At 44.9% G+C, this 60948-nt stretch overlaps 1 protein-coding gene and 1 long non-coding RNA gene across 2 annotated transcripts; both read left to right on the forward strand.

Annotated features, from left to right (window-relative positions):
- Nucleotides 1-10169: 10169 nt before the first annotated feature.
- On the forward strand, nucleotides 10170-12040 carry LOC148450982 (uncharacterized). The gene is made up of 4 exons (XR_015875187.1): nucleotides 10170-10295; nucleotides 10439-10553; nucleotides 10697-10807; nucleotides 11998-12040. It is a non-coding gene; the product is annotated as an uncharacterized LOC148450982 (long non-coding RNA).
- Nucleotides 12041-33954: 21914 nt separating this feature from the next.
- On the forward strand, nucleotides 33955-57741 carry LOC148450983 (protein kinase C delta type-like). Its single transcript, XM_088462411.1, has 7 exons — nucleotides 33955-34059; nucleotides 35851-35942; nucleotides 39267-39329; nucleotides 42591-42720; nucleotides 48726-48881; nucleotides 57057-57185; nucleotides 57697-57741. Exons 1-7 carry the CDS (start codon nucleotides 33955-33957, stop codon nucleotides 57739-57741), a joined length of 720 nt encoding a protein of 239 aa, XP_088318537.1.
- Nucleotides 57742-60948: the final 3207 nt, after the last annotated feature.

Below are 60948 nucleotides of genomic sequence, written 5' to 3' on the forward strand. Positions count from 1 at the left end.
GCTCCCCGCACACACTACACTACCCCTAACCATGCTCCCGCTCCATGCAAACACTACACTACCCCTAACCCTGCTGCCGCTCCACGCACACACTACACTATCCCTAACCCTGCTCCCGCTCCATGCACACACTAACCTACCCCTAACCCTGCTGCCGCTCCCCGCACACGCTACAGTAGCCCTAACTCTGCTCTTGCTCCCCACATACACTACACTACCCCTAACCCTGCTGCCACTCCCCTTACACACTACACTACCCCTAACCCTGCTGCCACTCCCTGCACACACTACACTACCTCTAACCCTGCTGCCGCTCACTGCACACACTACACTACCCCTAACCCTGCTGCCACTCACTGCACAAAATACACTACCCCTAACTCTGCTCCTGCTCCTCGCACACACTACACTACCCCTAACCATGCTCCCACTCCCCGCACACACTACACTACCCCTAACTCTGCTCCTGCTCGCCGCACACACTACACTGCCCCTAACCCTGCTCCCGCTCCTAGCACACTCTTCACTACTCCTAACTCTGCTCCCGGTCCCCACAAGCACTACACTACACCTAACCCTGTTGCCGCTCCCCACACACACTACACTACCCCTATCTCTGCTCCTGCTCCCCGCACACACTACACTACTACTAACATTGCTCCCGCTCCATGCACACACTACACTTCCCCTAACTCTGCTGCCGCTCCCCGTACACACTACACTACCTCTAACCCTGCTCCCGCTCCACGCACACACTACACTACCCCTAGCTCTGCTCCTGCTCCCCGCACACACTACATTACCCCTAACTCTGCTCCTGCTCCCTGCACACACTACACTGCCCCTAACCCTGGTCCCTCTCCTAGCACACACTACACTACCCCTAACTCTGCTCCTGCTCCCCGCACACACTACACTACCCCTAACCGTGCTCCCACTCCCTGCACACGCTACACTACCCCACACCTAACTCTGATCCTGCTCCCAGCACACACTACACTACCCATAATCCTGCTCCTGCTCCCTGCGCAAACTACACTACCTCTAACCCTGCTCCCACTGCCCACACACACTACACTACCCCTAACTCTGCTCCTGCTCCCCGCACACACTACATTACCCCTAACTCTGCTCCTGCTCCCCGCACACACTACACTGCCCCTAACCCTGGTCCTGCTCCTAGCACACACTACACTACTCCTAACTCTGCTCCTGGTCACCACACACACTACACTACCCCTAACCCTGCTGCCGCTCCCCACACACACTACACTTCCTCTAACTCTGCTCCTGCTCCCCGCACACACTACACTACCCCTAACCATGCTCCTGCTCCATGCAAACACTACACTACCCCTAACCCTGCTGCCGCTCCCCGCACACACTACACTAACCCTGCTCCCGCTCCATGCACACACTAACCTACCCCTAACCCTGCTGCCGCTCCCCGCACACGCTACAGTAGCCCTAACTCTGCTCTTGCTCCCCACATACACTACACTACCCCTAACCCTGCTGCCACTCCCCTTACACACTACACTACCCCTAACCCTGCTGCCACTCCCCGCACACACTACACTACCTCTAACCCTGCTGCCGCTCACTGCACACACTACACTACCCCTAACCCTGCTGCCACTCACTGCACAAAATACACTACCCCTAACTCTGCTCCTGCTCCTCGCACACACTACACTACCCCTAACCGTGCTCCCACTCCCCGCACACACTACACTACCCCTAACTCTGCTCCTGCTCGCCGCACACACTACACTGCCCCTAACCCTGCTCCCGCTCCTAGCACACTCTTCACTACTCCTAACTCTGCTCCCGGTCCCCACAAGCACTACACTACACCTAACCCTGTTGCCGCTCCCCACACACACTACACTACCCCTATCTCTGCTCCTGCTCCCCGCACACTCTACACTACTACTAACATTGCTCCCGCTCCATGCACACACTACACTTACCCTAACTCTGCTGCCGCTCCCCGTACACACTACACTACCTCTAACCCTGCTCCCGCTCCACGCACACACTACACTACCCCTAACTCTGTTCCTGCTCCCCACACACACTACACTACCCCTAAACCTGCTGCCGCCCCGCGCACACACTACACTACCCCTGACTCTGCTCTTGCTCCCCACACACACTACACTACCCCTAATCCTGCTGCCACTCCCCGTACACACTACACTACCTCTAACCCTGCTCCCGCTCCCCGCACACACTACACTACCCCTAACTCTGCTGCCACTCCCCATACACACTACACTACCCCTAACCCTGCTCCCACTCCCCTCACACACTACACTACCCCTAACCCTGCCCCTACTCCCCGCACACACTACACTACCCCTAACCCTGCTCCCTCTCCCCGCACACACTACACTACCCCTAACCCTGCTCCCACTCCCGTCACACACTGCACTACCCCTAACTTTGCTGCCATCCCCATACACACTACACTACCCCTAACCCTGCTCCTGCTCCCCACACACACTACACTACCCCTAACCCTGCTCCCACTCCCCGCACACACTACACTACCTCTAACCCTGCTCCCGCTCCCCGCACACACTACACTACCCCTTACCCTGTTTCCACTCCCCGCACACACTACACTACCCCTAACACTGTTGCCGTTCCCTGTACACACTACACTACCCCTAACCCTGCTGCCGCCACATGCACACACTACACTACCCCTAACCCTGCTCCCACTCCCCACACACACAACACTACCCCTAACCATGCTTCCACTCTCCGCACACACCACACTACCCCTAATCCTGGTGCCGCTCCCCATATGCACTACATTACCCCTAACTCTGCTCCCTCTCTTCGCACACACTACCAGACCTCTAACCCTGGTGCCGTTACTCGCACACAATACACTATCCCTAACCCTGCTCCCACTTCCCGCACGCACTACACTACCCCTAATCCTGCTGCTGCTCCCCACACGCACTACACTACCCCTAACTCTGCTCCTGCTCGTCGCACACACTACACTACCCCTAATCCTGCTGCCGCTCCCCGCACACACTACACTACCCCTTACTCTGCTCCTGCTCCCCGCACACACTACACTACCCCTAACCGTGCTCCCACTCCCCGCACACGCTGCACTACCCCACCCCTAACTCTGCTCCTGCTCCCCGCACACACTACACTACCCATAATCCTGCTCCTGCTCCCTGCGCAAACTACACTACCCCTAACTCTGCTCCTGCTCCCCGCACACACTACACTACCCCTAGCTTTGCTCCTGCTCCCCGCACACACTACATTACCCCTAACTCTGCTCCTGCTCCCCGCACACACTACACTGCCCCTAACTCTGGTCGCGCTCCTAGCACACACTACACTACTCCTAACTCTGCTCCTGCTCCCAGCACACACTACACTACCCATAATCCTGCTCCTGCTCCCTGCGCAATCTACACTACCCCTAACCCTGCTCCCACTGCCCGCACACACTACACTACCCCTAACTCTGCTCCTGCTCCCCGCATGCACTACATTACCCCTAACTCTGCACCTGCTCCCCGCACACACTACACTGCCCCTAACCCTGGTCCCACTCCTAGCACACACTACACTACTCCTAACTCTGCTCCTGGTCACCACACACACTACACTACCCCTAACCCTGCTGCCGCTCCCCACACACACTACACTTCCTCTAACTCTGCTCCTGCTCCCCGCACACACTACACTACCCCTAACCATGCTCCCGCTCCATGCAAACACTACACTACCCCTAACCCTGCTGCCGCTCCACGCACACACTACACTATCCCTAACCCTGCTCCCGCTCCATGCACACACTAACCTACCCCTAACCCTGCTGCCGCTCCCCGCACACGCTACAGTAGCCCTAACTCTGCTCTTGCTCCCCACATACACTACACTACCCCTAACCCTGCTGCCACTCCCCTTACACACTACACTACCCCTAACCCTGCTGCCACTCCCCGCACACACTACACTACCTCTAACCCTGCTGCCGCTCACTGCACACACTACACTACCCCTAACCCTGCTGCCACTCACTGCACAAAATACACTACCCCTAACTCTGCTCCTGCTCCTCGCACACACTACACTACCCCTAACCGTGCTCCCACTCCCCGCACACACTACACTACCCCTAACTCTGCTCCTGCTCGCCGCACACACTACACTGCCCCTAACCCTGCTCCCGCTCCTAGCACACTCTTCACTACTCCTAACTCTGCTCCCGGTCCCCACAAGCACTACACTACACCTAACCCTGTTGCCGCTCCCCACACACACTACACTACCCCTATCTCTGCTCCTGCTCCCCGCACACACTACACTACTACTAACATTGCTCCCGCTCCATGCACACACTACACTTCCCCTAACTCTGCTGCCGCTCCCCGTACACACTACACTACCTCTAACCCTGCTCCCGCTCCACGCACACACTACACTACCCCTAGCTCTGCTCCTGCTCCCCGCACACACTACATTACCCCTAACTCTGCTCCTGCTCCCTGCACACACTACACTGCCCCTAACCCTGCTCCCACTCCCAGTACACACTACACTACCCCTAACCCTGCTCCCACTCTCAGTACACACTACACTACCCCTAACTCTGCTTCCACTCCCCATACACACTACACTACCCCTAACCCTGCTCCCTCTCCCCTCACACACTACACTCCCCCTAACCCTGCTCTAACTCCCCTCACACACTACACTACCCCTAACCCTGCTCCCACTCCCCGCACACACTACACTTCCCCTAACTCTGCTCCCACTCCCCTCACACACTACACAACCCCTAACCCTGCTCCCACTCCCCGCACACACTACACTACCCCTAACCCTGCTCCCACTCCCTCACACACTACACTACCCAAAACTCTGCTGCCACTCCCCATACACACTACATTACCCCTAACCCTGCTCCCACTCCCCGCACACACTACACTACCCCTAACCCTGCTCCCACTCCCCTCACACACTACCCTACCCCTAACCCTGCTCCCACTCCCCTCACACACTACACTACCCAAAACTCTGCTGCCACTCCCCATACACACTACATTACCCCTAACCCTGCTGCCATTCCCCTCACACACTACACTACCCCTAATCCTGCTGTCACTCCCCGCACACACTTCACTAACCCTAACCCTGATCCCACTCCTAGCACACACTACACTACCCCTAACACTGCTGCCCCTCCCCGCACACAATACTCTACCCCTAACCCTGCTCCCACTCTCAGTACACACTACACTACCCCTAACTCTGCTGCCACTCCCCATACACACTACACTACCCCTAACCCTGCTCCCACTCCCCTCACACACTACACTACCCCTAACCCTGCTCCCACTCCCCTCACACACTACACTACCCCTAACCCTGCTCCCAGTCCCCGCACACACACTACACTACCCCTAACCCTGCTCCCACTCCCCGCACATACTACGCTACCCCTAACCATGCTCCCACTCCCCGATCACACTAGACTACCCTTAACCCTGTTCCCACTCCCTGCACACACTACACTATCCCTAATCCTGATGCCGCTCCCCACACGCACTACATTACCCCTAATCCTGCTCCCATCCCCCGCATACACTACACTACCCCTAACCCTGCTGCCGCTCCCCACACGCACTACACTACCCCAACTCCCACTCCCCGCACACACACTACACTACCCCTAACCCTGCTCCCACTCCCCGCACATACTACACTACCCCTAACCATGCTCCCACTCCCCGCACACACTACACTACCCCTAACCCTGCTCCCACTCCCCGCACACACTACACTACCCCTAACCCTGCTCCCACTCCCCTCACACACTACACTACCCCTAACCATGCTACTGCTCCCCACACTCTACACTACCCCTAACCCTCCTCCCACTCCCCGCACACACTACACTACCCCTAACCATGCTACTGCTCCCCACACACTACACTACCCCTAACCCTGCTCCCACTCCCCGCACATACTACACTACCCCTAACCATGCTCCCACTCCTTACACACACAACACTACCCCTAACCCTGCTCCCACTCCCCGCACACACACTACACTACCCCTAACCCTGCTCCCACTCCCCGCACATACTACGCTACCCCTAACCATGCTCCCACTCCCCGATCACACTAGACTACCCCTAACCCTGTTCCCACTCCCTGCACACACTACACTATCCCTAATCCTGATGCAGCTCCCCACACGCACTACATTACCCCTAATCCTGCTCCCATCCCCCGCATACACTACACTACCCCTAACCCTGCTGCCGCTCCCCACACACACTACACTACCCCAACTCCCACTCCCCGCACACACACTACACTACCCCTAACCCTGCTCCCACTCCCCGCACATACTACACTACCCCTAACCATGCTCCCACTCCCCGCACACACTACACTACCCCTAACCCTGCTCCCACTCCCCGCACACACTACACTACCCCTAACCCTGCTCCCACTCCCCTCACACACTACACTACCCCTAACCATGCTACTGCTCCCCACACTCTACACTACCCCTAACCCTCCTCCCACTCCCCGCACACACTACACTACCCCTAACCATGCTACTGCTCCCCACACACTACACTACCCCTAACCCTGCTCCCACTCCCCGCACATACTACACTACCCCTAACCATGCTCCCACTCCATACACACACAACACTACCCCTTACTCTGCTCCCACTCCTCTCACACACAACACTACTTCTAACCATGCTCCCACTCCCCGCACACACTACACTACTCCTAATCCTGTTCCCACTACCCGCACATTCTACCCTCCCCCTAACCATGCTCTCACTCCTCGCACACACAACACTACTCCTAAGCATGCTCCCATTCCCCACACACAGTACACTACATCTAACCATGCTCCCCATAAGCTGTGGTGGATAAAGCCATCTGAATATGCTGTTAGCTACCAGGGCTTCACATTCCAGAGCTTGGAGCGCTTTTCAATTGCATCATAAATCACCCAGTGCTTCCAGCGTGCACTCTGCGGGTATGGTGTAACATTTATCACGCTCATTCACATCACAGTTATTAAGTCATCGCTTTACCATGATTCCTATGATTAAGCTGACTTAGCGAAATGCGCATCAGGGTGACACACATTATGCATCATTAGCATGCCTCGTGGGGTTTTAATATTGTGCTTCCACCTAAACCACAATGTATGCCTGGTAAAGTGATGACTTAATAACTGTGATGTGAATGAGCGTGATAAACGTTACACCATACCCGCAGAGTGCATGCTGGTAGCACAGGGAGATTTATGATGCAATTGAAAAGCGCTCTATAGCGTCTCAGACCAGCTCACTAATTATGTGTCTATTCAACCCCATCGAATTGCCGATGAGACGATGGCCTAATGAAAGTGACACGTTGTAAGATGATAAATGCTATAGTATACCTGCAATGAGATTAGGGTGACTATCAAGCGTATTGCAGTGTTACAAATAAATACACTGCAACAGTCAGATTAGATATCTTTTTAGTTTGACATTGAGAGTATCACAATAGGTGAGGAAATACAACTGATTGTACTCACAGCCTTTCAACAAAATCTAGTAAGGGTTGATAAATAACATAATTGTGACCAATATGATCGTAGATGATACAATTAAAACATATTAAGTCCTGACATTATAATAAAGGATGTAATTATATACCAGTTTACCTTAAGTGCCAATTTAACCAATCAAGTGCACACTGTATATAATCATACTATGATATTATTATCTTATAAATTGTGATAATAAGCTATTTCTAATGAGATAAATGAGTCACATTTGTGAATTATTATTTAGAGACTAATATATTGGGCTATGTAACAAGAGCTATAGTGCTTTGGGAACAGCAATTAACCAGGCTGCTGTTACATATTACAGTGTGGTATATATAATTGAAAAGTGAGGAAGACACTGATTTAAATTGTGGAGATTACAACAATTGTGGAGAACACAGAGAGGGGTATTCAATTAGGTGCGAATGAGTGTCGAATGTGTTTTTTTCGAAAAATTTTCGCCAGAGAATACCGTTTCGCCAAATTCAATTTAACTTGCGAATATTGTGAAAATCTACAGTTCGCCTAAAATACTAATCTATCCACTTTTGAATTGTGAAAGTCGAACATTGCTATTCAATTACAAATATGCGTATATCATTCGCCAAAATAAAAGCGAATTTTGCCGTGAATTCGCAAAAAACTGTCCGCACCTCTTGGGTGTGAGAGTTTTAAATCAAATGGTTTAAAATTAGATATTTTTCAGGTAAAATAAGTGTGTAACAGCAAATATGCTTTCCCAAGCATTATTTGTTTTAAATGGTGTTGATTATATATTTTTAAAATGATCTATTGGCTTGTTACAATAATGGTTCAGTCCATTACAGTTGGTTCATTCCAAAGTTAGAAATAGACCAGGTATTTTTTAATCACTCTTTCCAGCATCAGCAGCAGCAGCAGCAGGTGGAGGAGCTGGAGAGAGAATATTATTACCTGTCAAGGAACTACGCACCTATATCTGGAGAAGAAGGAAGACACCTGACACAGATAATAGTATCCTTATAATTTGATTGATTATTATCATATAGAAATTAACTTTTTTTAAAATGGAGCGCTTTCCGGCTCAAGTGTGGGAATTCATGTTTGCAGCATGTGTTCAAGCAAGTAGGCTGCAGTTTAGGGCGCAGATGAGTATTGCAGCCACTCCTGATGAATCAGCTGTGAATGTGGGTATTTCTGCAGGTGCATCTGAAAGTACTCCATCTTCCTCGGGTGTTGCGAGAATCCCAAGGCCACGTCTATATAGACAAAGACGGTTGTTGGATGGGATTCGAGAGGATGAGGTGATAAAATGTTATCGCCTCTCCTCTGCTGCCATTTACCAGCTGTATGATCTGCTGGAGAAGGATCTTGAACCGCGTGTTCCTACGAACAGAGCAGTTCCAGGCTTGGCAAAACTGCTAGCCACACTCCATTTTTTGGCATCGGGAACATTCCAACCGACTCTGGCGATAATTGCTGGCTTTTCACAAGCCACTTTTTCTCGCTGTTTGTCACAGGTCCTTCTGGCAATGCGGAAACATGTTTCTGAGTTTGTACATTTACCTCAGACCGAACATGAATGGAATGCTGTGAAGGCGTTTTTTTTCCGTGCGACGAATCCCCAATGTTTTGGGTGCAATAGATTGCACCCATATTGCTCTCATGGCCCCCCGCCAAATGGAAGAGATTTTTCGGAATCGAAAATCTTTCCATTCTCTAAATGTACAAATGATTTGTGATTCAAAAATGCGTTTCATGCAGGTGTTTGCTGGCATGCCAGGGGCTTCTCATGATTCCTTTATTTTGCAGCAATCTAGCCTATTTGAGATGTTTCAACAACAACAGATGCCTCATGGATGGCTGATTGGTAAGTAAATAATTTATTAAACTTTTAATATTTTTTATTATTCTTTTCAAAGTTAAAAATATATATATTTTTTATTTTAGGCGATCAAGGATATGGAAGTTTTCCCTGGCTGCTAACTCCACTGGCTAATCCTGACACCCCTGCAGAACACAGGTTTCAGGCAGCTCACATTAGGACTAGGGGAGTGATAGAACGCTCCTTTGGTCTGCTTAAAACCCGCTTTCGCTGTCTTGACAGGTCAGGGGGTGTGTTGCTGTATTCGCCAACAAAGGTTTGCAATATAATTATTGCTTGTACAATTTTACATAATATTTGTATTGCAAACCGTTTGGAGGCCGAGATTGATCCATTGATCAGTCTCGATTCTGACCTGTCTCCTGCAGTGGTTGATGATGCTGGCCTTGGGCAAAGCACTCGCCGTGATCTGATAGCATCATTTTTTCAATGTAAGTTTTTACAACAATTAATCGATGTTAAACCCATTTCCCAGATTTGTTTTTCATGTTTTTTTTATTTTCCTTTCAATAGAACATCAACCTTGAATCAACAATAGTTGAAGTTTTGGCCTCTACTGGAACAGTTTAAGTATTCCTATAGTGTAAACACCATTTTAGATAAGTGTTACATGTGTTACAAGTGTTTTGGTCAAGTTGGATCAGTTTTTCATTGTTATATGTTTGTTTTTTATAGTATTAGTTGTCTAGTTTTTATTTTTCAGTGTAAACATTAGTAATTGTTCCTGCATAAGCAAATCCCTTAACCTCCGGGATCTCCAATGGACAGCTGAGCAGCGGGGCGATGTGCTAGCCATCCCCAGAAAAGCATGTAAGTATCAACAAACCTCATTGCTGGTGTCATGTAAACTGTGTCTTTCCCTCCCCTCCTGAGTATAAACTTTTCCCTGGAGCAGAGCTGACTGCTTGAAAACCTGCTCATGCTAATCACCTTTCTTCTTCTCTCCCTCTTAGGGAAGTTGACCGGACCTTTTTTGGACACCCAGGATGCAGATCAGCCCCATCCTCCGGGATCTCCAATGGACAGCTGAGCAGCGGGGCGATGTGCTAGCCATCCCCAGAAAAGCATGTAAGTATCAACAAACCTCATTGCTGGTGTCATGTAAACTGTGTCTTTCCCTCCCCTCCTGAGTATAAACTTTTCCCTGGAGCAGAGCTGACTGCTTGAAAACCTGCTCATGCTAATCACCTTTCTTCTTCTCTCCCTCTTAGGGAAGTTGACCGGACCTTTTTTGGACACCCAGGATGCAGATCAGCCCCATCCTCTGGGATCTCCAATGGACAGCTGAGCAGCGGGGCCATGTGCTAGCCATCCCCATAAAAGTATTTAAGAATATTTTTAAAAATAAATTTAGAAATGTTTTAAAATAAAACCAATGTCAGAACATTTTCAATTTTAAATTTTTTCAAAAATCTGATTTAAACAGAAATCTTTTAATACCGGTAATGTCTTGTTACCAATAATTTGTTACATATTTATATAATCATTTTTTTTTTGGTTTAATTTTTTTTTTTTAAACATGTAAAACTTTTTACGTTGTGTTTTCTTGCATTCAAAAAAAACAACTTTCCCATCTTCTTTTTAACTGGAACATTTGAAACCTATAAGACAATGGAAAAATTTATAATTTAAAAACAATTCATTTTGCCAAACTCACAAACACTAATTTTACTCCTATTAACATTATTTTACTGTTGAAGTAGTAAATGATTAGAATTAACTTGCATAAATGTTAAGAAAATTTCATATATACATGTTTGGCAAACAGTTGAACGAAAGTGGCGGAGTGGGGTCCTTAGCAATTATGCGTGAGTCAATAACAAATCCAGCCTCATAGGTCTCAGGCTGATACCCCACTAGGCTGTCATGTAAAAAAACTCCATTAGGCTGTGCCCCCTGGCTGAATTACTGTCCCTATGTAGTGGCCCCAGCCTGTCCCCTTATGCAGTGCCCCCAGGCTTTACTAGTGCTCATTAGACAGTGCCCCCCAGCCCAACACTTACCTTTACTTGCTCGACACTCGCGATCCTACTGCCACTGCCTTGCTCTGACTGGATCTAACTAGGTCCAGCAAGCGTGCGTGGCAGGCTCCTGATGTCACGGTGACTTCCCTCGTGCAGTGCCTCACTGGGAACGCTTGCCTCTGCAATGATCAGAGGCTTCTTTAGCCTCTGGTCACTTCAGAGGGCAAGCTTCTACAGCGGTGGTCGGCGGGGGAAAGTGGCAGGTGGTAGGCTGTTTCTGCCGGGTGAGGCATCCGCAGAAAACAACCCAAGGAGAACACTGCCTCGCCAGGATTAGACGGTTGGGAAGGCGGCGTTTGGGATTCCCTCTGTCGGCTACCCTACTGCATCCCCATATGTTCTATGTCTCATATGTCCAATAATTAAGATAATCTGTTATTTAAATAAATATAAATGAAAACAGTAATTTCTTTTCTAAACATGGATTTTTAACTGTATAATTAACGCTAATAAATTGTTTTTTAATATATACCTTACATCCAAATTAGGCAAAAGGCATCGTAGCAGGTATTACTTCGGATTCAACAATCGATTCATTTTCCGGGAGATGTCTCCGTGTTATGGAAGTTGACTCATCCAGCCCAGGAGTTTTCAACAATGAACCTGTTTGGATTTGATTTGGAAGATTGGTTAGGATTTGACCTGGGTTGAGAATATTCGGTGGACCAACAACGTGGTCAAATCTGTTGGATGGAAATAATTCAGATTGATTTTGCGGAAAATAATCCTGCCTCATGACTGGTGTTCTCAATAATGAGCTTGAAAAATCCGGAACATAACTACTTATTGGTGTGTTTCGACGGACAATCTGCTCCTCCATTAAGAATTTTATTCCAGATGACATAACTAATAAAGCAGAAGACAGAACCTCTTGTTGTTCTGAAATTTTCTCAAAGGTCTTTGACATTTTTGAAAGTTCGCTATTAATTGCACTTGCTACTTGTAGGGATTCTCTATGATGCTGATCTATTTGTGTACGTGAAGTATGGATTTCTTCATAATGTACTCGACTAATGCTTTTCAAAGCATCTTTAACCTGGATTAATGCTTCAGTTATAACTTGCAAATCACCCTCAACTCGGAGACGATGATCTTCTTGTTGATCATTCATAGACTTGGCAAAATCTGTGATTGCATCAAATGGAGTCTCAACCTGTGTTTTTTCACCCGATGCTTGTGGTCTATCTGCAGGGGTAGACCTTACCATTAGATTTCTAAAAGCTTTTGCCAGAATTTTAAAAGCAAGAATAGACCCTAAAAAAAGTAAACTATATTGAATGAAATATTATCTAAATTTTCAAAATTTGCCTAACAAACAAAAATAACTAACTACCTGGAGTAACAGAAGCTGGTGAAAATGTCAAGGATCCCACTTCAATATCCGAATCTTTATAGAAATATAAATACATTTTTTTATTGTAAAACACATTTATTAGCATAGTGCATTATTCAACATTCAACCTTCACATACCAGGTGAAATATCTCCAACATCTCCAACGTCAGGAATAATTGGAGTTATAGATCTTTGTTCATCCCTTTGCATAATCATATTTTTTGAACCTGTTGAAATTAAAAAGTTTTTACATTAACAACATTTCAATGAACTCAAATTTTACCCAAAAACAAATTAGCAGAAAAAAAACATACTTTCTTGTGCTCTATTATTGGCTTCGCATATCTCCGTTTCAGTATTCTCCAGATCTATAATGTTTAAATTTTATTATGACAAATCTTATAATAGTATCAAATATATATTTAAAAAAAAAAAAAATTAATACACTTACATGGTGAAGAAATTGTAAAACGGTCAAAAAGATTTTCAGGGGAGTCAACTTCAATTTGCAATTCCTGACCTATGACAATTGATATATTTGGTTCAAAATAACGTATACCTGACCTAAGCAAACCCATAAAAATTTTATACATACGTTGTCTTTTTGAATTATTTGATTCAGTGGAGGAATTTATATTTTCTCCAGATTGTATGACTTCAGGCGTTGAAATGGGTAAAGATGAAATAGCCGTTTGGGGAAAAGATGCATTTGTTAATGTCACTACAGGATTATCGTTTAAAACCCTTTTCAATCCTTTGTCAGATGAAATGTTTCCACCTGGAGTTCTTTCTTTTCGGGAGGCTTGAGAATTTGGTTTTTTACCTTTTTACAAATGAAAATAAAAAATATAATCTGTTTTTTGACAATACACATTTTAATTATACTGTCCAAAATACATACCTGCTATAACTCTTTTAGGACCTCCAGAAACAATCCCTGTAGATGTGGTGGCTGGTTGTGCATCATCTTGCATCTGGATCTGTGTTTGTTTACGTAATGTTTGGACAACTGGCCCACCAAAAAATAAATAAAACAACATTTACATACATATCTTTAAAAAATAAAGTGATATAAATATATATACACAAGCTTCAATACCTTCCAATGGAATGGATGATTGGTTTGTCGTATCAATACTTCCAAGTACTCCCTCAACCAGGACCGGAGAAAGATGTTTCCTTAATTTCTCTTCCCAAACATTAAAGATTAAATTTAATGGTGGCCCACCACCAGTTCCACGTTGGTGATTTGAAAGTTTGGCCATTTTTTTCTTTGCACTACGTTTGCAGTCATGAAATCGCTTTTTACAATGCTTTATCGTGCGTGGTTGCACAGCAATAGAACTAATTTGGTCTGCTATATTTTGCCATATTGCAGTTTTACGTCTTGCCTGGGGTACTTTGTGCTCTTTTACCAAAGAGACTGTGGTATGATTCTAGTACCATCGTAACAAGTAAATCACTCTCTTTAAAACTGAACTGGATATTCCTAGGAAGAGACCCATCTTCTCCATCCGAACAATTGCCATCATCATCTTTGTCTTCTTGTATTTTGGTTTTCTTTTGTCTGGAACCTTTAAAAATAAATTTGAAATGAATACATTTTTATTTATTTAATTATATAAGAATATACATGTATATATATATATATATATATATATATATGTATAAATATATATCTATTTCGATCTATATATATATATATATTTATCCAATGATCAACACACACATCTGATACTTTGCTGCCACATCATTGGGGTGCACACCAGCTGTGTCTCCTGGGTCCAGGGTTCAAAAGCGAAGATACGTGTTTAGAAAAGATGGCACTCACCAGTAGAATTGCAGCTTATTTTATTACATTAGACAGACAGTAGGCTTATGTAGAGGCGGCAGCATTTTGGTCCCCTAACAGACCTTTTTCAAGCAGTCAAGCCTTAAGTTTCAAAGTGATAACCAGAAACAGTTCCCCATGGAATGAACTGTATCTGGTTCTCACTCTGAAACTTGAGGCTTGCCTGTTTGAAAAAGGTCCATTAGGGGACCAAAACGTCAATGCCTGTACGTTAGCCTACTGTCTGTCTAATGGAATAAAATAACCTGCAATTCTACTGGTGAGTGCCATCTTTTGTATACACGTATAGATATATATATTAATATATTCCTCTTACAAAGTGCTATATTCAATGATGCCACAGGGCGACGTTTCGAGGTGTAACCCACTTTTTCAAGCTACCAGCATAGCCACAAAGACAGATCTGTCTTTGTGGCAATGCTGGTGGCTTGAAAAAGAGGGTTATATTGTACATAGCACAGTAGTGTGACTGAATTTAACTTATATGGCCGATGGGGGAAACTCCCCCAATCCTTAGTGGAGACCTAAACCATCATCCACCAATGACGGCTCCGCCACCAGCCCCTTGCCAGGCCGCATGATGCTACACCAGCCTGGCAGCTGCATATGTATATATATATATATATGTATATATATCATGGGCATATAAATATATATCCATATAAAAATATATGGATATATATCTATATATATATATATATATATATATATATATTCAAAGAAAAAATATCATTTTTAATCCACATTTCAAAAACAGAAAGCAACACTATTTTTGGAATATTAGTTTAAATAAAAAATCCATTGACAAAATCATTCATGTAGCTACGTTTTTTGTTAACATACAATGGGAATAATATATATTTACCCAGCCCCGAAGGCACCTCGACCTCGTGCTAAATTTGATCCGTAAAAAATTCCCACACAAACTTATAAATCATTCTAGACAGTTCATTATTGCGTGAGGAAACTTCCTTTCAAAATCCTTTAGCATTCTTTAAGCTGTTTATATCGTTCCCCCATATGCAGTGCCCACAATAGTAGTCTGCATATGCATTGCCCCCAGTAGTAGTCCCCAGTAGTGGTCCCCACTATGCAGTGCCCACAGTAGGAGTCCCTCCTATGCATTGCCTCCTGTAGTAGTCCCCACAGTAGTGCACCCGTTTAGGTCTGGAGGCACTGCATGAGGCACTGCATAAGGGGCAAGACTTATAATGGGGCCAGTCTAGGGACACTGCATAATCGGGCCAGTGTGGGCGGACTGCCTGGGTCAAAACAAAACTACAGGAGGCAATGCAAAAAAGGGAAAACTACTGGGAGCACTGCATATGGGCATAACTACAGGGGACACTGCATAATCATGTCAGGTTTTAAAACATTTTTTAATTTTGAAGGCCCCACCTGGCTACTTCTTCATACCACACGGCTGCCAAAATTTTCGGGGGAGAACACTGGTAATGAAGCACTAGGATCAACCGTCTGACCATATGTGGCCTTTCCAACGAGGCAGTTTCTGCCTGCTGCCACGCCCTGCCCTATTTTGAAAGGGCAGAAAGCACATTCCCATAGTGTGGCACCCCACTCCTTCATCCACACAATGTCATACACACCATACAGCACGAGGATCAGCCATTTGACTTTATAAACAGTGCTACATTAGAATACAATAATAGGAAAAAACATTTCCAGTGCAGCATAATACAGGACTAGGATCAGCCCTATTACACCACTGAATATATCTATCTAGCTGCCACGCCCTGCCCTATTTTGAAAGGGCAGAAAGCACATTCCCATAGTGTGGCACCCCACTCCTTCATCCACACAACACACCATACAGCACGAGGATCAGCCATTTGACTTTATAAACAGTGCTACATTAGAATACAATAATAGGAAAAAACATTTCCTGTGCAGCATAATACAGGACTAGGATCAGCCCTATTACACCACTGGTATATCTATCTAAGTAACTAACACACATCACACATGTGGCTCCCAGCAAAACAGACAGACAAGATAACCTAAAACAAAACAATAATAAACTTTTGGATTCCCATTGCAAAAATAAACAAACAAAATAAAGCAGGATGAACACAACCTTAAACATGCTAGACACACAAGTAAGTCATATATTGCATTACACCAGCAATTAAAACCAGTAACAATCCACTCACCTGTACCTAGAAACTGCTGTTTCTTCCTCTTCTCTTGGTCAGGAGGAGGAGGATGGTAATCCTCATCTTCATCGGATGCCGGAGAGCTGGATTGCTGCTGAGTTGCCATCTCCTACTGCAGAGACTGACGCACCTCGAATTCGCTTAAATACTGGCGAAGAGAGCGCCAAATTCTCCTTGTGGAGAGAAATTATACAATTCCCGCCCTCGCCAAACGTTGTTGATTTCGCATTCGACATAGGCGAATTTATGGGAAATTGAATTAGGCGAATAAAAAAAATTAATTTCGCATTTTTAGGAGGCGAACATGGCGAGTACAATAATTTGTCGAAGCGTACTTGCAATTCGCACCTAATTGAATACCCCTCAGAGTTTTAGATCACATACACTATTTCTTTTTATTATATATAAAAATATATAAATATTTTGCTGCTTTTTATTATTATTAATGAATAAAGGTTATATTTTTTGTTTTCTTTTGGTCACTGTAACATATGATTCAGATTATATTTAATCCGTGAGTGCCCCATTGAAGGAATACTTGATCTTTTTGTTCTAAATGTAGCCTAGCCTGTAGAATCCTATGGGGGCTGCTCCTGTTGGAAATGGAGTGACTATGGGGCCTATTCATCAACACTAAAATAACGTTTTTAAGGACATTTTCCTTAAATAACGTTATTTTGGTATTCATGTAGCCACTTAGCACAGGAGATATCACAGATATCTCCTTGCTAAGTTCCCCTGCATTCATTTCCACACTCCCCATACATTAGTATGGGGATGTGGAAATTACGGTATTCATCAAATTCTGAAAATTATCAATTTTCGGAATTTGATGCACTTACTATTCGCCACTGTGAGGTGGCGAATAGCAGGTGAAACTTACCTGTATCCACGTGTGCAGGTCCCCCGACGAGTCCCTCCGGCGCTCTGCTCCGTCCTCAGGCTCCGGAGGCTGGTCGGACATGTGTTCTCCCCAGCAGAGCACAAGAAAGCTTAGACAAAAAGAAAAAGTTTTGTTTTTTTTTCTAATCTGTCATGTGGTCTGCTGGGAAACCACATGACAGACCAGAAGGACGGAGCCGGAGGCTGCTGCGCGGACAGGTAAGTCAGGGGGGGGGGGGATCGGGGGGGTACGAAACTAAACGCATCTGTAGGCAGTGCTGCGCATGCGCTGGTTTTACAGATGTAACAGCACATGCGCAGCACTGTTCCAGATGCAATAAGGTAGTGTAGGCAGGGAAAAGTATCTATTTCTCAAAAAGCTGTCATCACAAAAATGACAGCTTTTCGGAATAGATACTTATGGAGAGGTGGAATGATGAATTCCACCTATAATTAGCTAGAACTCCATGAGAGTTCTAAAGCTAATTATCTCCAAAGAATTTTTACGTTTAATGAATAGGCCCCTATGGCAGTTATCGGAGATATCGGTTGTGGTCCCTCCATGGTACATTGGGAGGATCCTTAATATTTTCAGGGACCCCAAAATATCTGTTTGCGGGGGATATCCTGCAAATATTACTTAAAAGGCCCCTTAGTATAATATCACCGGTATTAATGAATACTCTCCTATCCAGCAACATGTAGCTGTGTTTTTCCCAGTTATCCATAGTACGCTGCTGCCAGCAGAAGGCTATCGTGTAATGCACATTATCAGCAGATTTATCACTTATACTGTTACTGGTGTAGATTGTAGTAACTCTCTTTAATATACTTCAGGTGCTACAGTCAGAGATACAGGAATCAGAGGCTGTGATGCAGGTGTATGACTTTAGCCGTCTCTGGCAGTATGATGTGATCGGGGAGGGGCGGCTGCAGCCGGGGACATGGATCTGCTGCATGTCATTGAGGAGTGGAAAGAGCTGGGAGCTTCAGCCAAATCAGAGGTGGGGGACCAGTGACACCGGTGCAGGGCCACATCCTGGGAATAATGTCATCACCTTCCAACAAATACACGTAACCAGATTTACTGTACCGACTTCTATTTATTGCTTAAACCTTATTACAGTATGAACGACTCAGAGGCACGTGCTTCTCACTGTATTATACTCCTGTGACTCCGAAACTCATCGTTGTCATCCTTGAGGACAAGAAACTTAAAAAAATGGACAATGTTGGCTTTTCAGGTGATATTTTAAAATAACATATAGGGACAGTTTGGAATATACGGTGGGGCTGATTCACTACCGTATGCAACTGTGATTATGCACTCAATCGGCTGATTATTTTGCACTGCGCATGCATATGCATCAAAGTGCGCAAACCGCCCGCCACGATCGGGACTGCGATCGCAGTGACTACACAGATCCATCGCAGAGTAATTGACAGGAAGTGCTGTTTGTGGGGGGTGGTCTGAGAAACGCAGGCATCCTAGTTGCTTTCGCACACTGTTGCAGGGGCGTGCATAAATTAGCCAATCCGATAGCCTACGCAGTATGAGGCCTCATAGCATGCATTGATGTTAGTAATTTCTTAGTAAGGTAAAAGCTTGTGCAAGTGTGTGTGAGGATGCGATGGTACTCAATTGTACAGATGGTTTTGCAGTCTTGCTAAACAGTACATATGTGTGTAAAGTAAAGTGGACGTCCCTGTGTAGTGCTGCGACGGGATATCGATTGCAATGGATTAGCATACTATCGCAGTTGAACTGCATGTGTAATCGCAAATGCATACGCAGTTGCGATCCTTAGTGAATCAGGACCAGTGTACATTGTTTTGTTCCTTTGTTTGATGTTTGCAGTGCTTTGAACTAGTAGAAAACAATGTGATAGCTGCCACATAAAACAGTTAATGGCTACAACAAGTCAAATAAAGAGTCAAAGAAATAAAAATAATGAAAACTAAGCTGCTCCAAACATTTCCCCATCCACATAAAATCCAATGCTGAGTGCACTGCATGCAGCTCTGACGTCATGTGGAGAGTAATGTGACGCAGGAGATATCTATCAGCTGTCTCTACAATGTTTTTACTGAGCGTGACAGTCACCCAAAATCAGGACTGCCCCACCAGAATCAGGACAGCTGACACAATGTCCTTCTTTCCTACCTGTCATTGCGGCTTCCACTTCCCTCTGCTGCTTCTGGTGGTTTAAGCTCAGTCAGAGTTGGACTGGCCAACAGGGGTACAGGGGAAATCCCTGGGGAAATTATCGGACCCCCATAATTAACATCATGAATAACCCCTGAGCCTCCAGCTCTCCAATTATGACTTGTTATATCTATAGCACCCACATGTAACAATTAGGCCTCCCTCCTATTTTCCTCAACCAGCCACAACTTTACATTAGTAGTCACATTTCATAAATAGACCTGTTTATCCCCAACATGCCCTGACATTAAAATAATAGTATTCACAATAATACACTCCTTCCCCCTCCAAACAGCCCGACAATAAATAAGTAGTATTCAGATTTAATAAATAGACCTATTTCTGACAGTAAACAGCCCACAATCAATTATATCCACAGCTTCCAAACCACTCAGCACTAAATAATTAGGCTCTTCAACGTTACTATGACAATGTCTGCTGATTGGCAGCTGGACTCTTTGGCTAAGGGCTCATACACACTTAACGATATGCTCCCTGATCAATAGCATCAAGTGTTTCCCCTGCATTGCCAGACTCACTGTCATTATCGTCATTGAGCATACACACCGAATGATATCATTAACGATATCGTTCAGTGATGGCACCCTCCCTCATCCCCGTACTTGCAGAACCTGATGATATCATCCTCTTACCTTTATGTCTGTCTGTTACTACACAGTTGGGTTCTATTAATGTTATTTCCTTTTGTAAAGCGCAAATGAATATGCTGCGCTATATAAGAAACTGTTAATAATAATAATAATATCGTCAGGTTGCCCTGCGAGTACGAGCGATGAAAGACATCATTAACAATCCGCGGGAGCGCGCATCTTTAATTATGTCTTGCATACAGAATGGACGATATTGAAAGCGATGAACGATAATGATATCGTTATCGTTCATATCGTCCAACTTATTGTCTAGTGTGTATGCAGCATAAGGTGCAGGAACCCACATGAGTCTCCACAATGGAAAATATATAAAAAAAGAAAAGAGCTGGGTACTGAGTTGGATAAACCAATAAATTAATACAAGTAAAAAATTATTTTATCAATGAGGGTGTGAACCACTAGAATATAATAAAATATATAGCACTTTGTTGCAGAGCACTGACTGCATACACTCATAATCATCAATATTAGAGATCTGGAAACAAAGTGTATCCATTTGTAATAGGCAGCATACATTCAGGGGAGTCAATTAAATAAAAAACAGTAATTACACTGAATGGTACCACTGATATCAGAGGCCACATTAGGAATGTACTTCTATGCACCAGGTGATCGGTCTATACGGAGATTGGGGACCAAATAATGTCTTTGCAAACTGTAAGTGCTCCCCCTTATATAGCTGTTATATGTACCTTAGAAATCCAGGTGCAGAAGATATTTTGTCTTTCCCAGCGGTATCTGGTGACCCCTGTGCCCCATTTCTGCTCTCCTTTGTTGTAAAGACCACAATCTACAGCTGGCAAACTACATCAGCTGACAGAGATTCCCGCTCCCCCTGCAGCCTAGTGACCCCAGGGCACGGATTCATACACCTGCAGCACGTGGCCAGTGCTCGGTGTCCCAATTATGTGTCACTCACGCTTGTTACATCACCAGAGACCACAAAGGAGCATAGCCGTCACCAGACACCGATTTCTACGGTATAACAGCTATGGGACAGATTAAAAGGTGTATGTTATGCCGATGTTTACACAGCAGAACGATTATCGTATGCATATATTCACACAGCAGCTGTATACATATATATAGGCCCTATATACTGAGGCGCAGTTACAGATTGCATAGATATTATGTGGTTATTTGGGCCGCAATCTCCGCATAGACCGGTAACCTAGTACATATAAGTTTATTCCTATATTGGCTCCTTGATCTCCCATGTTGTAACACATGCTGATAATCACCCTGATGTATTACACTCATGCACATGCCTCTCACACTCCATCCTGCTGTGATATACAAACCCCTACGATTATACAATTATAACCCTTTTACACCGGAGCTAAAACCCGGGTTATTGAAGGGTTAACCCAGGCAGCTCCCTGGTGTAAAAGGGGTGAGGGTTGGATTGCCGGGTCGAGTGACCCGACAATCCAATCCAGGTAAATAGCAGGGTTTAACACGGGCATAGCCCATGAAACCCTGCTGTGTGTACGGCGCACTCCGGGTCTTGATGACCTGGAGGGAGCCGCATGCCGGCCGATTGGTCTGGCTTCAGTGGCGCTTGGATATGACGTAATCTCCACTTTCACGCCGGAAAAGCCGGGTCTATGCAGATCCGACTGCGGTGTGAGCGGCACCGACTCGGGAATATCCTGAGTCGGCGCCGGCTAAATTCCGGGTCTGATCCGTATAGGAACCCAGGGCCATATTCAGACCCGCTCGCGAGCAAAGGACGCTCGCAAGTGGGTCGATGTTGGCTGAATGCGCATGCGCACGACGGAGGGAGCTCCGTTGTGCGCATGCGCTAGACCCGGTGAGCGATGAGGAATATGTCGCTCGGGGTCTCGCACCAAAGGCGATGGTGACTGACAGCACGCCCCCTTTGGTGGGCTTGCCGGGGGCGTGGCTGCCAGACGGAGGCGTTCCCATGGGAACGCCTACCGTCTGAGTCCGGCCCCACTGACATCAGTAATGATGTCAGTGGGAGTGATTTTGGCTCTGATAGAGCCAAAATCACTCCTGGGCTTGCAGCAGCGAGACCCTACCGCAGGGTCTCGTCGCAAGCCCGATGGTCGCGATGGTCTTGACCATTGTGACCATCATCATGGACGCTCGCTATAGCTGTGGGTGGTAACCCACAGCTATGCGAGCGTCCATGAGGCCGCTCCATTTTCAGGTAGGAGGGCCCTGATTCAGAGCGAGCGCTCTGGTCAGAACGTCCAGCTCTGAATCAGGCCCCCTGTTCCAACTCCGTGTCAGACCCAGAATTTTGGTGGAAAAGGGGTATAACAGTGTAAGGGTGATACAGATTGTTGGTCATTCCTGTAGAAGATACGTTTTATGTGACCATATATCAGGAATTATTCATGTAAAGTGACTGTATGATATTTCATACATTTCTATTTTCTAAATCCCTGGAAGACTTATACAGATATTGCACTTCTGTCCACGGTAATAGGGAATTGATATACACATCATCTATGAATAAATGGATCAGTATCTTCTGATTTTCCCATTACTTATATGTCTGTGCCATTATCTATATATTATATAACATAGATCACCATATATGAATTCCCCCAACATAGCATTCTGCATTTGAAGAATAAAAAGAGAGAGATTATCTTATTAGAGAGAATAGGGCAGACCCATCTTTTCCTATTGCTCCCAGAACAAGTTTTTGACCTAATGCTGCTTATTAATTAAATACCTAATAAATGTAAATTTTTAACTGATCGATTTATCATCATCATTTTTCTTGCACTCTTGTCAGAAACCCCCTCTCAGCATATTAGATGTGCCTAGTCTCTTATATTAGACCATTCTGAATTCATAAAACATTACCATTCTTGGTGCCTCTATAATAGCCCCCCCCCCCTCCAGCTGCTTTCACTGTATAATTAATTTGCAGCTGCTTCTAAGCTGTAATATCCTACTACACTTTATAATTGGTGGGTCTCTGTACAATCATATCCAGCCCTCTCACCTCCCTAATTCCCCTTTACCTATGTTGTTACTTACAAGTTGAAAACACAAAAGCACCCTGACCTCAATTACAGTATTGCCTTCTTCTACCCGGCAGACTGGTCCAGGGGACCTGTCTTCTGTTGTATTATTATAATGGTGAATTAGTTACCATGCAGGTACCATATAACCTTATGTACATTTTGACCTATGTTCCATTTCTGCAGTTATAAATAGATTTACAAAAAAACTTGAAATAATGCAAAAATAATGTGTGATTGACTTAATCTTCAAAATACACTAAATAAAAGTCTATTCCACAAATTTCTCTACCTCTCCATGAAACACAGATCCTCACTAATAGTATATATGTGTTATAGTGTATATGAGAGAGCAGCAAGCTGGTCACATGACAGGATTCCCATCCTGACCTCATGCACCTGTAGTCATGGCAACGGAGTTGATTACTTTCAAAGTTGTGAGCGGCAGTTACATCTTCCAACTGACGTTTCTGGAGAAGACGGAGCCCAGTGAGCAGTAGCAGCAGCCAGCACAGGAGTCAGTGACAATGGCCGGAAGGAAGAGGAGCAGGAAGATGAACAACAGAGAGACAGCACCAGAGCCAGCCAGGAAGGGAGCATCTGAGCTGGAAAGGAAGATACCAGGCCCTGAAGACCATCCAGGGAAGAGGAGCGGGAAGAGGAGCCGGAAGAGAAAATGGCGACAACAGGAATCCCTGGTAGAGAAGAGGAAGACATCGGGCAGCAAGGAGAGAGCATTACATGGAGACCAGCAGAGACCAGGTAGAGAGGGGAAGGAGGGTACATCAGGGAATACACCCATTAGTATGGGGCAGATGTAGGGCCCAAGCAGTATCAGAGACACTAAATGTAGTTGGATATTCATCTAATTTACTTTATAATGTTACATTGGCAAAGTGTTTAATAGAAAATGTTACTATATAAACAATAATAAGGGGTTTCATCATGATGCTGCATGTGATGAGCTGCTTATTACAGTTATTCAGATACAGATATTAATAAAAGGAAAATCTCCCCCCTTCTAGCCGGTCCCTACACGGGGGCACAGTAACATGAGCATTACTCTGTATCCTCTGCCACCAGCTGTCACACACATGTTATACACACACTATGCTTTATCCATGGGCTCAGGGCTGCTGGCTCATAGGCTTATAGAGACAGAACCTCCCCCAAGCATTCACATTAATGGGCACCGGGGGAATTAGCTGGCATGGTTTGGCTTATATATGGGAAAATGGGGCACAAAGGAAAATGTGACCCCAATATTACATAATACACAATAGGCGTTACTGCATGTCACCCATCTATCTGCGGTGCCTGAGCTGTGTGATACCTGGTGGGAAAGGATACAGAGCAATTCCCATATTACTGTGACTCCATGTAGGGACTGGCCAGATACTTTCCCTGACTTACAATGAAATACAGCTTGGAGTGTAAATAGGTGAGCGCAGAGCATGTATGAGATTGGAAAACTAGAGTTTGCAACGTTTTAGTGCTTTAATGCGCTTTTGTCAAGCAATACAATTGTATTGCTCGATAAAAGCGCATTAAAGCGCTGAAACGTAGCAAACTCTAGTTTCTTGAATCTTTATTCCATAAGCCCAGAGTGCTGCCGTCTCCTATCACTATTTGTCTATATACGGGTCAGTCGACAGTTGTCTCTTATGGAGGGCACCCAGCAGGGTTTATTTGAGTACAAATGAGTGCTACACATAATTGCTATATACAGTATGTATATATATATATATATATATATATACACATCCAGCGGACCGGCACTCTGCTATCCTGATGGATCGGTGCTCCAGTGCCCTCCGTAGTGGAGAGATACATACAAAAAATCAGCGGCACTTGGAGACTGAAAAATGTTCATTTAATGTGTACAAAACACATATCACCGTCACCAACGTTTCGGGGCAATGCACCCCTTTGTCAAGGTGTTGTATATATTTACAGTATATGGACTATGGGCCTGACTCAGAGATGGACACATTGCGGATGTGAACACGGTTATAGATTATCAGTAGCCTGTACATGTGTATATGTCGCACTGCGCATGCGTCAAGTTTATTTACTGATGTCGCTCGCAGTGAGGATTTATCCGTGAAGTGAGTGACAGGCAGGGACCATGTGTGGGTGGTAACAGGGAGGTGATGACTTAAATGCAGATGTCTCATGACCAGTGGCGGATCTTGCCTAGGGGCTGTGAGGCTGCAGCCCCCCCCCAGTAATATCCGCCACTTCAGTATAAAGTCAGTGCAGTCCGTGACTGCATTCTCTACACTACTGCGACTGGCAGTGGCTTCCTATTGGAGGAGCCACCTGCCAGTCAGATATACAACAGGCAGTCTCAGGGGGAGGTGTCTCCTCCCCCTGGGACTGCCAGTCCAGGCTGCTATTAGTAGAGAGCGGCTTCCGCTACTCTGCCTTTACACCAGCCCTAACCGGCTCCTAGTGGCTGCAGACAATGGAGCCCTTTGGAACCCGGTGACATGCACATGTGCACGCGCAGCTCCCAGCCCCTAGTGCGCATGCGCCGGTCCCAGCACCTGACAGATTGACGCCGGGACCCACAGGTAGAGGTGAGTGACGCTCGTTTCCAGTGGTGGCAGCCCCCCTCATCTAAGAGGGTAAGGGCCGCCGCTGCTCATGACCGTGTTCTGGGTGAGTCTCTGCCTGCGACTGCGATCCCATACGCAGTAACAGTGGTTCTGACGTCTCAGTTCCAGCGGCCATTTTACATGACTGTATGGTTACTCAGGAGGCCGATGCTGCGTCTTATACGCAGCTGCTTGGATTTGTGAAACCGCCAGTGTAAATCTCAGTACAAATCCCGGTGCCTGCACATCTGCATATTTCCGCACTTCTGCTCCGTACAAAATGGCTGCGGCGGTGGCGACATTAGCGTCCATCTCTGACTCATGCCCTATATTACTGAGGATAATATCAGTCATGTTATAAGACTGGTGCCGCCATTATATATAACATTGTATCTGAGTAACAATTTCTCCTGCATTATCCTTTGGGTGCAATATGATATATTCTATGAATAACAGTGACAGTAATATTAGGTTATCTTATAAGATATGTGTTGGATAATTTGGGAACTTGGTAATAAAATGTATATAAATGTATTATATACAAATAGCTAGTCCTCCTTATATCTGGCCTCTGTTAGTGTCTCTCTGTGGGTTATGTGTCCCTAATAATAAGGCAGCAGTTACAGTATATATAATTAAGGTTTATTATTATTATTATTATTATTATTATTCAGGCTTCTGATCTTTTTTAATATCTTAAAAGGTGACGATGGAAAGAGAAGAAAGGAAGACAAGAAGAGAAGATGGAGACATGAGGGATCCATTATCTTCCCGAAGAGAAAGAGAGCGGCGGACCAGGCTGAAACGTTGGCGGATGATCAGCCAATGCCAGGTAGGGAGGGGAAGGCGGTTTTCATCAGGAAAGGTTCTTTTTATTTTTTACATTGACAAAGACTTAGGGCGGGACGCATGACCAGCACCGCAAAGGGCTGCTCTCTCGGTAAGAGTGGCCTTTTGCGATGGAGGGGCTTCCGGGTCTATGACCCAGAAACGCCTTCGGCGTCCTTCTGTGCATGCTGCAGGGGGTGCTGGGAGGGATCCAATCGGATCCCTCTTATAGCACTCTGCAGAAAGAAGCCCATAGGCTTTTAAGGGTAACGCCATCAGGAAGATGCCATTACCCACAACAACCAAGCCACGGAGTGCATCTCATTCCTGTGCTTGGTGTACATGAGAAATGCGGTCAAACCTCCATTTTCAGGGTTTGACCGCATTTTTCATCCCGTCCTTATAATGAAAATATTACGATATAAACAATACTGAGGGATTTCCCGATGTTCCATGTATCTGTATGTGCTTACTACAGTTATTCAGATGAAGATGTTTAAAAAAAAAAAAAAAAAAAAGGATTAGTACAAATATCATTTATGGAGACAGGGACATGTACTGTACAATGGTTTTGAAAAATCCCACTGCAATGGGTTCTAATCCAGCCATTTAGTACATCTGGGGTTTATATTATTCTACTGGGAAAAATATTGATGTTCATTCAAAGTCCTACTCTAAAGTGTGGCTTCTCAGTGTTTTTGCGCTTAGTAAATCACCAGGATGCAATCCCAATGGGAAACCGCAGCAAAACCAAAGGCAGTTCAAACCCGTAGTAAATTTTCCCCTCAATGTGCTTATGGTTTTTGTTTTTATTTTTCTGGATCTATAGTACATACTGTACTTTACTTGGTACAACTTTAAATATTTAACTATATTTAAACTAAAGGAATTGATGTCAACATTTCTTTCTCAAATGGGGAAATAGACGCAAACAGTTTCAGACTCTTTTTGATAGGTTATAAAAACTACATTCTGTAATAATAAGTAGTAAAAAAAAAAGTTGTGTTTTATATCAAGAGCTGAACTGAGACATGAAGGGCCCATTCGTGGAATGTAATGGTTGGTGCCCATTTCAGCTTCATGCCACTTTAAGGGTACGGGCAGACCCTGGCGGTGATATGATTTGTCCTACAACTACAGGATCAGCCCACAGAGGATTTGGCTAAAGCAGTATAAAAAACAAAAACATCTCCTTGTTCACCAGTAATAATAGGGCTTTTGGTGCTTTGATAATTTGCATGAGGATCCCTGACCGCTAGTTCCTTAAAACCAATTAATGCATGTGATTATGGAGTAAAAGCTTGATGTTTAGGATCCATACTATATGAACAATCATCTATACAGTTGCTCAACAAAAATACTAATGTCCCAAGATTGTGCTCACCTGCCATCCTCACATTCATTTACGTGGTCCTGGACACGGTTGTGCCTCCGGTAGTCCACATCGCTTCAGGTCAGCAGTCCCAGAACTTCTTGGACTCCAGTAAAAGTATAAGATATGTAAGGGGTGAAGAGGTGAGAACTAGAAGAAAAAGGAGGAGGCAGGACAAAGTACAGGGCAGTATCTAAAGTTTGAGGGTCCCAGAGGAAATGCTGGTGGTGGGGGACAATTATTGCTGCTGACAGGGGAAGGGCAGAGAGGCTGCCAGTGAAAGGTGAGGGGTAGTGAAGCTGCTGCCGACAGGGAAGGGCAGAGGGGCTGCTGCTGACAGGGAAAGGGCACAGAGTCGAGTCTGACACAGACAGGGGAAGGGCGTAGAGTCTGGTGCAGACAGAGGAGGAGCAGAGAGTCTGGTGCAGACAGAGGAGGAGCAGAGAGTCTGGTGCAGACAGGGGAGGAGCAGAGAGTCTGGTGCAGACAGGGGAGGAGCAGAGAGTCTGGCACAGACAGGGGAGGAGCAGAGAGTCTGGCACAGACAGGGGAGGAGCAGAGAGTCTGATGCAGACAGGGGAGGAGCAGAGAGTCTGGTGCAGACAGAGGAGGAGCAGAGAGTCTGGCACAGACAGGGGAGGAGCAGAGAGTCTGATGCAGACAAGGGAGGAGCAGAGAGTCTGGTGCAGACAGAGGAGGAGCAGAGAGTCTGGTGCAGACAGGGGAGGAGCAGAGAGTCTGATCGGATCCCTCCAGCATGCCCCATGGCCGACGCGTCACTCTGCCCATGCTCAGATGGACTCCCGGGTCAAAAACCCGGAAGTCCATGGCACAGCGCACATCGCAAAAAACAGCTTTTATCGGTTGGAATGCAAAGCATGACAGGATGTACTCCGCAAGGTTAGTACATCCCGCCTTATATCATCACACTCTCTCTCTCTCTCTCTTTTTCTCAACTCCTCACCAATGCTGTCACTCCAGAAGACACTGAGGCACCGCTGGGTCTGTCATACAGTGCACATGCAGTGAGTGCCTGACAGTGACACTGTGAGACTGACAGCTCAGTTACCAATAGCTGCAGCAGCCAGACACCCCAGCATCCAACCAGTGTTCACCTAGAGCAGTGGCAGTGAGCCAGGGGTGGGACTGTTAATTGGTGCTTCTGCTAATTGGCTGACCAGAGGACCTGATTCAGACCCGCTCGCTAGATGCGTTCGCTTGCTTGATGCGTATGCAAATTCGGGAAGGCAGGCGATCGCACGCCAAGGCATTAGCACATCCACTTTGTCTTGGCGTGCGATCGCTTTGCGTATGGAGACGTCCACTAGCCTGTCTTAAGATGACAACTTGTGCACGTCATCTCCAGGAAGTGTATGCAACCATCGGTACATTGGGTACCATCGGATGTGATCGCAGCGCTTGAGGCTGACCATACCCTACCGCAAACACTGCGAGCACTTTAGTGTAAAATCCAGCCAGGTGACGTGTACTATGACGCTGCCTCTAAATTATGCACGCCTCTGCAACGGCGTTGAGACGGGTCTGATTCAGGTCCAGAGTGTCTATCACTCTGGCAGCCACCACCCCCAGCAGCATGTACACAGCAGTATTAGCCCAGTCACTGTGTCTTGTACTGTGAGGTGGTGAATAGCAGGTGAAACTTACCTGTATCCGCGTGTGCAGGTCCCCCGACGAGTCCCTCCGGTGCTCTGCTCTGTCCTCAGGCTCCGGAGGCTGGTCTGTCATGTGGTTCCCCAGCAGAGCACAAGAAAGTTTAGACAAAAAAAAAAAGTTTTTTTTTTCTTTCTAATCTGTCATGTGGTCTGCTGGGAAACCACATGACAGACCAGCAGGACAGAGCCGGAGGCTGCTGCGCAGACAGGTAAGTCGGGGGGGGGGAGGTGAGCGGAGAGGGGTGGGGGGGTACACAAACTTAACGCATCTGTAGGCAGTGCTGCGCATGCGCTGGTTTTACAGATGTACCAGCACATGCGCAGCACTGTTTCCAGATGCGATAAGGTAGTGTAGGCAGGGAAAAGTATCTATTTCTCGAAAAGCTGTCATCGCAAAAATGACAGCTTTTCGGAATAGATACTTATGGAGAGGTGGAATGATGAATTCCACCTATAATTAGATAGAACTCCATGCGAGTTCTAAAGCTAATTATCTCCAGAGAATTTTTAGGTTTAATGAATAGGCCCCTATGTCTCTAAAGTGAACTTTTAAAAAACAATAAAAAACACACCTGCAATCCTAAAAACACCTGACCCATCCTTGCAGACCCCCAAGAAGTCTATTTTGCTTGTTTTTATGCTTGTCACCCCATGTTTTACTTTTTTGCCCCCAAAACAAAAGTACTCTTTTGAGGTGTTCTGAGGTTATTTTTTTTATTTGTCCTTTGGAGGACTGTCCCGAGTCGATTCCCCACGTTTGCACCCCAAAATTACGATTTTGCACTTTTTTTCACCTGCTATTCATAGGAGACACTTTTCCGCCTATTACATTGCATTGAGTTTCCGCTTAGGCGAAATCGCCCTGGAATTGAATATGGAGATACTTTGATAACAGGCGGAAAGTCCGAATCCACCTAAACTGTTTTCCAAATGGCACTTTTCATCTGTAATTGAATTCAACCCTAAGGGCCGTATTCAATTAGCCGAGTTAAGCCGTTTTCGTCGAAAAGTTCTCGCCGGTGACGCCATTTTGCCAGGCGAAAACTTATCCACGTATTCAATTCCAAAGACTTTTCGCTGGTATGGAGAGTCAATGCATTGGAATAGGCGAAAAATGTTTGCCTATGAATAGGGGTCGAAAAAAAGTGCAGAATTGCGTTTTTTTGGGGGCAAACTTCTGAAAACCCCCCCAGCACCCTCTGGACAGTCCCCCAAAGGTAAACTGCATAAAAAAAATTAAAAGAATACTTTATATCACCCCAAAAAAGTACTTTCATTTTGGGGGCGAAAAAAACACAAAGTTGGGGGACAAAGTTAAAAACTAGCGAAATAGACTCCAGGGGGTCCCCAAGTATGCCCCCGGTGTGTTTTTGATTGCAGGTGCTTGCGGAAGGTGGATTTTTTAAGTTTTATAAAACTTCACTTTAAAAACTGTAGAATATGCTAGCACCCATTTTCATGTACCCCAATTTTGCTGGGACTACTTATTTTTACCAAAAAATTATTAAAAATGCTATTCTACACCACTAAATAGCAGCTATTGAGATAATTAAAGTACCCCAAATACCTTCAACAGGGCTATTCAGGGATATCTATAGTGATCCCCAATGTCAGTGCATCTTTTGGGGGGTGTCAGGCTGATTTCCCAAAACTGAGAGCATTTTCACCTGTTTGAGTTTCGCCGAGTCCCGTTTTCGCATCCTTTATAATTGAATTGGGCGAAAAGCGGTCACGCGCTCGAAAAGACTTTTCTCCAAAAACATGCGGTGTAGGCGGAAAGTACGGGAGGCGAAATTTAGCGGACTTTTCGCGGCTAATTGAATATGCCCCATAGTTGTAATTGACTATAAACAAGGAGCAAGCCAGCTGATAGCCCACAGCAGTGACAGCACCACACAGTGGCCCTGATTCAGAGCCGAACGCTCTGACAGAGCGCTCGCTCTGAATCAGGGCCGGTCTTTTTTTTTTTTAGAACGGCCTCCTAGCCACTCGCATAGCTATGGGTGACCACCCACAGCTATAGCGAGTAGCCAGGAAGATGGTCGCGATGGTCAAAACCATCACGACCATCGGGCTATGTGATGAGACCCTTGTGGTAGGATATCATTGCCGCAAGCCCCAGAGAGATTTCGGCTCTAACAGAGCCGAAATCTCTCCCACTGACATCACTCGTGATGTCAATGGGGCTCGCCCCAAACGGAGGCGTTCACATGGGAACGCCTCCGTTTGGGCAGCCACTCCCCTGGCCCGCCCACCAAAGGGGACGTGCTGTCACTCAACATCGACAGCACGCCCCCTTTGGTACGAGACCCGGAAGCGTCGCTATCCGGGTCTCGCGCATGCGCACGATGGACCCGGCTCCGTAGTGCAAATGCGCTATGGGCCACCATCGACCCAGTTGCGAGCGCTCAGCAACCACGCCCCCGGCACGCCCACCAAAGGGGGCGTGCTGTCACTCACCATCGACAGCACGCCCCCTTTGGTGCGAGACACCGAGCGACGTATTCGTCGCTCGCCGGGTCTCGCACATGCGCACGACGGAGCTCCCTCCGTCGTGCGCATGCGCATTCGCCCAACATTGACCCACTTGCGAGCGTCCTTTGCTCGCGAGCGGGTCTGAAGGACCCCCACTGTCCCTGCGAATCCCCTTCAGAGCCTTATCACGGTATTTTCGCAAAAATACCATGATTAAGTGCCCGCGCATGCGCCGACTGTTCGCCGCTGCTACCCCACATCCAGCACTAAGCCCCGCCCTCCGGCGCTAAGCCCCGCCCCCCGCGATCGCGGACTCTTATGGAGAGTGTCAGAGTGTCTCTGACCCTCTCCATAAGAGGAATGCCAGAAATAGGTTACCGATGGGGAACTCAGCAAAGATTTGCCGGGCCCTAGTTTATTTTATTTTGATATTAAGAATAAAATAAATATACATCAAATAAAAAAGAACAGCGTATAAAGAGATAACTGGGAGCATTATGTACATTAAAGTACATTTATGAGCTGAAGGTCACTGTACAATGAGACCTGGTGTTTCTGATTAGCTATCAGTATATTCAGCTATAAAGGGGCCCCTACAATGCATTTTATTATGTGGTCCCAATTATCCCAGGTCAGTAATTATCATCATCTTACTGTGTCCTTATATCCTGTTACTCAATGCATGAATAACCTGTGCCTTATTTCACTACACAAGGACCAAGCAGCACCTCACCAGCCTGCCCCGAGGACACCTCTAATACCATCAAGAGATTCAACTTCAAACATCAGATCGGCCGGGGCGGCTTTGGAGTAGTAAGTTTCCTGACTTTATTATGTGTATCTATTCTATCTTATTGCAGATACACATACTGTAGATAAATTATTCTGTATATCATAACATGTCACAACAACGGTCATTTTCTCCCAATCAGAAACCACCTGATCCTTCTGCAAATATCTGATTATTGAGCCATTATGGTTTATCTGTACCATAAATGATAACGCTCTATAGGTGAATGTAAACGAATGTATATGAAGAAAGATTTACAAAGCAGCATATTAGCAAATCAGATACCAGATTATACTTTATGGCTTTTTCAGGATAGATTTCCTGACCCAATAACAGCTCTATGAGGAAATATGTAATAGCCTATGAGATGCCGGCATCAACAAGATTCCAGCGAGTCAGCCTTTTTTATTAAAGCAACAATAATTTAAAAAGGCAAAACCAGCCCGGTTCTACATATATAGTGACAGCTATTTGTGCTCCTGACCCTGTAACATCTCAGTATCACTGACACTTACAGGTCCTGCTGGCGTACGATACCATCACCATGAAGGAAGTCGCCATAAAGGTCCAGAACATCAGAGGAATGTCAGAGAGAGAGGAGGCGGAAGCACTGGAGGAGATGACAGTGTTACAAGCAACATCTGGGAGCCCCTTCTTAGTTCATAGCATCCTGACATTCCGGACCGAGGTATTACCCTGCATGTTACAATCATCCTTGTGGTCCAGGGTGAATGCTCTGTACTATTCTTATACTGCTGTATTATAAAGTGTGTAATACTCCTATCCAGTGGTGGATTTTACCTAGGGGCTGCAGCTCCCCCAGTAAAATCCACCAACACAGTGAGCCAGTGGCAGTCCATGACTACACTGACTGGCTGTGACTTCCCATTGGAAGCATTACCTGCCAGTGATGCACAGGATAGGTAGTCCCAAGGGGAGGTGTCTTCTCTCCTGGGGCTGCCAATCCGGGCTGTGATTAGCAGAGAGCTTCTGTTCCAGTGGAGAGCCGCTCCTCTGCCTTCCAGGCTGCCCTACCTGGCTTCTAGGGGCTGATGCTGATGCAGTCCCTAGGAGCTGGTGTTATGTGTATGTGTGGCACCACCGCCACTCGTGCACATGTGTCGGTCCTGGGTGCCTGTCGGATCCATTGTGCAGGCACCGGGACTCGGCTGGCCAGGTCTTCAGTGTCTCTCCCTCTCTTTTGGCAGCAGCCCTCTCATCCAAGAGGGTAGGAGCCGCTTCTGTTCTCTGTGCCCAAGGAGGACATCCTGAGGAATTTGTACAATCAGTGTATACAATATATACAGTATATGGACTAAACCTGCTTGGGCTGCAGTGTTTTTCTTTCTATGTACAAGTCCTGTGAGAGCCTCTGCTTGTAACTTAGCTACAGTTTCCCCTTGGAGGGCACCTGGGCAATTACTGGAGATATTTGGAATGCCGGTCCTTACCCTTATATATGTAATATATATAAATGGAGTAATGTATGATGAGCAGAGAAAGCACAGAGCAGAGTAAGTGTGGAGGATATGTCATATCACAATTTTTTGCAACTGCGCATGTGCAAAATTTCCTAAGAACCATTACAGCGCCTGCTTTACACAAGGCGTACGTACAGAGGCACTGCTGAGATCGGGATGCCCGGTATTACACATGTTGTGGTAAGCGATGGGCATTGGGGGAGGTGAGTAGATAAATATTTCGTTCTGGGTGAGTACACAGCCGCAGGCATATGAGGCCATAGGCAGATAGAGAAGCTGCAGCTGCCATAAGACTGATGGCTCGACCAATGGTGACGTATAAGGATGCACCAATCGGTATTACTGCGTCCCTGGTCGATGTGAGTGGGCGTCTCAGTCCTTGTACAATCGGCCACATGGATGTACACCAGGGGAGGAGTCTGTATGCCATTTGCATAAACCCGCAGGCAGGTGACCACCAATAGACCCTGCTGCGTGTGCTATTGTGTGTGACTCAGGATCAGGCCCAGTGTCTGGCATGGTGTAATCACACAAGGAGGTAACAAGCAGTTAGGGAGCAGCCATTGGGGAACAGTGATGTAATGAGGAGTATGGGACATTAGCGGCTGTGCTTAGTCACTCCAGGCTTGTTTTATACCTAAACACATTCCAGGCCGGATCCACACAGTAATCACTCCCTCATATCACTATAATGTCCTGGGAAATGTATGCATCATGCGGGCTTGTCCACACATATGTGCACAGTGCACACGCAGGCAGAAGAGGACAGAGGAGACACATTTTATATTTATTAATTATAAATCACCCTATTGTGTCCATACCCATAGTGTTATAGTGTAGGACATGTCAGATACAGTAATAGTCACAGTGTAATAGATGGTGGAGAGCGCGGTGCTGCTGTACATTCTGAGCACCCAGACCAGGTAACTGTAAGAGTAATGACTGTACTAGAGTAACTGGCAAATATGTGACTCTGTTCTGTCTGTGTCCTGTAATAGAACAACCTGGCCTTCGTCATGGAGTACGCCAGCGGTGGAGACCTGTTCGATCTTCTGGTGAGAAGAGGCCGTCTTGAGGTCCAGGCTGTAACGTAAGTTCTATCACTGAGCTGATGTAAAAACTCTAATTGTGTGTGAGAGAAGATATGAGACATAGGAGCTTACAGTGTGGGGAATGAGATACATTATAATCAGTGGCAGAACAGCTGTCAGACCACTGCCCTCATTACACTTGTCCTGATTATACCAGCACTGGCCGCCAATGATTACCACATTTCATGTACACAACCAAATTTTAGGTGGATAAAAAGAAGAAATAATTTCAGGCCAGAAGACACAGCCAGACACTTACACACAAATACACACACACACACACACACCCTTAGACAATATGCTTTATCCCCTCCTCAATTATTGGTCACCCATCACTTTGTCTCTTCCACCTATGATTCTTTCCAACTTGTATTTTTCTTTCTTAAGTTGGGTACACAATATACAATGTATCATATGATATATTGTTCTGATGCGAATCAGAGCAATATTTCTTCTTCAGGGTCCATAGGGCTCCACAGGGGAGACAATGAGGTATAGGTGATGGTTAGGAGGACTGGACACCAACAGTTAAAGCTTTTCTGTCCCAGGATGCTCCGGTCCTTCCCCCCTATACCCTGCCCACAGCCTGAGGCAATTCAGTTTGTCGTTGATGTCCGGCAGGATCTGGATCACCGTCTGCACAGTTGGGCTGCTTTTAAGCAGCCAAGCTTTATTTTATGTTTTCTTTTATTTGGTTTTCCTGAAGAGCAGGCAGCCTTGCTGCTCCATCACCCCTCCGCTGCACCGCAACTCCAGCCCCAGGCTTGGTACTTATGGCGGGGCACTGGGGGGCTGGCTAGCTAGCATGGCTCCATGGGAGGACCCCAGACTGCAGCCATGACACAGCAGGACAGGTGCAGCGTGTTCCCGCTCATGGAAAATGTGGGAATCCGCGTCTATGCACATCGTATAGTGTGTAGGTCATTCCATGATTCACGGCTGTCGTTCATTGCATCATCCTTTCTGCTGTTCTGCATGGTAGATGGGATAATGCAATGAATGACGTGGTGCAGTGACATGCAGCATGTAATGACACATTGCGCCATTGTATACCGGCTTGTGCAGTGTGTATGGCGCGTGCAATGTATGATTACATTGCACCATTGGTGAGGTCGCACCATCGTATAGTGTGTACCCAGCTTAACCCTTATCTATAGCTCTCTTACTCAGTCCCTATCCCACATTGCATCTCTCTACCCCCCATATAAACACTATGGCTCTCTCCTCCCTCCCCCATGGAGGCAGAGCTATATAGTTATTATTATAATACCATGCAGAGGCTGTGACTAGATGCCCATGGGTTACTGGGAAGTGACATCACCTGAACAGCCAGTCCTAGCAGCAGATGGAAATTACAAGCAGCTGAGACATAGTGTATTATACAGCTGCTGCTCGCACCTTTACTCTTTCTCCGGACCAGATGCTCAGAAGACCTGTCTGCGGCAGAGAAACCAACAGGGAGGAGGAGAGCATGGCTATGGGGGGAAGAAGTAAGCAGCTTTGTGCTATAAAATATACAGAGGTGTCCTTATGGGTTGGGTATGAAATACCGGTGGCTACAAATCCCGCCGGTGGCAGCCTGAACAGAGCAGAATCCTGATGTCGGCTGTAAGTATACTATCCCTACACCTCTCCCCCCCTAATCCTCCCTTAGTGGTGTCTAACCCTAACTTCCCTGCGGGGGTGCCTAGTCCTAACCGCCCCAGTGTTGCCTAACCCTAACCGCCCCTCCCCACACCCTAAGCCTAACCCTCCCCGGGGGGTTGCCTAATCCTAACTTTCCCCCGATGGTGCCTAACTCTAACCGGCCCTTTCTGCAGCCTGACCCTAACGCTCCCCGGGGGGTACCTAGCCCTAAATCCTCTGGGGATGGCTAAACCTAACCCTCCCCCCACAGCTAAGACTTATGTGGCCTTGCTGTCTTACGATCCCTAAAGGGGTTGCAGCGTTGGCATTGTGCCGGGCGATGGGATTCCAGCGTCAGTATATTGAAAGCCGGCATTCCATCCACCAGCAATATGACTACATCCCGTCCTTTCTTATACACTGTGGCTCTAATCGGGGAAAATAGCCCCTCTCGATGCGCCAGGTACTGGTCGAATTGGCCTGGGAGCAACAAAACGACATTACTAGCTTACACTGATCAATTCGATGTGTGACATTTGTATATCTGTGTGCGAGTCTGGATCTGTATACTAATTTCTTCGATGAATCGGGTGCGACTTTTTCTCATGACAAGCGCCATTGTGTTTCATCTGTGACTTTGTACAAGTGTAAAACTAATTCCTGTGCAGTTAGAGTCACAGCCCAGAGTCTCTAGTACACTGTGGGCCTGATTCAGAGCCACTCGTAAGCGGCTGCTCGTTCGCTCCGAGCGATGTTCGCACAACTGCGCATGCGTACGGGTTTTAGTACGCATGCGCGAACCAGTCAGTGCGGTCAAAAATCGTGTGCTTGCAAAATAGCAAATGCCTGCTAATTTGAGTGACAGAGAGAGGCGTTTGTGGGTGGTAACAGGGGAAGGTGCTTGAAAACGGGGAGTGGAGATCCGAACGCAGGCGTGCCAAAAGGTCAAAGGCGTTTTAAGGGTGTGCATAATTAACAAATCAGTGTCATCGACCACGTCAGTTGGGTGTCTTTTAGCCAGAACTGCTCGTATGATTGCGGTAGGAAAATGCAACCACAAGAATAGCGAGCAGTTCATACGCCGTTCGATGTACTCGATTAATCTAATAAATAGCGGAGATGACGTATGATGCGAGCGGCCAGGGGGCGTTTTTTTCAAAATAACGTCCGCATGTTTTGTTCGCTCGTTCAGACATAGAGGCATCAACAGACCGCATAGAGCGAACGGTCAATTTAAATAGCCAGCCCCTTTTTCTAAACGAGCGAGCGCAAATAGCGTCCGGCTCTGAATCAGGCCCAGTGAGTGGTGTTTTGCTGCATCTGTGATGTAAATAATACATATCTCTTGGAGTGGCTCAGTGACGATGGTGTCTCGTGCCATATGGCATATGGGTGCTAGGTATATGAGGACATGCAGTGGCTGCCTGGTACACTCATACCATAGCACACAAGCTCCATTATAAGGGTCTTACATCTGCTGCTTATGGTATTACATATACGGCACAATCTGTGCTGCACTGAACAGATTTTGCTCTATTACAAATTTGTACAACAGCCCTCAACATTGTTCATAATTTCCCAATTGCCCTGTAAATAACATATATATTCCATGTACATGACTTTTTCTGTATATAAAGAATCCTCACACAGGACTGGATCTGGGACTTTACAATATTTAAAAATTTCTTCTTTAACAGATTCTACGCGGCTGAAATTGTCTCTGGTCTCCAGTACCTGCATGCCAAGGGCTTCATCCATCGGTATCTGCCTTTCTTTCCTCATTTACATAAACATAGAAGAAATGTCACTTTGGGGATTCGTGGTCATCCCGGACGTAACTGTGTTTACATTGGGAAATGAATGAAAGTAGTTACACCCTTATAAAATAAAATAAATACTTAGCAATGCTGTCAGTGCTAGTTACTAGAATCATAATTGTTTTGGTAATCAGGTTCCTTTACATATATTATGCAGGTCAGTACAAATACATAGGAGAGGGGCATATGTGCTATTGGCATACATAATAATGGTTCTGTCCGATATGAATGGGGGTGTGGCCATGTAATGGAGGGGCGTGGCTGTATCTTAGAGGGGATGGTCACACCCCCATAATGTGGCAGGCTAGGCTGACCCTTATGTCCCTGCAGTGGTATTCCTACTACCCTATTACTGCCGTACGCATCACTGCAGTGCATAGAAATACTTCCCAACTGCCCGGTGATTGGCAGAATGCAGTCCCTATCATTACATAATAACAGACCCAGCAAATTGGTATTGTCCTCCTGAAATGCAGACAGTGGGAGGTATGCTATGTGTGTATATTTGAATATCCTTTTTCCTGGCTCCAAAAAGCTGGTGTCATATAATAAATAACCAGGGCCTGTTTGAGGTCCGTTCCAGCTGAGCTGCCTCACAGAGGTTTGGAAGGGGGTGATTTGAGCCAACCCACTGACGTAACCATCCAATCAATCGTTAGTGTTTGTTCCCCTAAAACCTCTCTGAAAAAGTTTGTAGGCAATAAATCTTTAAGGCGCAGGTCCTAACAATTGGAGAGTCTTATCTGTGGCCCTCATTCAGAGCCGCTTGCTATTTGCGGTCGTTCGTTCTAAAACAAAGGGTGGCTATTCAAATGAACCGTTCGCTAATTGCGGTCTGTTCACGCCTCTAAGTCTGAACGAGCGAGCAAAACTTGCGGTTGTCATTTTGAAAAATATGCCCCCTGGCCGCTCGCATCCTACGTCATGTCCGCTATTTATTAGATTAATCGAGTACATCGAACAGCGTATGAACTGCTCGCTATTCTTGTGGCTGGTTTTTTCAACCGCTATTTTGCGAGCAGTTCGGAGTAAAAAAAACCAAGTGACGTGGTCAATGACGCTGCTGTATTAATTATGCACTCCCTTAAAATGCCCGTTTTGACCTTTAAGCACGCCTGCGATCTAATTCCACACCCCCGTTTTCAAGCACCTTCCCCTGTTACCATCCACATACGCCTCCCTCTGTCACTCAAAATAGCAGGCATTCGCTATATAGCGAACAAACAATTTTCGGCCGCACTGACTGGTTCGCGCATGCGTATTAAAATCCGTACGCATGCGCAGATGTGCGAACATCGGTCAGAACGAACGAGCGGCCGCTTACGAGCGGCTCTGAATCAGGGCCAGTGTCTTTAACAGGAATTTATTATGAATTTTCCATACAGTAACAGAAAGGGTGGTCATCATGTCACAGGGCTAGTCATAAAAGGGTGTGCATAATATCTAGTAACACGTTTCATGGGCACACTGCTCGCTTCCTGTTTATGCTAATTGGTGATGTGGGTCCTTTTTGTTTGGTCCGTGGCTGTCTCTGCTATTATATATGTGAGAGCTGGTTTTACATATCTGAAGACAAAATCATTGAATAGGATGATATTAACCAAACATACGCAGACCTGCACTGTATACATCTTTATACACATTCCCCCTTTTATTCAGCAACCACACTTCAAGGTGCACCAGGCTTGCCTACCCTCCCGATTTGGCCGGGAGCCTCCCGATTTTCGGGTTCTGCTCCTGGCCCCCCGGAAAGGCAGGCAAGCCTCCCGGAAGTGTCCGACCCTCCCCACCTCCCTCCCTGAAAAACACAGAAATCCCCGCAGCGGGGGGGCCGGTGACGCGATTCACGCAGAATGGGGAAAAATGCATCTTCCATGGGACAACTGTCTTTTACATTGCTTCACAATGCCGAAAATCACGGCATTGTGAAGAGGGGGCGGAGTCACGATGACGCGATCGTGCGGCCACGCCCCGGCTCCGCCCCCAGTATGCCACAAAATGGCCGCCCCGCCCCCTGCTCCACCCCCAATGACCGCCCCCGCCCCCCGCTAATAGCCGACAATCAGCTCCCTCCCGGAAGGCTGGAGCTGATTGTCGGCAAGTATGAGGTGCACATCCACTTCATCAGGGGCACTTTAACCAATGAGGTGCCCTCTATGCCAGGTATTTACATGGGCCCTCTCCTCCCCAGAAATAAGTCACTGGCACCTACACAGAAAATAGAGGTGCAAAAGATATCATAGACTCTGGCACTGACGCTATAGTATTTGCTATAGTCTACTCTTATTTCGAGGAAAATGCTGAAAATATGGTGGCAATGGCTGTCCAGTGAGCAATGCTCAGAGAGCAGAGTGGGCAGCCGGGGTCCCTTTAGCTTAAGGATCATATACACAGCACACCCTACACCTATGGTAGCTATGCCATGACTTTCCATGGGCAGTTCCAGGTCCCCTTATTTTAGGGATTATGTGCACAGCACACCCTGCACCTGTGCTAGCTACACCATATCATTCCATGGGCAGTTCCAGGTCCCCTTATGTTAGGGATTATGTGCACAACACACCCTGCACCTATAGTAGCTACACTATAGCATTCCATGGGCAGTCCGGGGCCCCCTTAGCTTAGGGATCATATGTACAGCACACCCTGCACCTAGAGTAGCTACACCATAGCATTCCATGGGCAGTCCGGGGCCCCCTTAGCTTAGGGATCATATGTACAGCACACCCTGCACCTATAGTAGCTACACTATAGCATTCCATGGGCAGTCCGGGGCCCCCTTAGCTTAGGGATCATGTGTATAGCACACCCTGCACCTATAGTAGCTACACTATAGCATTCCATGGGCAGTCCGGGGCCTCCTTAGCTTAGGAATCATGTGTACAACACACCCTGCACCTAGAGTAGCTACACCATAGCATTCCATGGGCAGTCCGGGGCCCCCTTAGCTTAGGGATCATGTGTATAGCACACCCTGCACCTATAGTAGCTACACCACAGCATTCCATGATCCTTGGAACTGTCCACACAACAGCGGATCGCCCTGACCCACCAGGTGTAAAAGACAGTTGTCCCATGGAAGATGCATTTTTCCCCATTGGTAAATTAGCCTTAGTCACTTATGGTACTTATGATGTGTGTCATATACTGTCTATGCAAACAAGTACTTAATGAAATACTAAGTGTAAAATGTCTCTTTTACAGAGATATAAAACCAGAGAACATACTTATTGATGGATCCGGCCACATTAAAATCGCCGATTTCGGGCTGGCTGTTAACAAGATCCAGGGAGCCGTGGGCTATGCTGGGACACGAGGCTACATTGCCCCAGAGGTGAGTTTATCACATAGAGGTGATGTGTACAGTATACAGTATTAGTGCTATTCGTATATATGTTGGACATTTCCACTCTTACCTTTTGCCCAGGTTGCCATCATTACTATACTACAAACAATCACTGCATACTGATCTAAGGGCCTGATTCAGAGCTCTACACAAACCCGATCTTATGTGTACAACTCAGATGGCGGGGGGATTGCTTATGCTCATTACCTGTTCTGCGAATGTGCAGAGCAGGTCCTGTGTTGTTGCACCCAGTGCTCCCTAAAGCCGGGTACACGCAGAATGATATGCTTTATGAGCGATATCATTCATTGTCGTCCCCTCACCTGACGGGCTCAATGTCATTCCCGACATTGAGCTTACACACTGAACGATATCATTAACGATATCGGTCAGTGACATCACCTCCCACAGTCCCCAAACATTCAGGGCCTGACGATATAGTCAGGTTGGCCAGCATGTTCGCATGACGGCAGACATCGTTAACGTTCCACGGGAGCGCGCATCGTAAACGATGTCATGCATACACACGGAGCGATGTTGAACGGTATGAACGATAACGATATCATTATCGCTCATATCGTTCACAATATTGTATGTGTGTACACTGGGCCGGTTCTAGACATTGTGTAGCTCAGGGCGAAAGTTCCCAGTTCCCCCCCCAAAAAAAGAAAGAGATATCTTTGTTTAGATAACATAACATTATGCCACACGCAGTAATGCCCTTTATAACACATTATACCACACACTGTAATGGCCTTTATAACACATTATGCCACACACAGTAATGCCCTTTATAACACAATATGCCACACGCAGTAATGCCCTTTATAACACATTATGCCACACGCAGTAATGCCCTTTATAACACATTATACCACACGCAGTAATGCCCTTTATAACGCATTATGCCACATGCAGTAATGCCCTGTATAACACATTATACCACACGCAGTAATGCCCTTTATAACACATTATGTCACACACAGTAATGCCCTGTATAACACATTATGCTATATGCAGTAATAACCTGTATAACACATTATGCCACATGCAGTAATGCCCTGTATAATACATTGTGCCACACACAGTAATTACCTTTATAATACATTATCCCCAATTCAAATTACACCACACAGTAGTCCCTTATGTTATGACACAAAGTGGTGCCCCTTTTACATAATGCCAAAATTAGTGTACCTTATACACAAGGCCCACAGTAGTAGTGCCCCTAATACAATGCCCACAGTAGTAGTGCCCCTTATACAATGCCCACAGCAGTGGTGCCCCTTACACAATGGCCCCAGTAGTGGTGCCCCCATTAGTAGTACCCCAGTGGTAATGCCCCCAGTAGTAATCCCCCCATTAGTAATGACCCCTATAGTAGTGCCCCCATTAGTAGAGCCACCATTAGTAGTGCCCCCATTAGTAATGCCCCCTATAGTAGTGCCCCCATTAGTAGAGCCCCCATTAGTAATGCACCCCAGTAGTAATCCCCCCATTAGTAATGCCCCTTATAGTAGAGCCCCCATTAGTAATGCTCCCCATTAGTAATCCCCCCATAAGTAATGCCCCCTATTGTAGTGCCCCCATTAGTAATGCTCCCCAGTAGTACTGCCCCCTATAGTAGTGCCCACTGTAGTAAAGTCCCCAGTAGTAGTGCCCCCACTAGTAATGCCCCCAGAAATAATGCCCCCTGTAGTTGTGCTCACTAGTAGTAATGCCCACTATAGTCGTCCCCCAGTAGCAATGCCCCCCAGTAGTAATTCGCCTATAATCGTGCCCCCAGTGCTTCCAACTGAAAAACCCCCCCACAATACTTACCTTTAGCCCCGCTCCTGCTTTCGCTGCCGCTGCCGTCCAGTCCGACCGTGGCTCCTCGGATCTATGGGAGAAACGTCATGACATCATGACGTCCATCCCATAGTACTCTCTCTGCCGGAAGCCGGAGCTCAGGAGTGAGTCCGGCTTTCGGTTGCCGCTGCAGGGAGGGAGCCGGGTGCCTGCTGATAACAAATATCAGCGGGCGCCCGGCAAATGCAGCCTCCCGGCGGCGGCTAGGGGGGTTGGGACCGGCATATTTTTTTATTATTTTATATTTCCTTCTAGATTTTTTTTTCGGGGGGGGGACTCAGTGGCGCCCTCTAGGTGTCGGCGCTTCGGGCGACGGCCCTGTTAGCCCGCACCTAGAACCATCACTGTGTATACACACCTTAAGTCCTAGCCTGTATGATAGGTTGGGGCCATTTGGGTGTGGGGAGTTGGTGGTACCAGGCAGCATACCTGAAAATGGGGGCGAGTGCAGAGGCCGGGGTCAATTTACTGGCCCCAGCAGAGAAGTTCTGGTGGCCATTCTGAGTAAGCTTAGGCTTACTGAGATGGCCGATGGTGATGTGATGCTGCGTCCTCGGATGCAGCAGCGGATCACAGAAGCTGTCAGGACATGTCTGTTTACACAAGATGCCTCCTGCGGTTTTCGCATATATTAGCATAGCTGCTGTGTCCAAAAGTGCAGCACCAATGCTAGCAGCATACAGCTTTGAATAAGGCCTTAATTCCTGTCCACAGTATTTCCCTTCACTGCTAGCCAATCACAGGTGTTTTCCCACACAGGCGGCTTATGACTGATTGGCTGTGAAGAGGAGCCAGGGTAATCCCTCCTTGGTTATTTTGCAGAGGTTGTTCTTAGCGAGCAGATGGCTCTTTTTATGGGGATATTTCAAAATTTGTTTATTTTTTCAATTTAGACTATGATGGATCAGGGAGGAAGATTTAGTATTTAATAATAATTGGGTCTCGTCCTATAATTTTAATGAATCAATTATCCAACAAGAAAGAAGTAAAGACAACTATTTCCCTTGAGGGCTACAGTGGATAGAAAGAGAAGAAAATATTTTATTTTAGATTTTAAAAAGTGGGGAATAAGGGTTTTGGTTTGGAGGAGTATTTTAGTCCATAACAGTTTACATAAAATGTGAGTATGTTTATGTATTTTTGAATGATGGGCATCACTCTATGGGACAGCGGTCCATTATGCTAGGATCACAAGCTTGGCAACAGTTCTACCTAGGGGTACCAGTCATTGTATTACCATAACCCACACAGGCAAGGCTAATCAGGAAGAGCCACCACTTTTCACCTGGGATGTGTCAGGAACTTAAAGTGTCCCTGCAAAAATCTAATAGTGTCCTCAAGCAGACAGGGAGAAATCGTATGTGTGGCTAATATAAAAATAGATAGGGTTAGCAGAACACCATTAGCCCTAGCCATCTTATTGATACAGTGTTCAGGCATTTTGGGAGTGGGGGGACAAAGTGGGGGAAAGCTGGGTGGTCTGAACCCTATCACAGCAGGTAAGCAGAAGCCTATTGTGCACCCTCCCCCCATCTGGCATTTCACTTACTGTTTGGCAGGCACTGGGTAGGAGAGGGGCACTGCTTGCCTTCATGCAGGGTGGGCGGGGATCGAAGTGGAGGGGACGGTCAGCTTCCGGCGGGGGCAGCTTTCCAACAAGGTGGTTTGAGGTCTAAGTGGAGGGGGGTGGCCGTCATCTTCCACCCAGCGGGGTGGCTCCGAGCAATCAGCTACACTGTGACGTGGCCAATCAGTTGCTCTGCACTGACATTTCTAAAAGAAATGTCAGTGCAGCGCGACTTTCGGACAAATTGTGCCAGAAGGACTGCCAAAGAAATATAGTAGCATGGGGAGAACACTGATAGATGAGGCCAATGCAACACGCAGAATAAAAAAAATTAATCATTGCCTCTGCCTAAATGTACAAAAAAAATTAAGGTGACCCAACCATAGTGGCAGGTATGTTCTTACCCTTAAAAATATCCTAAGGACTTGTGTATAATACTGAAAGCATGCAAGTTACCATCATACAATGCAAGCATATTTTTTTATATTAATAAAGAGAGCATCCTAGTGACTGATATACAATACAGAGAGCATCCTAGTGACTGATATACTATACAGAGAGCATACCTGTGACTGCCACATAATATAAAGAGTATCCTACTAATTGACACGCAATGCAGAGAGCAACCTAGTGACCACCATACATGACAGAGTATTTTATGCAATACAAATGAATATATTTATTAAGGTATTTATTTACACATATATTTCACCGGAATCATCTAGTTATTCCCTGTCCCAGTGGAGCTTACAATCTATATTCCCTGTACACACACATATACTTAAGGTTAAGATGTTTGTTAGAAGACATTACATTTTAAGGGTGGATTTTGGGTGCAACTGCAGTACCCAAAGGAAACCCACAAAAACATTGGGAGAGCATACAAACTCCACACAGATAGGGCCTTAGTAGGAATCAAGCCCAATACCTCAGTAGTGTGAGACAGCAAGCTAACCACTGCACCACAGTGCTGCCCTACAGAGAGCATTCTTGCTCCTGCCATACAATACAAAGACCACAACACAGAGAACAACCTAGTGGCTGCCATAGGATACAGTGAGCATTCCCGTGACCAGGGGCGGATTGGACCGCACTTCATTCACTCCTACTCTGTTCCGCTGGCCGCTGCCGCGATTAGAGCTGAGAGCTCCGATCGGGCAACGTTACTGCCCGGTACCTGTAGTTAAAGAAAATGGCTGACTAGGGAGCTGCTGCATATGCCCGCAGCAGCTCCTCCCATAAGCCTTTGCAGAGCCGTCAGTCACCACTGACAGCTCTGCCTCCAGCCCGTCCGCGACCCGCCTTCATCACCCTCTATGTCTGCAGCCGTCACACGCTAGCGCCGTTTCTTATACTAGAGGCGCACTCAAGGCTGCCGCTAACTGCACCCTTGACTAGAAGAGAAGAAGCTCGGACCTGCTGGAGATTGCTGCTGAGGGCTATACCTACCCCGGTTCTCCAACTGCCCAGAGCCCTGCAAGTAACTGTAGCCCCCCTCCCACCACCGGAGACTCCTTCCCCGCCTCCACTTCTCCCTGGGGATGCTGCCTTGGAGACAGCCACTGCTGCAGCCATGCTGAATATGTCCTCTGTTAGTAAGTGTCAGCGGGGGGGGTGGGGGATTAGACAGCAGTTAGAACAGTAGTTCTAGGATGGATGGGGTGTGGGGGGAGGTCCTCTGCCTGGTATAGCTAGGGGCACATACATTATGTATAGCTGGGGGTACATATACCTGGAGGTTGGATATGTATAGTGCCTGGGCATAGCTGTAGATAATTGGGGCAGCTGATATGTGGGATAAGTGAAATGCCTGGGTATAGCTGAGGGTACATACATAGGCATATAATGTGTGTTTATCTCCAGTCCTTGCACCATGTATCCACTTACCACCCCTCGCCCAATCCCATTGCTATCCCGGATGCTGCCTTCAGACTGCTTTATTGCCCTTCATGGGACCATGTCCCCATGTTACTGATGCATTAAATTGGTCTTTTGCTGCTCTTCTACCCTATTACCATAGATCCTTTAATGCATTAAAATGATAACCACGATGGTTGAATGATTTTCCATCCCAATCCGCCCCTGCCTGTGACCATAACAAAATACAGAGAATTATTTTGACCACAACATAAAACTGAGAGCAGAGAAATTATATTTAATACCAAGATCACTATTGTGGTCGATACCTTATATCCCCCTAATTATTTATTAAGCCCACCTCAAAACCACTAATGCCTTCAGTTTCAGCATCATTATCACCATTATAATCATATACTTCCATTTTCCCATCATTTCCCCATTTCAATTAATTCTATTTGTATTCATTCCCCCCTTCCCTATTCTCATGAAAATACTGTGAGTGTGTCTGTCCCGGTAAATGTGTGGTCAGTGTGTCCATCCTGGTAAATGTGTCCCCCATCATGCCTATGAGTGGTATACATGATCTGAGTTTTCATTCATCTCACATGTATGGTATAATTTATCAATCTATCATCTGATGGTAAATTGTGCCCAGATGTGTTTTCCAGTCTATAAAACAGTATAATGTAGCAAATTGCTTATCTTTTATTGACAGATTGTCTCAAGCCAACAGTACGATGCGGGAGTTGACTGGTTCTCCTTCGGGATAGTACTGTTCAACATGACATCTGGTCAATTCCCGCACGACTTGAAGATCTCGGCTTTATCGGGCTGTGACCTAAGCCCGAATACGAGAGACATCATTGAAGAGGTGAGTGTGAGAAGACACTTAGCATTCAGCACTAGGTACAAGGATATCATGAACAGTGTGTCCCATTGGTTATCCTCCATTACTTCTATAAAACTCCCATTCTCTAGTATCTGTCATGTATTTGTTCTTGCTATGAATTGTCAGGTAGATATATATGGGGAAAATATCTGTATTACATACATCACATTACTTTTCTTGGTTCCCCCTTTCTGACCATCATAAACAAGTGGTAACTGAAGAAAACTCCAAGTCAGACCAATCAGTGCTGCAGGAGTCACTTTACCACTGACATACACCATCAGTAACACGTTTTAGAACATCCCCATTTTCCCACTCTTTTAAAATTTAAGTAAATCAATTCCAGTGAATAACCTGCAATAATACAATATAAAGCTATAAGCTGCTAGAGGTTTAACCACTTGCCTGGCATGGTCGGATCAGATACGACCATACCAGACTGGGCTTTCCCTGACATGGTCGTATCTGATACGACCAGTCAGAAACGCCCAGTGGGCGGCTTGCTGGAAGTTAACTTCCAGCAGCCGCCCATCTCAGAGGGACCTCACGGTCCCTCTGCTCCCTTAGCTCCTACCCCTATGCCTGATCACTGCTTGTAGCAGTGCTCGGGCAGCCCCGTGCCGACGGCCCCCTTTACCCGGCGGCTGTAGAGGAGACGGAGCAGCTGCCGGGCACATCACACTGACAGCCCGCGGTGCTCCAGGACGGAGCAGCCGCTGGGCAAATCCTCCCATCCGCCTAACCACACAGCCAGCTAAAGGTAAAATTCTCCCCCCGCCGCTGTAGAGATTGCGGCAGCCCGGCGGCTGAAGAAACTGCTCTGCCGCCGGGCAAATACTACCCCGTATGCCACCCACACTGTGAGCCTCTCCCCAGCATCACACCCATACCCGGTGGCTGCAGAGGGAAAGGAGCAGCCGCCGGGCAGATCCTCCTCTCCAGCCGCCGTATAGATAGCGGCAGCTCAGCGGCTGAAGAAACAGCACATCCGCCGGGCAAATCCTCCCTCCTTTGGAACCCGCACCCGGCAGCTGGAGAGGGAATGGAGCAGCCGCCGGGTAAATACACAGGGCTGTCCTCCTCCTTTCCCTCCTCCCTCTCTCGTACACAAGCAGCTGCTCTAGCCGCTAGATATAGGTCCCGCGGGGCAGCAAGCATAGTTCTGTCCCTCCCACTTACCCTCCCACCAATGTATATACACAGAAGAGCCCTGCCTATATATATATATATATATATATATATATATACACATATTTACACACACAGTATGAATGTATATATTAGGGGTGAGCGGGTTCGGATTTCTGAAATCCGAACCCCCCCGAGCCCCCCCGATCCGAGTCCAATCCGAGTCAGGCTCGACTTTTCCCGCCTGACTCGGATCTGAAATCGAGGCAAAACGTCATCATCCCGCCTTCCGAGTCTCGCGGGTTTTGGATCCTATATAAGGTACCCGCGTCGGCGCCATTTTCTCACTCGGCTGTGGACAGTGAAGAGGGAGGGTGGGAGTTAGGGCTGGCTGGGCTGTGTAGTGTAGTGTAGTGTAGTGCTGCTGTTGTCCACTACTTCAAAGTCCATAGGGGCTGGCTGTGTTGTGCTGTGCTGCTGTTGTTAATAGGGGCTGTGTCCACTACTTCAAAGTCCATAGGGGCTGGCTGGACTGTGTTGTGCAGTCAGTTCTCCATAGGGGCTGTGTCCACTCCAAACTCCTGTGCAGTGTCCCAGTCCTAAAGGGGTGCTGTAGTGTTGTCCAGGGGGTGCTCTGTCCATCAGGGGTGCTCCCCCCAAGTGCTACAAAAAAATTTATTTTCTGTTTGTGAATTGTGTGCGCAGTAGCCGCACGTGCATCAACAAAGTAGTGCCAAGCGTGCGCCTGTGTCATAAGTAAAGGGCCGGCTGGCTTGACCGTTAAAGGGTGCTGTAACCCCCAAAGTACACTCCAGTCCAAACCAAAAAAAAAATTATTTTCTGTGTTTGTGAATTGTGTGCGCAGTAGCCGCACGTGCATCAACAAAGTAGTGCCAAGCGTGCGCCTGTGTCATAAGTAAAGGGCCGGCTGGCTTGACCGTTAAAGGGTGCTGTAACCCCCAAAGTACACTCCAGTCTAAACCAAAAAAAAAATTATTTTCTGTGTTTGTGAATTGTGTGCGCAGTAGCCGCACGTGCATCAACAAAGTAGTGCCTAGCGTGCGCCTGTGTCATAAGTAAAGGGCCGGCTGGCTTGACCGTTAAAGGGTGCTGTAAACCCCAAAGTACACTCCAGTCCAAACCAAAAAAATATATATTTTCTGTGTTTGTGAATTGTGTGCGCAGTAGCCGCACGTGCATCAACAAAGTAGTGCCAAGCGTGCGCCTGTGTCATAAGTAAAGGGCCGGCTGGCTTGACCGTTAAAGGGTGCTGTAACCTCCAAAGTACACTCCAGTCCAAACCAAAAAAAAAATTATTTTCTGTGTTTGTGAATTGTGTGCGCAGTAGCCGCACGTGCATCAACAAAGTAGTGCCAAGCATGCGCCTGTGTCATAAGTAAAGGGCCGGCTGGCTTGACCATTAAAGGGTGCTGTAACCCCCAAAGTACACTCCAGTCCAAACCAAAAAAATATATATTTTCTGTGTTTGTGAATTGTGTGCGCAGTAGCCGCACGTGCATCAACAAAGTAGTGCCAAGCGTGCGCCTGTGTCATAAGTAAAGGGCCGGCTGGCTTGACCATTAAAGGGTGCTGTAACCCCCAAAGTACGCTCCAGTCCAAACCAAAAAAAAAATTATTTTCTGTGTTTGTGAATTGTGTGCGCAGTAGCCGCACGTGCATCAACAAAGTAGTGCCAAGCGTGCGCCTGTGTCATAAGTAAAGGGCCAGCTGGCTTGACCGTTAAAGGGTGCTGTAACCCCCAAAGTACACTCCAAACCAAAAAAAATATATATTTTCTGTGTTTGTGACTTGTGTGCACTGTGGCTGCACGTGCATCAACAAAGGAGCAGCGCCAAGCGTGCGCCTGTGTCCCATAAGTAAAGAGCCGGCTGGCTCATTTCTTAAAGGGTGGTGTAACCCACAAAGTGCACTACTCTCCAGCAAAAATAAAAAAATATTTTCTGTGTTTGTGTGCGCTTTAGCCGCACGTATATATCAATATAACATAAATGGAGGACCAAACTTTCTCCGATAAAAATAAAATAGGGAAAGATCAAGAACCACTTCCTCCTAGTGCTGTTGCTGCTGCTGGGAGTTGTTCATCATCCCAGAGAGGAAGTAGGAACATCACTACTTTTACTAAACAATTGACCCTCCAACAGTCCCTAGCGATGAGGATGAAGTACGACAGCAGTCATCCTGAAGCAAAACGTATAACTGAGGCCTTGACTGCTATATTGGTGTTAGACGTGCGTCCGGTATCCGCCATTAGAGCAGTGGGATTTAGACAATTGATGGAGGTAGTGTGTCCCTGGTTCCAAATCCCGTCTAGATTCCACCTGCATCCTCAAAGCAGCAGCGACAAGCATGCGTCTGTCTGTTAAAGGGTGGTGTAACCCTCAAAGTGCGCTCCACAAACAATAAAAATATTCTTTTTTTTTCTGTCTTTGTGAATTGTGTGGGCTGTAGCCGCACTTGCATCCTCAAAGCTGCAGCGACAAGCGTGCGTCTGTCTGTTAAAGGGTGGTGACACCCTCAAAGTGTGCTACACAAACAATAAAAATATTGTTCTTTTTTCTGTCTTTGTGAATTGTGTGGGCTGTAGCCGCACTTGCATCCTCAAAGCAGCAGCGACAAGCGTGCGTCTGTCTGTTAAAGGGTGGTGACACCCTCAAAGTGTGCTACACAAACAATAAAAATATTGTTCTTTTTTCTGTCTTTGTGAATTGTGTGGGCTGTAGCCGCACTTGCATCCTCAAAGCAGCAGCGACAAGCGTGCGTCTGTCTGTTAAAGGGTGGTGTAACTCTCAAAGTGCTCCAAAATATAAAAAACAATTTTTTTAATGTGTTTGTGACTTGTGTGCGATGTAGCCGCACTTGCATCCTCAAAGCAGCAGCGACAAGCGTGCGTCTGTCTGTTAAAGGGTGGTGACACCCTCAAAGTGTGCTACACAAACAATAAAAATATTCTTCTTTTTTCTGTCTTTGTGAATTGTGTGGGCTGTAGTCGCACTTGCATCCTCAAAGCAGCAGCGACAAGTGTGCGTCTGTCTGTTAAAGGGTGGTGACACCCTCAAAGTGTGCTACACAAACAATAAAAATATTGTTCTTTTTTCTGTCTTTGTGAATTGTGTGGGCTGTAGCCGCACTTGCATCCTCAAAGCAGCAGCGACAAGCGTGCGTCTGTCTGTTAAAGGGTGGTGTAACCCTCAAAGTGCTCCAAAAAATAAAAAACTATTTTTTAAATGTGTTTGTGACTTGTGTGCGATGTAGCCGCACGTGCATCAACATAGTAGCAGCTCCAAGCGTGCGCCTGTGTCATAAGTCAAGGGCTGGTTTGGACATCTGGTCCAGACTGAAGGACGTGCCAACAATTTCTGACAAGTCTACTGTCACTGCATATGATACTGTCCTCAATGCAGCAGCGACAAGCGTGCGTCTGTCTGTTAAAGGGTGGTGACACCCTCAAAGTGTGCTACACAAACAATAAAAATATTGTTCTTTTTTCTGTCTTTGTGAATTGTGTGGGCTGTAGCCGCACTTGCATCCTCAAAGCAGCAGCGACAAGCGTGCGTCTGTCTGTTAAAGGGTGGTGTAACTCTCAAAGTGCTCCAAAAAATAAAAAACAATTTTTTTAATGTGTTTGTGACTTGTGTGCGATGTAGCCGCACTTGCATCCTCAAAGCAGCAGCGACAAGCGTGCGTCTGTCTGTTAAAAGGTGGTGACACCCTCAAAGTGTGCTACACAAGCAATAAAAATATTCTTCTTCTTTTTTCTGTCTTTGTGAATTGTGTGGGCTGTAGCTGCACTTGCATCCTCAAAGCAGCAGCGACAAGCGTGCGTCTGTCTGTTAAAGGGTGGTGACACCCTCAAAGCGTGCTACACAAACAATAAAAATATTCTTCTTCTTTTTTCTGTCTTTGTGAATTGTGTGGGCTGTAGCCGCACTTGCATCCTCAAAGCAGCAGCGACAAGCGTGCGTCTGTCTGTTAAAGGGTGGTGTAACCCTCAAAGTGCGCTCCACAAACAATAAAAATATTCTTCTTTTTTTTTCTGTCTTTGTGAATTGTGTGGGCTGTAGCCGCACTTGCATCCTCAAAGCAGCAGCGACAAGCGTGCGTCTGTCTGTTAAAGGATTACATCCGTGACAGCATCCAAGTAGGCATGTCAGACAGTCCGTACCTGTACTGGCAGGAAAAAGAAGCAATTTGGAGGTCCCTGTACAAACTGGCTCTATTTTACCTGAGTTGCCCCCCCTCCAGTGTGTACTCTGAAAGAGTGTTTAGTGCAGCCGGGAACCTTGTCAGCGAAAGGCGTAGGAGGTTGCTTCCACAAAATGTGGAGAAGATGATGTTCATAAAATGAATTATCAACTCTTCCAGGGAGACCAGCCTCCAGAACGTACAGAGGGACCTGTGGTTGTGGATTCCAGCGGAATTCCATCCTCTGTGAGGATGAGGATGTACACAACACTGAAGAGGGTGAGGAATCGGTGGATGAGGAGGATGAGGACGACATCTTGCCTCCGTAGAGCCAGTTTGTGCAGGGACAGATTAATTGCCAGCTTGTTTTGTGGGGGCCCAAACGAACCAATCATTTCAGCCACAGTCGTGTGGCAGACCCTGGCGCTGAAATGTTTGGTTTGTTAAAGTGTGCATGTCCTGTTTATACAACATAAGGGTGGGTGGGAGGGCCCAAGGACAATTCCATCTTGCACCTCTTTTTTTTCTTTGAATTATGTATAGTTTGGGGCCTAGTTTTTCAAACTGCCATCCTGTCTGCCACTGCAGTGCCACTCCTAGATGGACCACGTGTTTGTGCCGCCCACTCGTATCTCTTAGCATAGTCATCCAGCTACCTCGGTGCAACCTTTTTTACATAAAAACACTATTGTGAGGTGTTCAGAATAGACTGGAAAAGAGTGGAAATTAAGGTTATTGAGGTTAATAATAGCATAGGAGCAGAAAAACCCACAAATTCTGTGATTTTAGCTGTTTTTATGCTTTTTTTCAAAAAAATACAGATCCAAAACACAAAACCCAGAACCTAAAACACGGAAGGGTGGTTTTGGCAAAACCAATCCAGATCCAAAACACGAAGAAAGATCCAGATCCAAAACCAAAACACGAAAACACGAAAAGTGGCTGGTGCACACCCCTAGTATATATACGATATATACATATATATACATATTATATGCATATATATATGTGTGTGTGTGTGTATATATATATATTTATATATATGTGTGTGTAAATATATATATATATATATATATATATATATATATATTATTTTTTGTTAACAATTTTTTTTTATGCTTATATTGGTGTTATAGGCAATTTTGTTTTGATTATGGTGGTCCTGTATCGAATCAAGATTCGAAACAGGGCCTCTGATTAGGGATGGTATACTATACAGTATACTAGGGATGGCCACTGACCATCGATGGTTTACAAACTATCGATGGCCTATGACCAATAACAAGTTGTTGTGCCATTGCTGATGGTCATCGATACTGTACCATCGATGGCAACCTGAACCGATGTTAAGGAAACATCGGTGGCTTTAGTCTAAAAAAGTGATGATTTTTTATCGATGGTTGCCACATCGATAGATAATCATCGATTGTTTGAAACTGCAGTCATCAATGTTTCCTTAACATCGGTTGGGGCTGCCATCGATTGTGCAGCTGTCAATAACCATCACTACAGTATATAATAAATTTTGCTATATTTATGGTATACTGTGTTTAAAAAACAAAATAGAAAAAAAAATTCATAAAATCGTGTTGGATAAGTTTTAAAAACATGTTCTTGACCTAATTCAGTCATAAAAAAACCCGACAATTTTGGAGCGGTTTTTGGAAACAAAATTCGTCAGTTAAGTGGTTAAGAAAAAAGTTAGGTCAGCAAAAACTGAAAAATAGTGTGACTTTCAGGGAACAAGTGTGTTAAGTATTTACAGATATTCTGCAGCAAATGAAAAAGGCTTGTCTGGGCTATGAAGCACAACCACTGGACTACTTAAGACTGGAATAAAAAATATGAAATCTTTTTTACATTAGGCAGGGTTTTCGTATGCTGTCGAGAAATCAAAAGGATGGTTCCTCAGTGCATGTCGTTTAATTACTATATTACCAGCATATTTAAACCCAAAATTTCAAATGGCTGCTTTTATAAGCCAGCTCTTAGTAAATAAACCCCTGTGACATCATCTCTCAAAGAAGAAGGAAGCGTTATGGTCTGGGGCTATTTTGCTGGAACCTAAGTTCACAACTTAAACAGAGTGACTGGTACCCTGAACCAAAAGATCTACCACAACAGTTTGCAGCCAAATGCAATACCCTCTGGTCTATACCTACCTGGTCACAGGTTCATCCTATAGCAAAATAATGACCTAAAATACCTCCAGGCAGTGTCAAAACTACTTTCACAGAAAAGAACAAGACGGTAGGCTTCAAATCACAGAATGGCCAGCACCATCTGCAGACATCTACACAATTGAGCTTGTTTTGGATGAGCTGGGCAGAAAGGGTGAAAACAACCTACAAGTGCAACAAATTTGTGGGAACTTCTGCAACAGTGTTGGGAAGAATTATCCAAGCAATATTGATTTCCAATTTACAAAAGAATACCACAAGTGTGTTCATCGGTTATATCTGCAAAGGGTGGCTACATTGAGGAGTCAAATTTTTAGATTCTGTTATGTTAAACAAAATGATTCTATGATTTCTTTTTTTATCTCCAATTGTTTTTGTTCTATGCTATATTTTGAGCATACACTGAGACATTAAACTGCGTGAATTTCAATACAAATTGGAAAAATTATGATGTTCTAAATCTTTTCACCAGCAGTGTCTTCTATCCTGGTTTTATCCTAAACTAGATGCATGTATTCTGATTACAGCAAAAGAATAATGCTTTTCCTGTGTGATGCTAAAAACTCATGACTAAATTATATTGCTGCCAAATTTGTGAACTGTGGCTGGACTGACACTATAATTATGCTCACATTGCTCTTTTCAGCTCCTGTGCGATGACCCTCAGATGCGTCTGGGTGTGAACGGAAAGATACGTCATCATCCGTTCTTTGAGGGTATTGATTGGGTGGAGTTAGAAGATCTTCGAGTGCAGCCCCCATTCATACCCGGCAAAGTAAGTGTTTAGAATTGGAAGGTAACATATAGGAATCTCGTAATGTTTACCCCACTGCTTATCATACAGTAATCCACATTATATTATGGGGACCATGGCAGGGATGGGAGAAATCCTTTTATTGGTAAAGGAGTGGATATTATGCTATGTGACCATACACTGTGCTTTTATTGCCTAATATTCTTATTCATGTGTGTCATAACAAGACGAACCTGAGCATGTGTGACATGTTTGTGAATGGGTTAATTAAAATAAAAAACTGGGTCTGACTAAAATTGACAAAAGTCCCTCATAATTATATTTCACATTCCCCATTGAATACCCATTTTTGCCACCTTTAAAATTTGGTTCAAGAGCTAAGAGTTTAGGAAGTCTCAGTTACTTCCTGATGTATCTCAAAATATAAATTCTCTATTAAACAGGAAGAAATTTATTTAAGTCTTTTAATGTATCTCTCCTTACAGAAAGACCTTTTTCATATGAAAAATGTGTGATTGTTTTCTACCTGCAGCCACCAGCGAAGGTAACATCACCTCCCCAGATGCTGGAGGAATAAACATCTTCCACAGGAGCAGGCAGCCCTTGGTTCCATCAGTAGCCACAGAACAACATCAAGCCTGCATAAGAACACCTGGCCCCTCCGTCAGCCCAAGTTATATATAAGGCATAAGATCGCCTGTCATAAATTAAACACCTACAGTATGTCCTCCACTGCCCGGCAAGTACTGGAGATAGAGACAATCATCCTCAACAAAGCCTATAAGGTAAGTTAGGTAAGTAAGGTAAGTAAATACTTTTATGTAGAATTTTTTTTTATGCATTTTTACAATATAAATAGTCTAATATAAATTAGTATTTCTTAAGAATTATTCAGTAGGAACATATTATTTAATTAAAACATACATTTCTAATCTTTAATTTTTAATCTTTAATTGATCATTTATATTTTAAAAATATACTATTTATCATAATTATTTTATTTAATCAACATCAATATCACAAATATCTACTTTATTTTAATATTTATTGTTTAGTTGGTAATTTATATATATTTTTATAATAAATAACATCAAAGGTGAGTGATGGCTGGCTAGTGAGGGGAGGTGGAGGCCAGAATTTTTAACTAAAATTTAATATTTATAACAATATTTTTGTTTTAATACTTTTTTATTAATATACATATAAATTTACATATTAATATCTAATTTTATATTTGATCTTAAATTAATTTATATATTGAGAACCTATAGAGTGTATACTATAATTTATTGTAAATATGAACATATAATTGACACTAAATATCTAATCTATGTTAATATTTAAACTGATAATTTATATATTGACATTTTTTATAATAAATAACATCAAAGGTGAGTGATGGCTCGCTATTGAGGGGAGGTGGTGGCCAGAATTTGAATTAAAATTTTATATTTATAACATAATTTTTGTTTTGATACTTTTTTATTAATATACAGAAATGTACATATTAATATCTAATCTAATTTTATATTTATTCTTAAATTGATTTTCATATTGAGAACATATAGAGTGTATACTATAATTTATTGTAAATATTGTATATATAATGAACTGACACTAAATATCTAATCTATATTAATATTTAATGTTAAACTGATAATTTATATATTGAAAATTTTTATAATAAATAACATCAAAGGTGAGTGATTGGCTGGCTAGTAAGGGGTGGTGGAGGCCAGAATATTAACAAAAAAATTATATTTAGACCAATACCTATGTTTTGATAATTATTTTTATAAATATACATATAAATATACATATAAATCGATACATTAATATCTAATCTAATTTAACTCAATATTTAATCTTAAGCTGATAACTTATATATTGAGAATATATAGTATTTATACTTCAATTAATTAATCTAAACATATAATTAATTGATATAAATATCTAATCTCTTTCAATATTTAATGTTAAATTGATAATTTATATATTGAAAATGTTTATAATAAATAACATCAAAGATGAGTGATTGGCTGGCTAGAGAGGGGTGGTCGAGGCCAGAATATTAACTAACATTTTATATTTAGACCAATATTTTTGTTTTGATAATTGTTTTTATAAATATACATATAAATTGATACATTAATATCTAATCTAATTTAACTCAATATTTAATCTTAAGCTGATAACTTATATATTGAGAATATATAGTATTTATACTTCAATTAATTAATCTAAACATATAATTAATTGATATAAATATCTAATCTCTTTCAATATTTAATGTTAAACTGATAATTTATATATTGAAAATGTTTATAATAAATAACATCAAAGATGAGTGATTGGCTGGCTAGAGAGGGTTGGTGGAGGCCAGAATATTAACTAACATTTTATATTTAGACCAATATTTTTGTTTTGATAATTGTTTTTATAAATATACATATAAATCGATACATTAATATCTAATCTAATTTAACTCAATATTTAATTTTAAATTGATCATTTATATATTAAGAATATATAGTATTTATACTTTAATTTATTAATATAAATATATAATTAATTGATATAAATATCTAATCTATTTCAATATTTAATGTTAAACTGATAATTTATATATTGAATTTTTTTTATAATAAATAACATCAAAGGCGAGTGATTGGCTGGCTAGTAAGGGGTGGTGGAGGCCAGAATATTAACTAAAATCTTATATTTAGACCAATATTTTTGTTGTTTTGTAAATATAAATTTAATTATAGATTAATATTGAATGTAATTTATTATTTAATCTCAAATTGATCATCTAATCTACAGTATTATAATATTAAGGGCTGGATTCAATTAGTTGCGAAATCGGCTAATTTTATCACTGGGGATAAAAACCTCAGATTTCGCCGACAAAATCAGCTAATTTCGTGAAAAATCATCACACCAACGGGAATGGAATACTCTAAAACAGGCGAAAAGTTTTCACCATCTCAGACCAGGTGAAAAAATTAGCAAAATCCCTATTTTTGCCTAAAAATGTGGGGATTTCTTTTAGTACCATTTGGACACCCCCAATCATAAATTACCCCAAAAGTTTCTTGCAATTTGTGTAATTTAGCAAAAAAATGACCAGTCAAATTTTGGGTGAAAAAAAAAATCAATTAAAATGGGTTTAATATATTGGGTTTGGTATTTTGGGGGGCTATATGGATGCATCAAATGTTTTAAACATTGCACATGGTTGCAGCAGGCGTTTTTTTTTACATTTTAAAAGCACACTTTTGCAACCGGAAAATATACTTGCACCCATTTTAACGTACCCCCAATTTACATGAAACAGTAATTTCCTGGAAAAAAATTGCTTTGTATAATTTTTTTTCTATATGCATATTACCGCCAACCAAAGTACCCTAAATACTTTTATTACAGCCAATAATACACTTCTAAATTAATTTCTGATGTACATCAGCCTTTTTTTGGGGTACAGACTCAATTTCCTGCATGTCCTCACATTTTTGCCTGTTTGCACCTGTTATTTTATTGCACCTACCCATTTTAGCCTGATTTTTGGCAAAAATCATCCGATTTTGCTGGTGAAATCGTCCAATTTTATCGCCAACGATAAAATCACCCAAATTCGCACCTAATTGAATCCGGCCCTTAATGTTAAAATAATTATATATTTCATTTTTTTTAAATAAATAACATCAAAGGTGAGTGATTGGCTGGCTAGTGAGGGGTGGCGGAGGCCAGAATTTTAATTAACATTTTATATTTAGAGAAATAC

This window comes from Taudactylus pleione, unplaced genomic scaffold (assembly GCF_031769625.1).
Source record: "Taudactylus pleione unplaced genomic scaffold, aTauple2 ptg001230l, whole genome shotgun sequence".
Lineage (NCBI taxonomy): Eukaryota > Metazoa > Chordata > Amphibia > Anura > Myobatrachidae > Taudactylus > Taudactylus pleione.

What these genes read in the sequence shown, in the direction of transcription:
- LOC148450983 (XM_088462411.1), top strand. Translation starts at nt 33,955, where the DNA reads ATGTCAGAGAGAGAGGAGGCGGAAGCACTGGAGGAGATGACAGTGTTA. An exon ending in GCCAAGGGCTTCATCCATCG is followed by an intron (nt 39,330 to 42,590) that starts GTATCTGCCTTT and finishes TCTCTTTTACAG; the next exon opens with AGATATAAAACCAGAGAACA. An exon ending in CGAGAGACATCATTGAAGAG is followed by an intron (nt 48,882 to 57,056) that starts GTGAGTGTGAGA and finishes TGCTCTTTTCAG; the next exon opens with CTCCTGTGCGATGACCCTCA.